The 72,089-nt window shown below is 49.9% G+C and overlaps 2 protein-coding genes across 2 annotated transcripts; one reads left to right on the top strand and one right to left on the bottom strand.

The window, feature by feature from the left end:
* Window positions 1-1,544: 1,544 nt before the first annotated feature.
* On the bottom strand, window positions 1,545-8,448 carry LOC116937887 (protein Wnt-5b-like). The gene is made up of 5 exons (XM_076061573.1): window positions 7,281-8,448; window positions 6,185-6,516; window positions 5,094-5,210; window positions 3,531-3,840; window positions 1,545-2,175 (listed from the first exon to the last, which is right to left on the bottom strand). Exons 1-5 carry the CDS (start codon window positions 7,402-7,404, stop codon window positions 2,081-2,083), a joined length of 978 nt encoding a protein of 325 aa, XP_075917688.1. The 5' UTR covers window positions 7,405-8,448; the 3' UTR covers window positions 1,545-2,080.
* Window positions 8,449-24,474: 16,026 nt separating this feature from the next.
* On the top strand, window positions 24,475-56,934 carry LOC116937378 (cadherin-2-like). Its single transcript, XM_076061552.1, has 15 exons — window positions 24,475-24,846; window positions 26,226-26,453; window positions 27,086-27,235; window positions 28,271-28,415; window positions 29,764-29,936; window positions 30,886-31,023; window positions 31,504-31,689; window positions 47,411-47,518; window positions 47,849-47,991; window positions 49,588-49,730; window positions 52,009-52,239; window positions 52,874-53,476; window positions 53,925-54,055; window positions 54,242-54,406; window positions 55,260-56,934. The coding sequence occupies exons 1-15, from the start codon at window positions 24,751-24,753 to the stop codon at window positions 55,497-55,499; spliced, it is 2,880 nt and encodes a 959-aa protein (XP_075917667.1). The 5' UTR covers window positions 24,475-24,750; the 3' UTR covers window positions 55,500-56,934.
* The last annotated feature ends 15,155 nt before the right edge of the window (window positions 56,935-72,089 follow it).

Below are 72,089 nucleotides of genomic sequence, written 5' to 3'. Positions count from 1 at the left end.
AACACCTGTGACAGGTCATAGAAGGAATCTGAATCCACAGGCATGCCTGCATTCCTCCACTGATGTTCATCTTCGGTGGGGGCATAAGCAGCCACCATCACCACCATTTTCTGCCTCCTGTTGATGGGGAGGCGAGCCCAAAGTAGCCTGGGGCTTACAGTTTCCCACACCTCGCCGCCAGCTTCCCACGCCGCCTTCATTCTTATTTCAGAATTAGAGCCACTCCTTGTTGTTTGGCATTCTCCTGCCCGAGAGGAGGACTCTGCACCCCTCATGATGATTGGAGTCAGAGCCAGTCCACTGGATCTCCTGAATGCCACAGAGATCCAGGCGGTACCGGTCCAGCTCTGTACAGAGTAGCAGCCTCTCCTCCACGTGGCCACTCTCAGTGGCTTTTTGCCATTTCTAGAGGAACCCCAAGGGTAAGGATTCAGGAATGCTCATTCTGTGTAACTTCCTGGATAAATAAATTATCATCATTTACACTCCGCACCCAGTTGTTATTTTTGCTGTCATCTGACGTACCGATTTGGGGAGGCATCATGCGCGTGCAGGGGCAGAGCCACAGGGGGGGGGCTGGGGGGGGCTTGGCCCCCCCTGAAATTTTGGGAAAGTCGGTAATCGGGATAACCCGATATCTGGCTGCTCCAAAAATGCTGCAGGCTGCCACCTTGTGCTGCCATCTTGTGCTGCCCTGCAGGCTGCCACCTTGTGCTGCCCTGCAGGCTGCCACCTCGTGCTGTCCTGCAGGCTGCCACCTTGTGCTGCCACCTTGTGTGCTGCCCTACAGGCTGCTTGAGCGGCAGCCTTTCAAACTTATCGGCCACGTCAGCGGCTCCGACCTATTAATTAACTCCGCGTTCAAATCCAATAAAATTTGTTTCATACATTTGTGGCGCCAATTGGAAAACATAAACTGGATATCTCAGAATGTTGAAGTCAGCAACCCCCCAAAGTCAAAATCCTGGCTCCGCCCCTGCGCGTGTGGACAGATGGAGGGGAAACTCGCGAATGTTGCGCGATTCTAGTTTATCGATAATGAAACTGTTCCAGTGGGATAAGGCGTTGCTGGAGAGCGTTACGGGATCCATGAGTACGCCCACTCCCTCCCCCCCCCCCCCTTGGTTATCATTTGCAATCGATGCATAACTAGTGCACCACTATACGCTATCATGAACACTACAGCCGACTTAATCGAGACCCAAAACGCACAGAAATTACAGTGATACTCTGATTTAACGTCGCTTCGCAAATTAGGTGGTCACGTTATTAACATCGCCACCCGATTTGCGTCGCCTCAACCCCCACACTCACGTCGCTGACAGCATCACCGTTCGTCCTCTCTCGTTATCCATCGCCTCTCAGCCCCTTCGCCTCCACCACCACCACCTACTACCACCATCACCACTTACTACTACCACCACTACCACCACCACCACCTACTACTACCACTACCACCACCACCATCACACTATCAATCGCTTCGGTATAACGCCGTTTCGATACTCAGGAACGCATCCCTGACGTCCACACACACACAGATAGACACACAGAAAATTACTTTAATAGGCAAGGTTGTCTACAAGTGTAGCGTGAAGTGTATACAGTGCAACGCGGCTCAGTGAAGGGTATGACGGATGCTGCAGGGGCGGCTCCCTAAACAACTTTGTAGGGGTCACCGAACCGCACTGTGAATCCTCAGTGTGCCGAGTGAATGTTTCTAACATTTGGCAAAACGCGGCGTTAACAAGAACGGAGTAAAAAGGAACAACAAGGCCACTTAGTCACTAACCGCATTCAAGTGGTGACGGTCAAAAACAACGGTGCTTCTGCATTGTGGAAATTCACCACATGCGGATGTTGACAAGTGTATAGCAGGGTAGTGAAGTGTAGCGTATCAACGTGTAGCGTTTGTAGTAGTGTAATGTATAGTGTAACGCGGCTCGTAGCGATGGGCATGCTGGATGCCGTGGTGCCCCAAACAAACTTCGTGGGGGTCATCAAACACCCGCAGAACCCGGGGCTGAAACCAGATGGAGTCCGATTTCAGCCGAGGCCACCCCTAGGCTGCGGCTTGAGGCTACTTGCACAAGAATTGATCGGTCCATGGGCACAGCTTGCAATCGACGTTCCAGTGGAGTTGTTCCTTGCATCCGCATTGCTTCTCCACCGTGACTGGGGGGGGGGGGGGGGGGGGGACAGCGCGGGGCGAGAGTGCGAAACGAACGCGAGAACTGTCGTCGTTTTGACCGCAAGATTTTTTTCATCGCAATCTTGCGATCACCGTTGACGCCGCCGTCTCCGTGCCGGAGTTGCTTGGGTCGCTGTCCTAGCCCAAGTTTTTGTTTCTATCCTAGCCCAAGTTTTTGTTTCTATCCTAGCCCAAGTTTTTGTTTCTATCCTAGCCCAAGCGCTGTATATGCTGGTCATAGCGAAGTACCGTAGGATATGAAAGTATGTTATCTGCATGATGCGCCCTAATAAAAAAGAACGAAGGCAAGTTTTCCGAGGGACATTACAGTAGTGTAGAATAGTGTAGAGTGGTGTATAGTTGTATAGTGTAGCATGCAGCGTAGTGTATAGTGTGTGATGTATAGTGTAGTCGTGCATTGCAGTGTATAGTGTGCATGCTGAACTTCTTCACACCGTACGTAGCTAACCATGCTCAGGAGGTGCGGGGGAAGGGCAAACACTAAAAGTGCTTCTAAAGAAGAGCTTTAAATCTAAGCACCTTCTAATATCGGAAGAGCATTCCAGACGGCCGCAGAAGCACATCCGAGAGCGCTGCGCAATGATGCAGTGACCACCGCCTTTGTTCGATGGCCGAGCCAAAAAGCCGCTGCTACCAAGATGACCGGAGTTTGTTCCAACAGTTCACGCTCCTGGACGAGATCATTTTTTTTTACCGTGGTTTATTTGTGGAAAGCCGAGTGGCTGAGCGGAATCAAAATGGCTGACTCCGTTTCAGATCGCGGGCTCCCAATTCCGTGTTTTGGCCGTCCGTAATTTCAACGATAAATGCTGCTACATTTGAGTTGTACATTTTTGCTCGATACCAGATTAGAAAAATTCAGAAAATGTCCTTTCACTGAAATGTGACACACATGTAGAGAGAGAGACAGCAGAGGTTGTGGGTTCGATGCCGGCCCCTGCTGCTGCATATTTGGAGTCTGCGTCTCATCATCATCACGGTGGCTAGTAGATGTTAACTATCTCGCCTGATATGCAGGGGTCGTGGGTTCAATCCCAACTCTGACAATGACCGCTGCTGTATGTTTGGAGCGTTTCAGATCTGCCTTGTGCTCGCGGATCTGGTCAGAGACGTGACGTTTCGTTTACCCAACGTAACAATGACCACATGTGCAACTTCGTCTGTAGACTCCAGGGTATTGCAGGTCAGGAATGACATCCTTCACAGATGGGATTAGATCACGGATTTTGTGTAATATGAAATAGTTGCCGCTTTTTAATGAATAGTTTTAGTTTATTTTCGGGGAGGGGAGGGGGGGTGGGTGGGGTGATGTGCGCACCTTGAGAGGTGTCGTATCCTCTGTCACAGCACGTGACACAGCGTCCCTCGGTGGCCCCCTCCGAGGTGACGCTGCACTGCGGCCCCACCGTGCCGGGGACGCCGTCAGTCTCGTCGCGCTCGCAATACTCCGGGCTGGCGTTCACGTGAACCAGGTCGCTCACCGTGGGCGCCGTCAACCGCTCGTTCACCGCCTCCAGACGCCGGCGGGGCCAGCGGGCGGCGCCGCCCCTGCTGCCGTTGGCGCCTCCGGCACCACCCCCACCGTTGTGGCTCACCAGCTGCACGGCGGAACTTCTTTCGTACTTTTCCTGCGGCAACCATCATCGTCGTCATCAGGGGATGTGGTGGTTGTTGAGTGAATGCGGGGAGCTCCCTTAGCTGTGAGGGACCCCCCCCCTCCCCCAACCCCACCCCGTCTGTAACCCTCCTATGGATTCATCCTCACTCTTGGTTCTTTCGGTAAAGTCACGTAGGTAAAGAAAATAAAAGATAAATAAAATGTAATCACGACTTTTCGATTGCAACACAAGCAATCATCATCAGGTGTGACAACCACAGCAAGAACATTTTACTGAAGTGGGAGAGAAACCGGAGTCAAGGGGTTTATACTGGCCATGGTAGGGGGGGGGGAGTGAGCGGGGCTGTAGGTGCGGGAGAAGGGGCCAGTGGGGAGAGAGCCACGCATCTACAATGATTGCCGCCAACACGGATGGTGGCACTCGCAACAAAATAGCCGCACTGCCAAGCGCTGACGATGTAATTAACTCTGTAAAATAAACTAGTATCCGGTAAATAAGAGGGAAAAACTATGAACTGTTAAATTTTACTTGGTTAATAACACATTTTAATGATTGCTCAGTTTGTATCTGTCCTCTGGGTTGAAGTTATGTCTGTGTTTGTATATCTGGATGGCTTCATGAACAAATCTTTGATGGTAGCCAGACGGCTTGCAGAGCACTTTGGTCTCGGATAAAACAATATCATGGGAGCCCACGGCGTTGTAGCAGTGATCAGCCACGGCGGAAGAGTTAGTCCTGCCGTGTTTCAAATCTCGCGGATACAGTCTGAGACATGACATTTCCTTTCCCCAATGTAACAATCGAAACAAATGCAACTCAGTTTGTAAACTCCAGGGTATTGCATGTCAGGAATGACATCCTTCACAGATGGGATTAGATCAGGGATTGTGTGCTGTACTGAATCGGACCTGGATCTTGTGCTTGTTTTTAAGATTTTGGAAATGTTTTTGGTAACGCCTGCTATGTATGGTAACGTGATGGTTCCCCCACCCCCACCATGCCCAGTATAAACCCCTTGACTCCGGCTTCTTTCCCACTTCAGTAAAATTTCTTGCTGTGGTTGTCACACCTGATGACGATTGCCTGTGTTGCAATCGAAACGTCGTGATTTTTTAAATATTTTTATTTTTTTATTTTCTTGACTTTACCGAAAGATCCTTGCGGTCATGAAACTTCAAATCTAGAAGGCTTCATCCTCGTCACTCCCACCCCACACTCACCTCCTCTGGGTGCAGTCTCATCACCTGCAGCCGTGAGCTCACCTTCAGAAAGTTCCCAACGCTGCGAAAGTCGGCGAGCTGCTGCCAGCAGATTTTCAGCATGCAGGTGCCAAATAACATGTGGCACTTGCAGCCCATGTACGCCAGATTGTACACCGCCTGCAGCACCACCACCACCACCACCACCGTCATCATCGTCACCACCACCACCACACTCACCGCCACCATCATAATCGCCACTACCAACCGCCGTTCGCTAACAAGTGGCGGTGACGTCACGACGGCACCTGTGCCTGCGTCCGGGGATGGAATTCCTTTCCAGCTCAGACCCAGCATGCCCTTCGCCACAAACATCACCTCTTGCTGTGTGTAACGGCTCTCTCGCTGCTCCAGCAGTTCAACTGCTGGGTTATCTTTTTTTCGCCCTAAAGACGACCGCTTTGTGGTGTTGCGATCAAAACGGCGTGGACGTTTTATTTTTTCTACCTCCGTGACGACTTTACCGAAAGAACCCAAAGGGGTGTGGATTCCTGCAGTCGCGAAAGCTTCAAATCAAGATTCATGCATAACAATAATCTTAAATGTAAGAACTGTATCCTGCGACCAGACGTTATTGTACTTGAAACATAAACCGGTAAAATTTTGATTTAAAGCTTTCGTGATTGCAGGGATTCATATTCTTGGTTCTTTCGGTAAAGTCACGTAGAAGGGAAACAATAAAATAATAAATAAATATATTAACCAATAAAATTCTCACGACGTTTCGACTGCAACACAAGCAATCATCAGGTGTGGAAACCAAAGCAAGAAAATTTGAAAATAGTGTTTTTTTTCTTCAAATTTTGATGATTGTTTGTGTTGCAGTCGAAACGTCATGAGAATTTTAATGTTCATATTTTTATTTTTTATTATTTTATTGTTTCCCTTCTACGTGACTTTACCGAAAGAACCAAGAATATAACCGGTGAAAGTTAAAGCGAGAATCATTGCATCAATCACGATTGGTAATACAACCCGAGCCGACGAAGCCGAACCTAATTTGCATTGATCGCATAAAATAACTTTTTTCCATTACATTTGTTTTTTTAATGACAATACACACACATGCACAACCCACCCGTTCACCCACTCACTAGCCGGCCGGCCTCGTTGTTGTGCAAATTCATCGCCAAAGACTCCCCTCCTTGCCCGCTGCCACGATTGCGATCGCCCGCATCCACGAACCACTTGGCGAATTGGTATCCGTATTCGACGTCGTCTCCGGAGCCGCCCCGCCGAGCACCCGGCGGTAGCTTCATGGTGTGGGGAACGACCCAGGAACAACTGCCCTGCAGGGCCCCCTGGCGGCAGGCGCGCGCCACCGCGTGGGCCACTCCGGCGGCGGTGACGGCGGAGACGAACGCGGCCTCGCGCGAGCCTGGGGAGACTCCCGGGGGGGCGTCGTGCGTGAAGCCCGCCCCGTCAGCTGGAGACGGTGCGGCCAGACCGGTGTGGGAAGGGGTTTTGGGGGAGAACACGCCAAGCAGGTGGTAGGGAAAACGTCGCCTATTTAGAGACAGACCCCTCTCACGGGATTTGCCCGGGGGACCGAACAATGGGCTCCGCGGCCCTGCGAAAGGAGAGCCCCCGAATCGGTGGCGTGGGGGCGCGCAGCTCAGAAGCGGCAGCAGCACGAGCGGCTGGGGAGAGCTCCCACCCTCAAGGACCGACACGAGTGGGGACCAGGGGGATCGTCGCCGCGGGTAGGAGCCGAACGCCGTCTCCAACTCCGCGGAATAGATCTCGGGACAGGGAAACGATCAGGTGACGGGTATTACGATTGCTGCGTTTATAGCGGCCGACCTGGGGAGCGAACCAGGGCCGGTGGGACGTCCGGGACCCCCAAGAGGCGTGCCAGGAGCGTCAAGAGCAGTGAAGCGAGCGAGCCGCAGCCTGGCACTGGCCCAGAGCGAAGGCGGTTGTCATCGGGTTAACGGGGCGGCCGCTTGGGCCGCCCGTGGACATCTCCCGCTGCCCGAGGACGGGAACTCTGCGAAGCAGAGTCGCGTAGGGGAGGGGGAAACCCCTGGAGGAGGAACGCGGGAACTCCGAAGCAGAGTCGCGTAGGGGAGGGAGGTGGGCGACCCCCCCCTTTCCCCCCCCCAAAAAAGCTTCTGTGTGCGTGTCTCGGGGAACCGGTCGGGGACCTTAAGTGCGAGTGGATGTGGCGGGCTCGCTTTGACCCCTCACCCGACTTGGCCACGGGGTCCAGCGTGTCCTCCGCGCCAGGCACGGTGCAGTTCCACTGTTTGCCCTGGAACTGGTGCCGGCACTCGGACAGCGCCAGGTGGACGCCCTCGGCCACGTGCGCCATGTGGTCCCGGTGCCGCAGGCATATTCTGCGCTGTGCGGGGGACAGCCCCGGCACCCAAATGCACAGCGGCCGATACTCGGAGGGGTCAAAGTTGGGGGCCCACAGTGTGAGCGACCTGCAGAGGGATGGGGGCGGAAGTCACGGTGGACGGGGGATGTTGACTACCTCGCCTGGTATGCAGGCAGTTGTGGGTTCGATCCCAACCCCTTAAAAAATGCCTGCTGCTGCATGTACGTTTTGAGTTTGCATGTCTCTCCCCGTGGTTGCGTGGATTTATCTCCAGGTCCCTCTGGTTTTAGAATCAACGTCTCTACGCGTTTGGAGTGATTTGGCTGCTGCTATAAATTACCACGTGATGATGATATCGGCCACTTGCTTGAGCTATAAAGTGCGATAGCCAGGCCTCTCCTGAAAAAGTGCTACATGATAAAAAGTTAAATAGAGCAAATATCTGTGGAATTTCTACAGGTTTGTAAATTTGAATATTACGCGATGTACACACACACACACGAGTTATTCTTCTCTGAAGTTGTGTAGTGACACAGCGCCGACCGCTGTCCAGCGGCGGCAACTGCTGTGGACAGCGAGTGCACTCACGCCGTCGAGAGTCTACACACGGCCGCTGCGTGCCGGCAGGGCGGAGGAACCGGGGCAAGGGTCATGGAAGACCTCACAGGGAGGGAGGCCCCTGGAACCCTCTGGTTGGTTTGAGAAGGGAGGTGAGGCCAGGGACGGGGCCAGGGAGGGGCAAGGGGCAATATAAAAGCAGCGGTGAGAGCGCTCCGGGCTGCCGGTACTGGGAATGGACTCTTCTTCTCATTGTCGCCTTCACCGGTAATTGTGCGGCCGGACAGCGGTTGGTCGTCTCGGTCGACGCAACGCGGTTCAGGGTCGTGTCTGGGCCGCGGCTGTACGGCAGCGTGGTCGAGAGAGAGAGAGAGGCCGGAGTTGGTGTAACGGAAATAAGAGACGGTGCCTCCTGCGACTGCATCGTCTCCGACTGTGCGTGTGCGTGCCGCACGCCGGAGGAGGATGCTACATGGGCGCAGGATGGGAAACAAGCGATTCTCTTTTAGCGCGCAAGACCCCGGCCGAGCCAAGTGGCTCTTTCCTCAGCGGCGACCTGGCGATCATCACGCTGACACTTACAGCAGTAGGCAAACACTCTCAACGCGTGCTTCTAAATGTGGAGGGAATAATCGGAGGACCCCGGAATAAAAATTCTTAAGACGACCACGGGGAAAACATAGCAACTCCAAATATACGGCATGTGTCAAGGTCGCGATTGAACCCACGACCTCCTGCATAACAGCCGAGGTCGTCAACATCTCCTAGCCGCCATGGTGCCTCAATATACCGCGCTAGATACTGTATATGTGATGTATATACACGCACACGATAAAAACAAAATCCCGTACAACAACCGTATGGGGTGTGCAAAATAGAGGCAAGGTAAGAAGGTTGCTCAAATCGACGTCGAAACTTGTGAGCTCTCATCGCAGCAGTGAGGACGAAGACAGCAGCGGTGGCGGCGGCTTGCGGTCACCACAAAGAGGCGCTGGCGACTGCCCACAGCTGTGCCAAGGCGCAGAGCCCCAGCGGGAACCAGCCCACACGTCGCAGGGGATCCATCGAAATCCTCGTGGTCAGCGGCGCTGCGCAGAAGAGAAGCGGCCCGGTGGTGACGATGTTAACTCCCTCGCCTGGTACGCAAGAGGTCGTGGGTTAGACCCTGACGATGCCCGCTGCCGTATGTTTTGAGTTTTCACGTCTCGCTCATCATCATCATCACCACGGTGGCTGGGAGATGATCGAACCCACGACCGCTTGCGTACCAGGCGAGGGAGTTAACATCTCCTAGCCACCGTGATCGTGACCAACTCGACTGCCGTCACTCTGGTGGGCTCTGCAGCCGACCAACCTCATAACCACGTCGTGCAGTGAATGTATCCAGTCGGGTAGAGACCCCTCCTGCCTGCAACACCGGCAATGTGTTACACACACAGACAAAGTGTTATACACACACAGACAAAGTGTTATACCCAATGTTACACACACAAAGTGTTACACACAATGTTACACACACAAAGTGTTATACACACACAAAGTGTTATACACACACAGACAAAGTGTTATACACACACACAAAGTGTTATACACACACAAAGTGTTATACACACACAAAGTGTTATATACACACACACAAAGTGTTATATATACACACACAGAAAGTGTTATACACACATTGACAATGTGTTATATACCAGGTGGGGGGCTTCAAAAAAAAACCTCTCAGTTCTCAAACAATCCGTCTTAACCCTGCAAATCCCAAACGGTCTGCATGGCTGTGCTGCTGCTGCCGTTTCATCTGCTTGTGGGATTTGCGAGAGAGTCTGAGATGGGGTTTGGGAGGGGTTGGTGTCAGAAGGCATGCGGAAGAATGAACGGAAGAGGGAGGAGGAGGAAGAGGAGTGACCCGTTTAAAGGTCACAGAGGTAAGGGTCAACGAGAGGGCTGCGTGCAGTCAGTCGGTAAATCCCCTGCGGTGTCTCAATCTTTGAGATGTAAAATGGAAAAGTAACATTTATTTTTTGTATCTGTGACGTTCCAAAACGCTCGCTCAGATTGCGACGGCAGGGATGAGGACGCATTTTGCAAGTGACCCATCACTGCAATTCTGCATCATATGAGTGTGCAACATGAGTGTTGTTGTTTTTTTTTAAATCTGTAATTGTGGAATGCTGTGATGTTGTCTGCTGCCCAAGTCATTGAACATTTTTTCTTAGCTCTGGGGCTTTTCTCCTGGATGGTAAAACATTTTTGGACTCCTCCGATTACATTTGTGGGATTTTATTCAAATGTCTTGCCCGTTTCATACTGGATGATGTTTTTTGTTTGTGTCCAAACTGCTCATCCAGAGGCGTCTCATTCTCAGCCAGGGGTGAGGGTGGGAAAGATGATTTCCTTTATTGGTGGCCAATTAATTCTCAAACCCCGTAAGTGGTAGGCGAGCACACACGAGCACACGCCTTGCAAGCCTCGACAGTGCATGAAGGAGCCCTTGGTGCAGAGCGATTGCACTTTACTCAGATTGAAAGCAGTGTTTCCAGGTCCATTACATTGAATATATCCCACCCCCCCCCCCCCCCGATTAGTGTTGCCAAGATGCTTGTAGGTAAATGACCACGTGATCGTAATTTTAATTGTTTCATCAAACACAACGATGACGATCAAGTACGTTCAACGCATTCGTATATAAAGTCACATTTGAGAGGAGTTTTAATAAAATGCAATGTAGTCATCGTTGGGGCTGCGCTTTAGTCTATTACGGCATGATAATGTGTTTATATATAATGTAATAACTCTGTGCAGAATATTGTTAAATCATTGTTAATAGAGTGAAACATCCGATTGCCAAATATAACCTTGTAAGATGATACCCCACACACACACATCTTTGTCGCATTTATTTTATTAAAATTACATTTTCTCGATAGCATTGGATTTTCATAGAACAGAACGACTTTTGAAGAAATTCTATGTCAAGTCAAATTAGTATTTCTAAAGGCAGGCACATGCAAAATACGTTAACATGAATATTTTTCACATTTTTTTAATTAAATATCTCAATGTTTCAGCACATGTCTTACCGACACTAATATATGGTTACATTTCACCGCGTTCACATTTGTAAACGTATAACCAGATGCCATCCAGCACCGTTCGTGAGCGTTGTTAATAATAAACAAAATGTGATTAGGTTAATACACAGTACAGTTAATGTCCTTTTTAAAGAGGGCGCTTTGTAAGAACATCGACTTGCAGAGTGAGCAGCACACACAACGGATGAAGGCCTCCCTCCCCCATGTTGCGTCAGTCAGAGGTTGTTTGACCATACTTCACCACGCTGGTCAGTGCTTGTTCATAAACGTGGGGAGGTGAAACAGGCGTGCTTCAGATATCACCCTCTAAAGATAAAAACTTTAGAGTTTGATTTCAAGCTTTCGTGACTGCAGGGATTCACATTCTTGGTAATGATTGCTTCTTGTGTTGCAGTCGAAATGTCGTGATAATTTTATTGTTTTATATTTGTATTATTTTATTGTTTCCCTTCTACGTGGTGACTTTACCGAAAGAACCAAGAATATAAACTTTAGAGTTCTTACCAGGCAAGGCCCACAGAGCTAGAGATGTTTTTGTTCACAAGCGACGTGGCTATCACAAATAACTGTACTTGCTTATCAACCAGTTATGTGTTACTTATTTATTGGATATTTACTTTTGTTACTTGTTTACCGTTTAAAGTTCACTCGTTTGCGGTTAGTTTGTCGTCTTTGTGCACGTTATGATTTTAATGTTAACAATTGACAGTGGAATGTATTACAAATGTAAACTTCGTATTAGTACGATGGAATAAAGCTGCGGTAACGACGTTAAATCTATGAATGCATGCGGGGTATATGGAGGTGCGGGCTATCTGAATTTCTGCGGGTGACATGCTTGAAACTACGGTAGTCTCAATGGAGCGTGGCTGCTGGTGGAGGGGGGTGAGGGCATGTGAGGATGATGAGACTCCCCGGTATCGTCTGAAGAGCGCGATGGGCCGGGGAGTTTCATGCTCCCCACCGTGAAACACTTGCACACACACACAAAGACAAAGGTCCCCGTGCAAGCCTTAGACCATCGAGGCAAGTGCCGTTAGCGAGTAGCGGCGCCACGCTCGGCCGCCTTTGTCTCCCCTGTGGCGAGGTCTACCCATCGCACCAGGTGTGCGCATTTGAGGCCGAGTATACCTAGGGGAGGCCCAGGACCGGTTCAGATAATCGTCACTGGCGTTGGCCGTGAGCGAGGGAACTGAAATCGGGTCAAGAATTGACCCCACCTACGTTCGTTAGATTTATATTTTTAAGGCCGGAAGTTTGACCACTCGCTCGCTCCCTTCGGGCGAAGCGGCTAAGGAGCGAAATCCTTTCGCGTGAAGACGAAAAAAAACTCGCCCGCAATGTGGCGCCATTCAGAATTAAATAGACGCCGATTGCAAACGGTGCGACACTTTGGGACGTGCTCCACGGGCCGTGGACGAGTTTCCCCGTCGTCGGCAGTCTCACCTGGCAGGTGCACAGGCAGGTACACAGCCTGGCAGGCAGGTAGGTAGGCTGGCAGGCAGGCAGGAAGGCAGGGCAGGCAGGTGGGGCAGGCAGGCAGGCGGGTAGGCAGGCAGGCAGGCAGGTGGGGCAGGCAGGCAGGCGGGTAGGCAGGCAGGCAGGCGGGCGGGCAGGTAGGCAGGCGGGCAGGCAGGCAGTGGAATCCACACCCCCGCAGTGTCAGCGGAGGGCCCTTTTATAGATCTTGTTGTTTGTCAAATTACTCATCACGGCGTGCTCATCACGAGTCCACGTGCTCCCGAGATGATCTCATCCCACACACAGATTAAAATTAATTAGCATACCAAAATTAGCATAGGATAACCGTTGACCAATCGCTGCGCACCATCGCCGGAGACGCGCCCAGGTTTGCCTCTCGACCAATCGGATCGCTGGCCCTGCCCCCCTCCCCACTTTGGCACGCGGCGACCAATCAGATCGCAGGAGGTCGCTACCATTTTTAATGCCCTACACGCTGAACGCCGCGCGCCCATGTGCGTGTGAGTGTTTAGTTTTGTTTTAATTATTTTAATCATTAAAGTTCGCGAGTGTCAAGGTAAGCTACGTTGACTTTTTAAAGCATTTTCTCAAGAGAACCGTTGTTGCTGTTGCTGCGGCTGTTGTTGTGAAAGGCCCGGTACACCCTGAGGCCTTGCCTAGAATAGGACAGCCTTGATGTCACGTGGGTCCACACTCTTTGCGTCTTTCGGTAAAGTCACGGAAGTAGAAAATAAAATGCATTTATTATTTAATTTAATTACATTTTATTTTATACCTACGTTAAATTTAATTTAAAATGTTTATTTAAATGAAATGTATTTTATACCTACGTAATTGTTTTTATAAATGAATATTTTTTTATAATTTAAATTCATTTTATTTTATACCTACGTTAAATTTAATTTAAATGTGTAATAAATTACATTTTATTTCATACATACGTTAAATTAAATTGAATTTTTGTATAAATTAAATTTCTTTTATACCTACGTTTAATTTAAATTTTTAATAAATTACATTTATTTAAATTACATTTCTTTTATACCTACGTTAAATTAAATTTTTAATAAATTACATTTATTTAAATTACATTTCTTTTATACCTACGTTAAATAAAAAAAATTAAATTACATTTATTTACATTTATTTTATACCTATGTTAAATTACATTTTTTAGTACATTTATTTAATTTAAATTTATTTTATATCTACGTTAAATTAAATGTTTTAATAACTAAAATGTATTTTATTTAAATTAAATTTATTTTATTTAATACCTACACATGTACAGTCATTTTAACTCCTCTGACTGCTACAAGCTAAGTGCGGCCTGGAATCGTATTATTAAGTAATACATTCTACAATTACAATTCCTTATAGAGGAACCCCATACTAATGAACTGACTACGTATCTATATAATTAAAAGACTGCACGCAGACGTCGCAAAAGCGGACCCCGTTGTCAATGATATAATTTGATGTACGTACATCATTAAAATTACACCGATTGCAATACGTCACCAAAGACGACACAATTTTAATTTGACCCCCGGGTCTGATCGCGTTAACTGTGCAGGTGGCGGGTCGAGAGGTGACTTGCACGTGTGTGCAGTTTGTTGAATATTGACGTGCGATGACTTGTGGAGAGGAAGAACGATGATGATGGCAATGCAAGTCTTGAAGTCTGACGCTGTTCTCTGAGTCGTGTAGCCTACCGCGTGCCACTTTGGGGATTGCGTAATGTCATTTTAGTTTCCTCTGTGGAACTTTTTATTTTGTTGATCCTAACGATGTAACTAACGTAGGGCGGGCTTGGGAGCGGCGTTGACGATGTGTTTTGGCGTTACACCAACCAGCACCTTTGCATTCAGAAGTTGGAGGTGCTTTGATTGTTACGGCGAGAGGTGGAATCATCACCGCCATCGTCATGGGCTTAAGTGGGCACGGAGCCCGTCAAGGGAATGGGTAGGTAGAGTAATGGGGTTGGAGAGTATACACAACTTGCATTTCTAGTCATTTCAACAATTTATGGGCATGCGCATCATTAACAGTGTCCTGATTGATGAGCAAAACAAAATCGCAATTTAATCGTGAATCTATTGTCATAAATGAGTCCAAAATATCAATAGTCATGCTCAAAACCGCATTCCTATTATAAAAATAATTGTACCCCCCATTCATGATGACAATTCCAATGTGGTCATTATGATGCTCAGAATTACACTTATATTCTCAGAATCATGAACATTTATTAAAACAGCAGTGTGCTCAAAATGCTCATTTAACAATTGCAACATGTACACAATCAATTCCAACATTCTAATCAAAGTAAGTCCTATGTATCGTGGTGTTTTCATGCTTATCCATTATTGCGTGCCCCCCCCAAAAAATATACAAAAGTGTATTTTTATGTTTGCATGGTGTACAGTCTGGAAATTACTCACATGGCAAATTTCAAGCTTGGTGCGTGTCGGGAAGTACGCTAAACATTTTGAACAAACATACATTCACAACTTTGCCTTTGATATATGGAGATTAGTAATAAATTGTTAATTTAACTACTTTCATGTTGACGGATTGGAAATAGGAATAGCACTGGCTCACCACGGGGCTTATCGCGTGGTATCTGGGCACTTTATTTGAAACGTAAACCCCACAGTTTGTGGGTACAATTCCTCGCAAGTTGCGTCCACAGAGAGACAATGACGTTTCTAGGTAAGAGTAAGAAATGAATCTACGTGTCGAGGAGAGACGAGAGAGCCAAGAGGTCACCTCGGGAGACGGGGCGGCGCGTCAACCTTAGTCACGTGACTGAAGGAGTGTGGGCGTGCCGTGCGTACGTGTGTGTACTGTGTGTGTGTCTACTGTGTGTGTGTACTGTGTGGGTGTACCGTGTGTGTGTACTGTGCGTGTACTGTGCGCTGTCCTCCAGACAGTCTCGTCCCTTCACCTGATGAAGGCCGCTTGTGTTGTGGCCGAAACGTCGTGATTTTTGTTATTTTTGATTTTTTACCTACGTGACTTTACCCAATAGAACCAAAGAGTATAATTTATTCAGTTACAGAGCCGCTTATTATGGGAGGGGCGTGTCTCTTACCCTGGAAGTGACGTCATGTTACCTGCTTTCCCGCGTGACGTCGCGAGGTAACAGGAGGCTGCCGATCCGCGCTTGCACTGATATCCGAGGTGAGAAATTCTCATGGTGGTCGTGGTGGTTGTTGTTTACCAAGGTAGAGCCTCTCTCTCTCTCATAGGGATGTCAGTTGAGTAGCAGCGAGCATGGGAATCGATGTCCAGGTTGGAACTTTACAACGCGGGGCCTAGCCACGCGGGGCCTTGCCTCCTGCCCTCGCCTGATTGCGTTCACTTTAATTATCTCGCTTAAGTTTAATTTGTCTTCACCCGGCTCGCCACTTTGTAACTTTGTTTTATTGTAAATATTCACGCAGTTTTTATTTTCTTTTGTTAGCAGGCCAAGCCCGCTTGAGCTGCTATACCGCTCTTGTTATCAGAAGCGACCTGCCCACAACAACACAAGGTGAGGCTTTGTCAACGTGTGTGAATGTTTTGACTTAAAACTTTGGTGACTGCAGGAATTGATATTCTTGGTTCTTTCGGTAAAGTCACATAGATAGAAAATGAAATTCCTGTATACCAGGTGAGGCAGTTAACATCTCACCAGTTAGCCTCGGCTATGTTAATTGATCCTCGATTAATTACTTGGTGTAGTGAGGAAGCATTAATGCTGAGCAGATGAAGGTGGCCAGGCATGATTCTAGACACGCCACCTCCAGTGTGTGACAGTGTAAAGTTTGTATTTGCAGTAAAGTCTATCAACTCTATTGAACACGGAGATTATATCAAAACAATAGTTAATTTTTGTTTTCCTCTGGAACTCTTACTAAGAATGGAAACAGGAGGTGAACACAGCACAAACATGCAGCTGAAGTCGGAACTGTTCATCCCAGCATTCAAGGACATCTGAGTTGCGATTGAACATTAATTCATGCATTTCAGCATAACACAAATAGTATTGTTTTCAACACCATTTGCTATGTCAGCTGAATTTAGCTCTTATAAATATTCCTTTTGTAGCCAGACAGCCGAAATTGTGTGCTTAGAGTTTTGGGTTAACATTCATTTTGAAGATACGAGGGCTTCCAGACATGTTTATAACCATTTGCCCTCTCACTGTGTGCCATCACAGCCCGTGTGATGAATTTGGGACACTTTTTCACTACATCATGAATATATGAATAAGTATAGACGTTTAAGTCACATGTGACTGTATATATGCATTCCTTTGTGCCTCGATACTGACGTGTAGATGGTGTGGATATTATTTTTTTATGTCTGCAGCTGACGCTGGTCTGATGGAGCAAAGGCAGTCAGCACAGCAGCTCGGTACGACAAGTCAACAATGCGACCAGCATGCATACAGCACGGATCGGACTGGAAATTTGACACAGCACCAGAGAACTCACACAGGAGAGAAACCCTTCAAGTGCACTGTGTGTGACACGGCATTTGCATGGTCATCAGTTCTTGAGACCCACCAGAGAACACACACAGGAGAGAAACCATTCAAGTGCACTGTGTGTGACATTTCATTTGCATGGCTATCAGTTCTTGAAAGACACCAGCGAACACACACGGGAGAGAAACCCTTCAAGTGCACTGTGTGTGACAAGGCATTTACATGGCCATCAACTCTTCAGACCCACCAGAGAACACACACGGGAGAGAAACCCTTCAGGTGCACGATGTGCAGGAAGGCATTTTCACAGTCATCAAATCTGCAAAGACACCAGAGTACACACACGGGAGAGAAACCCTTCAGGTGCAGTGTGTGTGGGAAGACATTTTCAGATTCATCTTCTCTTAAAAAACACCAGAGAACACACACGGGAGAGAAACCCTTCAAGTGCAGTGTGTGTGGGAAGGCATTTCCACGGCCATCTGCTCTTAAAAAACACCAGAGAATACACACAGGAGAGAAACCCTTCAGGTGCTTTTTGTGCGGGATGATGTTTGCACATTCATCATATCTTAAAGTACACCAGAGAAAACACACGGGAGAGAAACCCTTCAAGTGCACTCTGTGCTGGAAGGCGTTTTCACAGTCATCACATCTTAAAGTACACCAGAGAACACACACGGGAGAGAAACTCTTCAGGTGCACTCTGTGTGGGATGGCGTTTCGACAGTCATCACATCTTAAAGTACACCAGAGAACACACACGGGAGAGAAACCCTTCAGATGCACTCTGCGGGAAGGCGTTTGCACATTCAGAAAATCTTCAAGTACACCAGAGAACACAGAAGCATCAGAAGATCTGCAAGGAGTGGAGTCTGAAATCAGCTTGTGAAAGTCAAAGTGCCACAATATGCCCATCCCTCGTGAAACACGAACCGGAAGAAAATCCCAGCTTGGACACTTTTAAAGGTATCAAGGTGAAATATGAAGAGGTGATGGTGAAGAGGGAAGAAGTGATGGTGAAGAGGGAAGAAGTGATGGTGAAGAGGGAAGAAGTGATGGTGAATAGCGAAGAAGTGAAGGTGAAATGTGAAGATGAAGATTCAACTCCAAAATCGGACCTTCACATCGATGGAGGCAACGTGAAGCAGGAGGAGAATTCTGACTGTGAGGCAGAGCGAGGCAACTCCCAGCAGTTTGTGGAAGTGGAGGTGTGGGTGGACTTCCTCCGAGACAATCCAAAGTAAAGTGGAGACCTGGTAGATGTGTAAGCCTGAGACGATGTCGCTCCAATAGATGCACCTTTGTCACAGGCCTTTAATGACAAGAATGCGAAGTTGAACACTCAGTTCCTAGGTTCAACCTGCAGAGTAAGAGGGAGCGGCCAGTCTTTGTGGACCTGTGGATTGGGGAGATCTCTGACCAGGAGCGAGAGCCAAGAAGCCCCCAAGCATTCACGTCATGATATATTATTATTTTTTCTACCTACGTGACTTTACTGAAAGAACTAAAGAGTATATGAACAAGAGCCTGCAGTAGCGGGCGATGATTGATGTTTCATCTCAGTTTTGTAATTTGTCGCTAATGTTTAGAATTCGCCAGCATGCAATGGCCTACTCGTTTTGAATGACACTACAATAGTATGTTTTACATCCACTGTTAAGCAGACGGTGCATATATTTTTTAAATTGCTTAATCAGATGTTATCTGATGCAGTATATTTCACTGCAGTAATGAAATTTTGTTAAAACTCCTGTCAATATTTTAGAATGAACACTTGTCTGATTTTGTGTGTACATGCATCACTTTTTTTTATAAGGGTCAAACATTGAATAAGTGTTATTTATAAATGTGTCGTAACCCTCCACCACCCGACACGGCCAATCAGCAAAAAAGTGTCACGTTGACAAAAGACAAATAGGTCACTACTTTAGCCCACCGGTGTGTTGAAGAGTGAATCCACAACATTTACAGTTTGAGTACGACGTTTCGCTGGTAAATACATCCAGCATCATCGGGCAATTCACCAGAATGGTAAAGCCCTCGCTTGCTCCCGGTTTTATATAGGGCAGCAGGGTGACGTCATTATTTAACTCATATCAGGTGCAGTGATTAGAGGCGGAGGGGGGGGTATTGTAATTATATAATCGATTAGTAATCAGTCAATGGTTATGATTAGTAATGAGTTGTAGATTAGTAATTAGTTATAATGTGTGTTAGTGATTATATGCTATGTTAGTAATCCGTTAATTAGTATGTGTTTCCCCTATAAGGAATTGTAATGTGTATTATTTAATAATACGCTTCCAGGCCGCACTATTGGTCGCGAAAACCTACGTGTTAAACTGATTGAATAAGTGATGTTAGGACAAAGTGTGTGTATGTTTTGGAAGTAACCTGTACAGATATCTCAGGTGAGACCCATTGTTCTTGTGATACAGATCAAAAGGTATTTTTGTGTTTCAGGAAGCATCTGGAGCAACTCATTGTCTTTGACATAGGAAGCACACTCGGATCAGTCATCAGTTACAAGGCATACCACCTTAAAGTTACACGCAGAGGAGATACATTCTCTACAACACGAATTATAATTTTGTCTTACGTGTTGACGTAGATTTTGTCGAACTTTGACTAGAAATGCTCCTTGCTGATTAACGTCTGGATGTTCACAACCATGGCTTGAAGCAAGCCCCACTGCTGTTGAGACATTGTCCACCAAAACCGGTCCACAGTTGGCTTGCACACACAGTGTACACACACACAGTGTACACACACACAGTGTACACACACACACAGTGTACACACACACAGTGTACACACACATAGTGTACACACAGACAGTGTCCACCAAAACCGGTCCACAGTTGGCTTGCACTGAAGCAATGCTGCAGTAATTATGGACTCGCAGGAAGGCCGTGGGATTTATATTTCGTGTTCAACATTCCTTTGTTTAGTGGAGAGACCGATTAAATTAAAGACGTCTTATCTGCTGATCTTGTTCATATCTGTGTACATCGATATCCCACATTGCTTGCACATACACACCACACGCAATTAAATCAATAAAAATAAGAACGACTTCCGGGCATTGCGAAGATGGAGGAATCTCTTTCAATGGAGCAAGTTCAGTGTGTTCGATTCAACATCTCTCTGTCCGTCTGTGTCATCTGTTTGCCTCTGTGTTTCTTTCTGCCTGTGTCTCTCTGTCGTCTCTGTGTTCCTCTTGTCTGTGTCTGTCCGCCTGTCTTGTCTGTGTGTGTGTCTCTCTATCAGCGTCTATCCAACCGTATTCAACGACTGTCAGTAGCAACACGCGCCCGGTCAACTTCCACGGCCCGCGACTCAAACTTGTTTATCTGTAACTTTCGCACCATACCTAGCCAACCGTGTTAATCCATGGGTCTCTGTGTGTATATAACTTCTTTCGCACCATACCTAGCCAACCGTGTTAATCCATGGGTCTCTGTATATAACTTATTTCGCACCATACCTAGCCAACCCTGTTAATCTATGGGTCTCTGTGTGAGTCTCTGTGTGTGTATCTGTGTGAGTCTCTGTGTGTGTATCTGTGTGAGTGTGTGTATCTGTGTCTGTGTGTGTATCTGTGTGAGTCTCTGTGTGAGTCTCTGTGTGTGTATCTGTGTCTGTGTGTGTATCTGTGTGAGTCTCTGTGTGTGTATCTGTGTGTGTATCTGTGTGAGTCTCTGTGTGTGTATCTGTGTGTGTATCTGTGTGAGTCTCTGTGTGAGTCTCTGTGTGTGTATCTGTGTGAGTCTCTGTGTGTGTGTATCTGTGTGAGTCTCTGTGTGTGTATCTGGAACTTATTTCGCACCGTACGTAACCGAACCTGCCCAGGAGGAGCGGCTGGTATCATAAATCGCTTGCCTTATTGCCTCAGCAACTCGGTGTTTCGTATCGAACCTCATCTCAAACAATGGAAGGTCGCCCCCTAGTGGCAGCTGCCCCTGTGTGGCACAAGGTGGCCCTGCACCGGTCTGCACGTGGACATGAGTCTGTCGGTAAGGGGCGATCATTGACGCGTCATCTCCCTTGTGGAGTTTCTGGATAGTGTTACTGGAATTGCCACAATTTTGACCGTGACACCAACATGCAATGTGCGTTGTAAGTGACAGTGGTTTGTTTGACATCCGCTGTTAAGCAGACTGCGCATGTTGTGGTGAATGTTACTGGGGTAGCCAGATATGCCTGTCGGATTTGAACCTTGAACCTCTGCAACAAATAGAGAATGCGCTACCATGTTCCTGGTTCTTTCGGTAAAGTCACGTAGATAGAAAACAAAAAATAAAAGATAAAAATAATAAATTAAAAATTTAATAATACAAATAATTAAAAATAATAAATTTAAAATAAATTGATGAAAAGATGCCATGGGTCGACTGACTGAGATGACTGACCAATGCACCACCTGTGCCCCCTACTACACACACACAGTGTACACACACACATTGTGTACACACACAGTATACACAGTGTACACACACAGTGTACACACACACACTGTATACACAGTGTATGCACAGTGTACACACACAGAGTGGACACAGTGTACACACACACAGTATATACAAACAGTGTACACACACACAGTATACACACACAGAGTGGACACAGTGTACACACACAGTGTATACAAACAGTGTACACACACACAGTGTACACACACAGTGTACACACAGAGTGGACACACAGTGTACACACACACAGTATACACACACAGAGTGGACACAGTGTACACACACAGTGTATACAAACAGTGTACACACACAGTATACACACAGTGTATACACACAGTGTACACACACACAGTGTACACACACACAGTGTATACACACAAACACAGTGTACGCACACACAGTGTATACACACAGTGTATACACAGTGTACACACACAGAGTGGACACACAGTGTACACACAGAGTTTGCACAGTCACCACATCTTCAAAAACACCAGAGGACACAGGAGAGAAACCCTTCAAGTGCACTCTGTGCAGGAAGGCCTTTTCAGAGTCATATAATTTTGTAACACACCAGAGAACACAAGGGAGACCGCATCGCCCTGTGGACCTCCAACGCTGACAGCAGTGAGGCCGTCATTACCATCGGGTGAGCGAGACTCTCACCTACTGACACATCCAACTCACATACCAACTCACATACTCACCAACTCACCTACTCACTCACCTACTCACCCACCTAGTCACCTAATCACCCACTACTCACCCACCTACTCAGCCACCTACTCACTCACCGACCACCCACCTACTCACTCGCCCACTCACTCACCTACACCCACTCATCTACTCACCCACTCAATCACCTACTCACTCACCAACTAACCCATATACTCACCCACCCACTCACATACTCATATACCAACTCAGCCACTCATTCACTCACCCACTCGCTCACCCAATTGCTCACTCAGCCACTCACTCAGCCATTCACTCACCTACTTGCTCGCTCGCTCACTCACCCACTCGCTCGCTCACTCAACCACTCGCTCACTCACTCAACCACTCGCTCGATCACTCACCCACTCGCTCAGTCACTCACTCACCCAGCCACTCATTCATCTACTCTCTCACATTCACTCTCCCACTCAGTTTCCTACTCACTCAGCCACTCAATCACCTACTCAGCCACCCACTCAGCCACTCACTCACCTACTCACTCACCTACTCACACAGCAACTCACCCAACAGCTACTCACTCACCGACTACCCATCTACTCACTCACCCACTCACTCACCCACCTACTCACCCACCCATGCTAATGACGATGCTGGCTGTGTCTTTGTCTCATCTCTCTCGCCGTGTCTCTCTGACCGTGTCTTTGTCTCCGTGTCTTTCTGACGGTGTCTGTCTGCGTCTCTCTGTCTGTGTCTCTCTCTTTGTCTGTCTCTCTGTCTGTGTCTCTGTCTCTCACTGTCTGTGTCTCACTCACTGTGTGTCTCTGTCTATCTAGGCGTGTGTACAAGCGCAGGCTGGGCTTGCCTGCCGACACGATCATCGCTTATCAGGCACACGGAGACAGCATGGCCAAGAGTGGACAGCCCTGGGCAGACAGCGCCCGGCAGACATCGGCGCGGTCGGACAGCGAGAGAGCAGGGGGCGGAGAGACAGCGGCACGAGCTGGAGGAGACACGGGGTGGTGGGACACGGTGAGAGAGAGACACGGGGAGAGAGAGACACGGGTAGAGAGAGACACGGGTAGAGAGAGACACGGGTAGAGAGAGACACGGGTAGAGAGAGACACGGGTAGAGAGAGACACGGGTAGAGAGAGACACGGGTAGAGAGAGACACGGGTAGAGAGAGACATGGATTGAAAGAGACACGGGGAGAGAGAGGTGGGCAGTGTTGAGCAATTGGGCAGTGTTAGTCTATGGGCCGTGTTGAGTATATGGGCAGTGCTGAGTTTATGGGCAGTGTTGAGTCTATAGGCAGTGCTGAGTCTATGGGTAGTGTTGAGTCTATGGTGCAGTGTTGAGTCTATGGGCAGTGTTGAGTCTATGGTGCAGTGTTGAGTCTATGGGCAGTGTTGAGTCTATGGGTAGCAGTGTTGAGTCTATAGGTGGCAGTGTTGAGTCTATAGGCAGTGTTGAGTCCCCCCACTCACCCACTCACTCACCCACTCACTGACCCAGCCACCCACCCACTCACTTACCCACTCACTTACCCACTCATCCACCCACCCACTCACCCACCCACTCACTCGCTCACGTACCCACTCAATCACCCACTCACTCACCCACCCACTCACTCACCCACCTACTCACCCACCCACTCGCCCACTCACCCACTCACCCACGCACGCGCTCACGCTCACTCACACACACACGCACACACACACGCACACACACGCGCTCACGTTCACTCACGCACACACGCACGCACACACGCTCACGCTCACTCACGCACACACACGCACACATGCACGCACACACGCACGCACACACGCTCACGCACGCACGCACACACACACGCTCACTCACGCACGCACACACACACGCACACACACGCCCTCACGTTCACGCACACACGCACACGCACGCACGCACACGCACACACACGCGCTCACGTTCACGCACACACGCTCACGCACGCACGCACACACACACGCTCACTCACGCACGCACACCCACACACGCCCTCACGTTCACGCACACACGCACACACACACGCACACACACACGCTCACTCACGCACACACGCACGCACACACACACACACTCACGCTCACTCACGCACGCACGCACACACACGCACACACGTGCTCACGTTCACGCACACACACACGCCCCCACCACCGCCCTTTATCCCCCCCTCCCCCTTAGGTAATGGGCGGTGCCATTCGTCACACGGGAAGTGACGTCACGCCAGCTGCTGCCCCACCCCCCACCTCTCTGTCACCCACGCGCCAGCGCTCAGCGCCATTTTCCCGCAGGCGTAGTCGCTGAGAGGCCCCCAGCGAGCCCGGGACCCCGACAGCGGCCAGACCCTCGGAGCCACGAGGATCCCTTCCCGAGATCAGGGAACAACCCCCTCGCCAACACCGCCCACAGCACGAATCGGGGACCTCGCAAACGGCAGCAGCAGTCACCCTCGCTACCCCCTTGCTGAGACGGGAGAGAGCTCCCTTCTCTGAGGCGAACTTGAGGGGATTCAGGGACCCCCCCCCCGCCCGCGAAGAGGGAACCCCCGAAATGAGGGGGCTGTACCCCAGGGTGCTGCTGCTGCTACCCCTGCTGCTGCTGCTGCTGGGCGCGGTGAGAGCGGAGGAACAAAGCCGCGAGTCTCAGGTAACGGGGCCTCACACCCCCAAACGCGTCCTCCTCATCCCCTTCATCCCCTTTTCAAGCTCGTTCGTCAGACCCCCCCTCGCATCCCTCTACCACTTACACTGCTTCCCCCCACCCCACCCACCTCACCACCAACCTCCTACCTCACCAACCTCACCACCCCCCACCTCACCACCCCCCCACCTCACCAACCTCCCACCCCACCACCCCCCCACCTCACCAACCTCCCACCCCACCAACCAAAGAAAAAGTGTACGTTTTTATTCGCAGCCGGCGTTACTATTCGGAGTTTATTTTCCGGGTTTAGGCCACGCAACGATCCGGCCAAATTTATGTCGTTAAGAACACCCCCCACCATCGGACCCCCAAGCAAATTGAATCGCCGTGGGTGAAATGAGCGTCTTAACGGTATGCCCGTTATTAATTTCGCCTCGAAATTGCGGATTAGAGGTCGGAGTACAATCAAACCATTTCAAACTTTTTTTTTATTTCACCAGATAAAGCCCCACTGGGTTATATAGCTCGCTTTCAGAAGCGCCCTGGCCATAAACGATAGCCCGATGAGGCGGTTATTCACATGGGTATTTTTAGCGTCACAAACAACTCCCAAAGCGCACGTTGATTATAAATATGCAGGGAAAACCTGTAAGAACCGGAGAAAAATCCACACGGCCACGGGGAGAACACGCAAACTCCAAATACACAGGCACCTTCAGCGTCGGGATCGAACCCACGACCTCCGGCATACCAGGCGAGGTAGTTAACATCTCTAGATTTGAAGCTTTCGTGACTGCAAGGATCCATACTCTTTGGTTCTATTCGGTAAAGTCACGTAGGTAAAAAATAAAATAACAAAAAATCACGACGTTTCGGCCACAGCACAAGTGGCCTTCATCAGGTGAAGGAACTGGACTGTCCAGAGGAGAGCGTTGGAGTGAAGACAGCAAGCCCACAGCTTAAAGGACGCGACCTGGCCGAAACGTGATTTTTTGTTATTTTATTTTTTACCTACGTGACTTTACCGAATAGAACCAAAGAGTATAGTTAACATCTCGCCACTGTTGGAGAAACGTGAAGTAAGCGACTTGGCACGCGCGGCAATCTTCAGGTTCAAGGGCCGAGGCAAATGGGAACGGTCGGCCGGTGTCGTCGACGCGTGGCCCAACGCGACCAACGTCGCTTGTGAACTTCGTGACGTTGACCGTGCTACCCCCCCCACCCCCCCCACGTGACGAAATGGGGGACGGGGGGGGCGGCCTGGCTGGATTTCGAGCGACGAGGAGCGCGTGAGAGAGGGGGGGGGGGGGGGCGCGCGCGGCACCGTTAGCGTCGTCCCAACGGAGTCGCCGCCGCCGCCCCTCCGCCGCTTGGCCTCGCAGGGAAGGCACGGGGGGACGTCCAAGCGGGAGACGGAGCGCCAGGAGGAGGAGGAGCGCCAGGAGGAGGAGGAGGCGGGCGTCGGCGCCGCGGGGGCGGAAGAGGGCGGCGTGCTCGCGTTCCGCCGGCTGCGGAGCGGCAGGCGGCGCCGGCAGAAGCGCGGCTGGCTCATCCCGGCGATCAACGTCCCCGAGAACGACCGCGGGCCCTTCCCCAAGGGGCTGGTGCAGGTGAAGGTCCCCCTGCCCTCTTCCCCCCCCCCCTCACCCCCTCTACCCCCACACCCCTCCCCCACCGGCAAGAAAGGGGGGCCTGGGTTCGATCCCCAACTCGGGTGCCCTGCTGCCTACGTTCAACCCCCCCGTTGAGCAGTGTGTGAATGTCACGCGTTGGTGAGTGAGGGTGAATGTGTGTGTGTGGCATGTGGTGTATTTGTCTTGGGGGTTCGTGGTGTATTTAGCATGCCATGTATCAGCATGTGATGTTTGTGTGTGTGTGTACATGTATATATGTTGGGGGAGCGGTGGCCAATTGGTTAACACACACTGCGCTCTGAACCTGGAGACGTGAGTTTGATTTCCACTTACGGCTAACACCCAGTGACACTTATCTGAACTTGGTCTCAACTAAGTACACGGTGCGGTGTATATAGCCGTCTCCACACTGGGGGGATAAAGGCGGCCGGGTGTGTTGGTAACCGCGTATCGCACCCCCTCGTGTGCCACGCCAGCCTTCATATTTGCTGCCGCTCGCCAACCGCGCTTGCCCCGCGTATTCACGCGATGTACGAGCGTGGCTATCGTGCAGAGCGTAACGCCGCCCCCTGCCGCCTCCCCTACCCCGTCCGCGTCCGTCCCCGCAGATCAAATCGAACACGCGCGGGAAAATCCGCTACAGCATCGTGGGGCCCGGCGCCGACCAGAACCCCACGGGGGTGTTCGTCGTAAACTCCGTGACCGGGCGCCTCTCGGTCACCAAGACTCTGGACCGTGAGCTAATCGCAGAGTATCTGGTGAGGCGCCCACGCGAGCACACCCACGTGTGTGTGTGTGTGTTAGCGAGCACACCCACGTGCGTGTTATTGAGCACTCCCACGTGTGTGTGTGTGTTAGCGAGCACACCCACGTGTGTGTGTGTTTGTGTTCGCGTAGTAAGGTCCAGGCCTCTATTGCGGAGTTTTCTCAAATTTCCTGGTCCCCGGACCACTCGGTCAGTGTAAACATTTATGTGGTGCAACCCCCTCCTGCCCCTGGTGACACAAACCATTCACTTCTCTAAATACCAATATTACTAAGTTATATTCATATTACCGGAACATTAAAAGAACGTTAACGCAGCTTTAACGGTTGAGATCTCAGGGTTCGGGTAGTTTTAATCGAGGTGGTTTACTTAATTTAATTTTTCAATTTTAAATATCACGAGTAAACTATTAATGTCCGAAACAAAAGGCGTAAACATTTGCGGATCAACCTGCAATCAGCATCGCAACCCAGCGGACCTCCAGGAGTACCGTCCCAGACCGTCGGTGGTCCAGGTACTACCCTTAGAGAACCGCCGCTCTAGAGGGATGTTTGGCCAACTCTAAACATCCAAACGTCGGCGACTACAACCACACCACCACCACCGCAACAACAACGAGACGCAGGGACAAAGGATCCCTTGTATAGCGCGTCGTAGATGGTTGAGGCAAGTGCTGTTAGCGAGCACCGCATAAAGGCCAACATTTGTGCACGACGGGGTGGGTGGCCAGCAACCCCACCCACGCTTTTGTCTCCAGAGTGGCGGCGTTTTCACGGCCGGGCAATCGGGGGCGGCACCAATGACTGGGACCCAGGGGCAGCTCAGGGCAGCTCCAATGGCGATGAGAACCAGGGCGCAGAACAACGACCAGTCCCCACGCGCTTTCTTGCGTGTGCCGCACGTTGCGTGCGTTGCGTGTAACGCGCGTGTGCGTTGCGTGTAACGCGTGTGTGCGTTGCGTGTAACGCGCGTGTGCGTTGCGTGTGCGTTGCGTGTGCGTGGCGTGTGCGTGGCGTGCCCGCTGCAGCTCAAGGCCCACGCGGTGGACATGAAGGGGCATCCGGTGGAGAACCCCGTGAAGCTCGTCATCAACGTCATCGACATGAACGACAACCGGCCCGAGTTCGCCACGCCCGTTTTCCAGGGCTCCGTGGCTGAGGGATCCCCACCAGGTGCGGCGTGCGGACGGGCACAGACGGGCGCGGTGGTGACGGGGGTGTGATAGTGATAGCGCCCGCCTGGGTATTTTGTACCATCGGACACTCAACCCCCGCAACTCTCAATTGGTGATGGGGCAGTTGTGGAGAGAGTGGAGAGTTTACCCATACCGGGGCAGTGTGCTCATGACCAGCTCCGGTTTGACAGCAGAGGTCTCACTCTGAATCAGTCGAGCGGCAATGTCTTTTCATCGGTTGCGTAACGCCGTGTGGAAGCTACCTGGTCTGTTGCTCTGCACGAAGCTTCAGGTCTTCTCGGCCACGGTCATTCGCTCCCTTCTCTCCGCTTGCGAAATGTAGACCCCCCGAATGGAACATCTTCGCCGGTTTAAAACATTTAGGCTGGCCTGCCTACGATTCATCCTGGGTTTAACCAGGCAGCCTGGATTGTGTGAGGAGTTCACGTATCCTCGAAAGATCTGGACAAAGTCCCATCGGTGAGCTCCTCCGGCATATAGCTGTGTCATGGAGCCCGCATGCCCAGCCACCGCATGCCGAAACTGCTTTTGTTCGGCCGGATCGAGGGAGATAAAACAGGCGCGTCACGGGCTAGAGAAGAGATGGAGTGATGTGGTACAGGAGGATGTGGAGCTAAGCGGACTTGCCAGTGTCAAGATCGGCCTCTGTGGAGGAGGCTCGTGAAGGACGCTACTGGGCAGTTGGAGGCAGCCGCCCTCCAACAACAACGGAGGGCGGAGGAGCGACACTCACAATAAGCGGAGTGCCGGGTGGCTAAAACACAGCAAGTTGGCACAGTAGGGGGCACAGGTGGTGCATCAGCCAGTCGTCTCAGTCGACCCGTGGCACCTGGGTTTGCCCTGTGACCGCCTCCCAGCGGGCGTTCGACACTTCACGTGGCCTCAAGGTGTACATAGCCTGGCACAAGCGTCGTGGTGATGTCACCGCCACTTAGTGGCGAATGGCGGTTGTTGTTGTTGTGATGGTGGTGGTAGTGGCAGTGGGGATATTGGTGGTGAATGAGGTAGAGGTGGCAATAGGCATGGTGGTGACGTTGGTAACAATGGCAATGATGTTTATGATTAACAGGTGAAGCTGGTTTAAATCATTATGATTGTGATGACATTATTTATAATATCTTTGATCGTGGATGTTGGATCGTGGACATGGACGTGGATGTTCTTGATAACGACGATGATGTTGAGAATGACAAAAATGGTGGTGGTTGTGATGCGAACGAATATAATGTTTTGTTTTTTGATAGTAACGACGTCCACGCCTCCCTCCCTGCTTTTCCCCTCTGCCCTCCCCTGCCCTGCCCTGCCCTCCCTCCCACCCCCGGCAGGCACGGCGGTGATGAGGGTCGAGGCGAGCGACAAGGACGACGCCTTAACGGCCAACGGCATGATCCGCTACAAGATCATGTCGCAGGCCCCCAAGGTGCCCTTGGAGCGCACGTTCACCATCGACAACGCCACGGGCGTCATCAGCACCATCGCCGCCGGGCTGGACCGCGAGGTGCGTCGTCCCGCGGCAACCGCCGCCGATTGGCTGACGTCGGTCCGGGGGATGGTGGCTAACCTCCGGGGTTATGTGTACGGTGTTACGTTCGCGTGTTTTCAGTCGTGTATGCACGTTGCGTTGAACGTCAAGTCGCGCGCCGTACGCAGGCGACCGCGCTGATCGGAGGTGCGAGGGAAGGGCGAAAGGCTCGACACGAAAAGCAGCTCTAAAGAAACGAGTTTTCAGTCTGGATTTAAAAGTGCACAGCTACAGTGGCTTCTTGATATTGTGTGGTGCCCTAATAAAGTATTAAAGCTTTCGTGGCTGCATAAAATTACTCATTGTTTTTTTCGGTAAAGTCACGTACGTAGAAATACAATAAAATTATATTAGAACAAAAAAACAATCGCGACGTTTCGATCACAACGCAAGCGATCTTCATCAGGTGTCAAGAACAAATCGCGGAGGTAAATACAGCAAAGAGATGAGAGATGAGAATTCAACAAACCTGAAAAAACATTATGTGAAGCACATCCAGTCAGGCCAACAACACAGTTAGACACTTCCTGGCGGACCACGAATTTCAGAAGAGCGTTAAATTTCGTGTTCAACCTTTGGATTGCACATACCAGCATAGATAGAATGAAATATATGTATTTCTACTGACCATGTACCTCGTATTGTGTGGTGCCCTGTGTCTCGGAAGCGACGGTGACGCTGCTAGCGCGCCGCGCTACGAACCCGGGGACCTGAGACCGGTCCAACACCGGTGACGGTCGACTCGGGCCTCAAATGAGTAGCCTGCTGCAGTGTGAAAACATCCCCACTAGGGAGACAAAGGCGGCCGGGCGTGATGCTGGCCACCCAGCACAAAGGTCTGTCGAGGCTGCACGAGGAATGCTTGTCCTCGTCGTTTTGTTGTTCATCTGTAAGAGTCGTGCGTCTGCGTGCCCCGTCTGTGTAGAGGACGCCGCAGTACGTGCTGGTGGTGCAGGCCTTGGACATGGAGGGCGACCCGGACGTCGGCCTCGCAAACACGGCCACCGCCATCGTCGCCATCACCGACAAAAACGACAATGCCCCCGAGTTTACGGGCATAACCGTACGCACCGCCGCCGCCGCACACAACCACGCCGCGCCACCAGATCACCCGCCTAGACTTTACATGGCCCGTAGATTAACATTGCATGTAGATTTACATTGCACTTAGACGAAAATGGCCCGTAGACTTACATTGCCTCTAAATTAACATTCGCCATCGACTAACATTTCCCGGTTGGCAAGATGTTCACTTCCTTGTGCGGTATGCGGAAGGTCGTGGGTTTGATCCTGACCCTGACGCGTGTATATTTGTAATTTGAATGTTCTCCCCGTGGTGGTCTTGCGTTCAAAGCTGTTGTGTACATTTCCACGTGATGATGAGCCACTTCGCTGAGCTACCATTTGATGGCTAGGTTGCTTCTAAAAACAGAGCTGCATAGCTCCATGCTGTGGGGCCTCACCTGGTAAAATATTTTTATTTTTGAGACTGGCGGAACAATGAATCTGACGACGTCCCCCCCCACCACCGTCTCCGCCGCAGTTCAGCGGTACGGCGCGCGAGAACGCGGTGAACGTGACGGTGACGACGCTGACGGCGACGGACGTGGACGAGCCCGGCACGCCGGCGTGGCTTACTCGCTACGTCGTCCGCGGCGGGGACCCCGGCAAGAACTTCGCCGTGGAGACCGACCCCCGCACCAACGACGGCAGGCTCTACGTCTTCAAGGTGGGGGGGGGGGCACGGTGGTGGGGGGGGGGGGGCGGTGGGGGGGGGGGCACGGTGGTGGGGGGAGGGCGGTGGTGGGGGGAGGGCGGTGGGGGGGGGGGGGGTCTGTCACGCGCTGCCGCGGCGGAGACGGTGATGGTGGTTGGGTAGTGATAGTGGTGGTGATGATGGTGATGCTGATGGTCGTGGTGATGGCGTAACGTAGGTGGTGGTGATGATGATGGGGTAGTGATGGTGGTGGTGGTGATGGTCGTGGTGATGGCGTAACGTAGGTGATGGTGATGATGATGGGGTAGTGATGGTGATGGTGGTGATGGTGATGCTGATGGTCGTGGTGATGGTGTAACGTAGGAGACGGTGATGGTGATGGGGTAGTGGTGGTGGTGATAATGGGGCTGTGGTGAAGGTGCCGATTATGGAGTAGCGGTGGTGATGATGGGGGTGGTGATGGTAATGGTCGTGGTGGCGGGGGAGGGTGATGTGGTGATAATGGTGATGGGAGTGGCGTCGCGATGTTGTTGATTGGGTGGTGGTGATGGGGGGAGAGGTGGCGTGGTGGTGGTGATGCGATGATAGGGTAGTGATGGTGAATGCGGTGGCTGATGGTGAAATGAGGTTGACATGGCAATGCTGGTAATGGTCGCGTAACGATGATGATGCTGATGATAGTGATGGTGGTGGCAAGGCGAAGTTCGTGGCGATGTTGCCGGTGGGCGACGGCGGTGACGACGTGGGGATGGCGGCGGTGACTGTTGTTGTATACGGCCCTTTTTCCACAATTAATATCCATAAGAATATTTACGGATGCATACACCTAGATTTCTTTTTCCTTTCTTTCATGACAAACAATATTTTTTTTTTATAATGAATCAAACCCGTAAGCCAGAAACACGAAAAACCACATGTCAGTCATAAACAGGCCGTTAATAAATAAAGAAATAATAAAACTCTCCAGGCGAGGATGTAACAGCTATCGGCGAAAATCTCCAGATGAACAAGAGTTTGATGGGCCCCTTAGGAAAGGTCCCTCCGAGGTCAGAACACCAAGAGAGCAGACACCAGACGCCAACAGGGTAAATCGTATACATATTCTTTTCCTTATTTTCCAGTAAAGCAACAAAAAAATTAAAAGGCAACAACAAGAATAAGATAAAAGTAGCGAGCCTAACGCTCACTCCAATTAAGAACCGGCCACCAGACACATCAGTGAATTATTATCCAATGATTAATTCGCTATCAAATGATTTTCACCTTTAATACCTTTACTGTTAAAACAAAGCTTGGAGCAAGAATACCGAGTCACATCAAAGGTTATCGAGAAGGAATGAGACAACGAGCAAACTTGCGAAAGAGTTTAAACTATTCCAAGCAACCCCGACCACCTTTGTCTCTCTCACAGCGCGGAGAAGCAGGAATTACACCTTATCACAAGGGGCCATCTGGAAAAGCCAGCCGGGTTTGATGAGGAGACGCACCCACCCCACACACGGCAACCAGGCAAAGAAAGTTTTAAAGAAAATTGCAAAATAATATTAATAATAACAACGCGTTAACCTTACACCACATTCCATTATAGAACCTTATAGAACCAAGGGATATGGATTCCAACAATCAAGAAATGGACCTCTTAAACTCAGGATGATAATTATTTTTCTTTTTAATAATTCCATCTTAACAATTCGAACCTCGGTAAAACCGAGAGGTGTCGGGAGGACGTAGTTACAAACACGAGTCTTGGCGAACATGGGACCAAATGGTATTCGAGAAATATAAGTCGAAATGATATTTGCAAAGTATAGAGAGATGGGAAGATCCCGGCCACCTTTGTCTTTCCCTGCAGCACGTGATAAAATGCATACGCTCGAAAGAGCATCTTCACTTGGAAATAAATCAAATACTATGAATCACAAGCAGGATCATAACTGTGTATGATAAGATACCAACTGTGATGTGAAATGTTAAACTTAAAAAAAATCTTAACCATTTCTTTGTGCGTCGGAACGCGAACGGAAAAGGGGGGGGGGGGAACCCGCCCCTCTCTCTGGGTGGAGGGATCAGACAACCAGACGCCACCGAGATGAATCGAGGTGTCTGTTGTCTTGATGTTTATGGCTTGAGGAAAGACCCGAACAGGACCATGTCATAAATGACACACACACAAACATACACACTGACACACGAACCCCCCCCCACCACCGACACACGAACCCCCCCCACCGACATACGATCAGATCAAAGATAGCTCCACCTCGTGAGGGGGAGCCGAGAAGGGGAGAGATTTTTGGCATAAAAAGGAGCCGTTTCAGCATTGAAATCAACTCATCAGCCCTCGGGGGCAGCTCAACAGAAGAAGACTCATCTCAACTCAGCTCAACAGAAGAAGACTCATCTCAACTCAGCTCAACAGAAGAAGACTCATCTCTACTCATCTCAGCAGAAGACCCGCTCAACTCATCTCAGCAGAAGAGCAGCCATCACCGACGCCGGAGACGTCTCTACAACTCGCCGAATTGGCGAGTGTCGCCGATTGGCGACCCGCTGCCGCTGTTAGCGGCCAGCGCCACCACGAGCGAATCGTGAGCCTGCAATCTACAACCGCCGACGACGGAGCACCAGCGCGCCGCTGCGGGCGTGCTTCTAACGCCGTCTACCAGACGGTCATCTCAGCTACAACAACGCATCTACTCGTTCACCAACGTCCGTCGAGTCCGAACCAACTACTGAAAGAAGAATCAACTGATACGTATGATACACTGCCCCCCACTACACACAAACCAGACGTCTGCTTGACGCAAAGAATCGATTCCGAACATTGGCCTACTCTTTCACCACTCACACCATTCAACACACACACACACACACGGGTCATTAACAAAGCCTAAAAACCTCAAGCCATTGAACCATCCGTGATTGTGGAAACATCGCAACGACCGAGTGAATAATCCATCGTTTTTAAGAGCGTTCATAATTTTTCTGTGTAATATTGTGCTGGGGCTGTACTTCTAACCGCATAAATTACCAACTGACCCATTAACAAGGATTAATTCTTGGCACCTCACCACGGAGCGCCGCTCGCGGGGTTGAAGAGCGGGTTCAACCGGTTCCCTGCCAGGGGTCTGGCCACAATCAATTAAAAGATTGGCCCGAGATAAGGATCTCAAAAGGAAACATCGCCACCCATTGAGTCGCGTTGAGAAGTTGATTAGGAATACTTGAGTCGTTCGTTAATATTTGTCTTTCTGCATAATCTTGCCGGTATCCACGAATGAAATAACGAATTCAAACGCATATTTGTGCCTCCAAGAATAATACTGGTTGGAGTGCCCTGTCAACGAGTAGCGTTGCATAATAATCAGTCATCCTATTGTTAACAACGTGACAATAATTGCATTAAGGGCCGCGCATGATCAGTGACCGAATGCTGTTTTGTGTGACAATTCAAGTAACGAAGCATTGTGGCCATCGAGTGGTGTTGATAAGGCAATTAGAAGTATTACAGTCGAACGCTTTAAATTCATAATCGTTATGAATCAATGAACGAACATCAACGTGGTACTGTGCTGACGATTTCAAGCATAATAACTTCGCATATCAGAATGTATTAAGGATTGGATACGAATCAAAGACCAAGTGCCGTGTTGTGTAACAATTCAAGCATACGAGTTTGCATATTATAAAGTTAAGGTTTGATAGAATAGTTCGCATGTTTTTAATCTCTCTCTCAACAACCGATCGATTGCGTTACGCGTCGGGAATTAACCACAGGTGCCGCTATCGAGGTGAAACAACGCAATCGTGATGGTATCATGTTAACGCTGTGTTGAAATTCCAAAATCCCGAGATTGAGTTTTCATATTATCCAAAAATTAAAGTTAGCTAGAAATAAAATTGATTAAAGCAGAAGGTTTGTGTGTGATTCTTCCTGAAATTCTGCATAATATTGTTCTGCGTATGAGATCTGAATCCTGGGGACCTATCATAAGCACACTATCACCACATAATCCATAACACACATAATCCGTAATGTTCAATCGAGAGTAATCGTATCCTTATCGATAATACGGAATTAAAGAGCAGAGTCGAATCGTCTCTCTCTCATTCACGCTCACAACGCCTGCGTCACTGCATACGATTAATTGCGTTATTCCAATTCATAACACAATCCTCGTCACCGAGGCTCGACCTGATAATCCATAACGACCTGCATTATCATAACCACGCCCACTCGCATAAATTAATACGATTATCTCTCGAATCAGCATAATTTATGCGCATAATTACACTAATTAACATAATTTCGGATAAATTATGCAAATCTCAAATTTCATTTAATTTTCATTATTTTCATCAATTTTCATAACACCTATATAGACAACATATTGGGCGCGTCGTCCGGGATCTCTCGCAGACAGTTTATGCTTGAATTAAGGAACAAATCACTGTTATATTAACCAAGGTTTTATGATCTAACGTTGCCCTGTGACTGTAACGGGTGTAAAACAAACACAAAAACGCACTCTGAAGGGAAATTCCAGAGTAGCAGGGTATAACAAAGACAGTTGAAGTAAGATTATTTGCTCGAGTCAAACTGACCATATCCTGTGATACAATTGTTTATACGTGCTCCGAAGGGAATTTCCAGAGTAACTCACACCACAAATGAAATGTCAGAATTAAGATACACTCTTAAGTCTATCAAGTACACCACATAAGATGGATGGAACTGGATCTGCAACATTCGGAGGCTGACACCCCAACGCATACCACTGACTCAGAGGGGACCTCCCCGGAGGAGATGGAATCTATGGAAAAACAATATCGTGAACTTGTGTTAAAACGTACTGGCCGGACTGCTAAAGAGCAGGCAGAACAGAGAGACATATGGGAGGGGACACATATCGAGGACATTAAGGAACATCGGAAAAAAACTTCTTAAGGACGTGATAAAATGTAACAAATCCGAACGTGATGTAAAAATTGCGGAAATAGCAAGGTTAGACTCACACCTCCTCATACAGACAGACAGGGAAAGGGCATGGAATGCGGAAAAATTTGAAAGAGAAAGAGAGGATAAACTGTCCCTGATGGGGGAGGTAGAACGTCTGCGCACCCTCGTGGGAGAGAAAGGATCAGAGCTAGCTGCACCAGTGAAACCCCCAGACGTTGATACACATAACACATACGGGAGTAGCAGTTTACCATACTCCGAGCCACGCATACGTAGCCCAGGGCCAAAATCCCCAAAAAGTATGACCACCAAAGAAAGCAATTTTGACAGAGAGACCCCCTTGCAATTCGAGAGGAAGGAAGGAGAAACAGGGATAAAAGTGGAAAAACATGCGGATGACAACCTCGAAATTAGAGAGACACAAAAACCCAAAATAAAATTGCCAGGATACGCAGTACGAATAGCACCAAAAGGGGCGGAACCAGGGCGGAATGAGCGGCACAGAGACAATTCGCCGGAAAGACGCACGCTACGCAAAAATGACCGATATGATGCAGAGGACAGAGACAGCTCACTAGGAAGACACATTCCACACAAGCCCGACCGACGTAGAACCCACAGCTCTCCAGAGAGGCGCACAGCACGCAAAAGTGACCAGTCAGACACAGACGGCTCACCAGAGGAACGCACCTCACGTAAACATGACCGACATGACACGGGTACCAGGGACAGCTCCCCAGAGAGACGCGCAACACATAAAACTCACCAACGCAAAACAACCCGCACCACAGAAGACAGACACAGGAATCCTGACAGTCACAAAATACGAGACCAACGTAAACGCAGCATATCACCCAGCAGACACCACGCACGTGATAGACGGTATGAAGGTCAAGGACAAAGACACTCACCACATAGACACAGCTCAAGGAGATCACACACACCAACCCACAAGCACGATTCACCAGACCCACATAGGAAAAACAAAGGACACAAGCCACGGGACAGATACAAATCCTCGGACAGAGGGAGACCACGGCACAGGCAAGGGAAACATGACAGCAGTGATAGCAAAGACAGGGACAGCTCGAGTGAGCACTCCTCAGGAACAGACACCACTGACGACGAACAACACACTTTTGACAGTAAAACCCTCAAACGAATGGATAAAGCGCTCGTGAGAATTCCCTACTTCGATCCACACAACAAGAACAGGGATATCCACACTCACATAGCCACAGTAGGACAGGAGGCTAAGATCCGGGGTCTGTGTAAATCAGCAGAAAAAGCATGTCTATTATCAAGGAGCTTGCATGAGTCAGCCAGACCATGGGTAACCTCCCTGCCCAATAGGGTCAGGAGCGATTTCAAGCAATTAAGCCGAGTAGTAGTTAAGAGATTCGGGGAATACTCCACACTGTCTGAAGGATTGAACGCGGCAAAATTGATGACTCAGCGTGCAGAGGAGGACCCACGAGATTATCTCCTACGCCTCAAGAGAGCGTATTATGCAGGCGACGTGGATAACGCCCAAGAAGAAGGGAAAATATTAAAAGTTATGTTCTTCCAATCCCTAAGACCTGAAATAATGAAGATAGTAGGAATGATGTTGGATCCCAAGACTGCCTCCCTGCGCCAGATTGAAAGCAAGGCTCACACGGCCTGGGTAAACGGCCGAAGAACCACAAACATAGCCAAAACACACATCATCACCAAAGATAGAGAACGACTTGATCTGGAGGGAAACGAATGTCCAAGAAATAATAACCACACCATACGGGACGGACATGAAACCCCCCTTGAGAGGGCGCCTAATCTACTACAATCAACACCTATCAACGGCATGCTGAACAACACTCCACGTGGGGAGAGGAGTGAGGCAAGAGGGACTTGGCATCCACGGACAACACAGCCATGGAATACAGAAGGAGGCGGATCCTGGAACTATGGAGGAGGAAGAGCGAGTGATGAATCATACCTACACCACGGGGGCCGGCGCCCACCGAATCCAACACCATATCGTCTTCCACTGCCGCCTCCACTAGCAATCGAGCATAGACCACAGTCAGCCAACAGGAGTCGATACGCCCACCACATTCGGATGGAAAGAGGACACCAAGAGAGTATGAAGACTCCGATACCAACACCAAAGACAAGAAGACCAACAGAACACACACAGGAAGAGGGCACACCCAACGCCAGAGTAGACCAAGTAAACATAGGAAACTCAAGAAACACCAAAGCAGTCGCCGAGGTGATACCAGAGGGCAAAGGGTACCATCTGGGAGAATTAATTCCCGCAGGACCGGTCGGGCGAGTCCACATGGAAGTAACACTGCAAGACACACTGACCAGCCAGGGCCTTTGTGATACTGGAGCAGAAATATCAATGATATCCAGGGACCTATTTGACGAACTCCAGACTGCCCTCCAGAGGAAGAATGAAGCACTGCAGATGATGCCAAGCAAGCTTACCTACTCTGGATGCGAAGGGACCCACATGCGACCATTGGGCAAGGTCACGATGAAGCTCAAGTTCAACGAAGTCAACATGAGCCATCCATTATATGTCGTACAGAACCCAGGAAAAGAGCTGATCATTGGGATCGAACTACTAAATCGCCTTAAACCCATTATGAACCTTGAATCCCGACAAATATGGGCACAGTCAATGCCGGAGCAGCATAGGGATCCAGAAGAGGAAGAAGTCGCAGAAGACTCTATGGGAATTCAAGTAACCACACCAGAACTCAACGACCTATCACAGACAACCAAGAACAGAACCAAGCGTTCAGCAGGAATACGAACCACTCAACTGCTGACAAATAAACCGGGAAAGGACCTTGAGGAAGCAGACCTACGACCAGCAGTTCCCAAAGACTGTCCCCTCGTGGGGTATATACCGCCCACTAGTGGTCAAACAGGTGAACAGGGGACTTTTGAAGGACAACACAATATCAAGAGCATATTCCACTCCAGTGAAGCAAAGGCAATTCAACCGATAATAACGCAAGGGAAACAACCCACTGAGCTACCAGGAATCACAGAAGCCTTAGACCCAGACCAAGGAAAAAGAGTCCCTACAATAGAAGAACAAATTGAACAACAAATTGAAGCGGCAGACGCCCTTGAGAATGACACTCAACGAAACGAGCTCCGACAACTGCTCCAGAAATACCACTTCCTGTTCTCAGAAGACTCCTATGACTGCGGCAAAACCCACCTACATGTGGTATCTATTCCCACACTGGAGGGAGCACCAGCGGTATACGTGAAACAATACAAGATTCCACTGGCCGCCTACGAATCAATCCAAGAAACCTTGGGAAACCTACTCAAGAAGAATATAATTCGGGAATGCAATTCAACCTACAACTCACCAATTTGGCCTGTGCTAAAACCCACTGGCAAGTGGCGACTCACCATCGACTATAGGCAACTCAACAAAACGGTTCCCCTATCTCGATGGCCCATGGCGGAAATCGACCAAAGTCTCAACCAAATAAAAGGCGCAAAGATACTCACCACAATGGACCTATCAAATGGTTTCTGGACCATGCCCGTGAAAGAAGCAGATCAATACAAGTTGGCCTTCACATTCAACGGGATACAGTATACTTGGAACCGATGCCCATTTGGATACTCAAATTCACCTGCAGACTTCAACATATTCCTACACAAGGCAATGGGTGACGCAAAAGAGCGAGGCACCATCGTCTATGTCGACGACATTCTGGTCAAGGACTCCTCATGGGAAGAACACCTCGAGAACCTCCAGCATACCCTCGAGCAGTTAAAAGAAGCTGGTGCAAAGATATCAATACAAAAGGGACAGTGGGCACGTAAAAGGGTGGACTACCTCGGGTTCCAGATCGGCACTGAAGGAATGTTACCCCAAACGAAAAGACTTGAAGCCCTCCACGCGCTCAAACCGCCCACCACAGTCACGACCCTTCGGAGCTTCTTAGGGATCTGCAACTACCTTCGACAGTTCGTGGACGACTACGCAGGGATCGCTCGACCCCTAGTCAAACTACTTCAAAAAGACGAACCATGGGAATGGGGACAAGAACAGGAATCTGCAGTGGAGGAATTAAAACAACAGATCACAGGGGCATCCTGCCTGGCATACCCAGAGAAAGGAAAAGAATACTACCTAGAGACCGCATACTCAGATCATAGTATCAGCTCGGTACTATACCAGATACAGGAAGCAGGGAAACGAATTATTGCCTATGCCAGCAAGGCCCTCCGTGGGGTAGAGACAAAGTTCTCTGAGTGCGAGAAGGCAATATTCGGAAACATCTGGGCTATACAACATTTTCGGAACTTGTTGAACGGAGAGAAAATCATCCTAGAAACGAATCATGAATCCTTGGCGTACCTCAACAGTAAGAAGATTCGAGAGGGCCGCGTAACCAGCAGCCGGATAGCCAATTGGGCACTGACACTCCAAGGCCTACCAATCACAGTAAAATACGCAAAAAACAAGAAAAGTCCAATGGCCAAAGGTCTGGCTGACTTACATGATTGCACGCTAGACAGCATAGAAGCATGTGCCGCAAAGGTACCTCCGGAGGACAACAGGCACCTGCCCTTCAAAAAGGAAGCATGCGCCGACCTACCAATGGTGTACATCGATGGATGCTCCAAAATGAAGGAAAACAAACTCCACGCCGGATCAGGAATCGTTTGGGAAACTGGCCCACTCACAGGGATTCAAGCGGGATTTCAACTGGGACCAAAGTCCAACCAGTATGCAGAATTGGCCGGGGTACACATCGCCGTCCAAATGGCATCCAATAACCAAATACAGACCATGGTGGTGTGTACTGATTCCAACTACGTACAGCACAGCTTCCTACACCACTTGCCCATATGGAAAAAGAACGGTATGAAGAACCATAGAAATAAACCAATTCACCATCAAGAACTGTTCGAGGCCATAGATACGATGGTTCAGAACAAAGATATGAAGATATTTTGGAAGAAGGTCAAAGGGCACTCCAAGATACCTGGCCAAGAGAAAACTGGAAATGACCAGGCAGACGCCCTCGCAAAAGCGGGAAGCCTGGAAGGCACACCGTGGAAGCTAGAAAGCCAAACCGAAAGAGACGGACAACAAGAGTCGACGAACCAAGACCCTGCCGTAATAAGACTGATCACCAGGAGTGGGAAGAACCCTGCAGAAGCTGGAGTCAGAGCCCAATTGAACAGTGCACAGCCTTCCGAAGATCTAGTCAGAATGCAACAAGAGGACGAAACCCTAAAAACACTGGCTGATCATATCCAGGATCCAACAGGAAAACCAATCACTACCGACAACCTGAACGACAACAAAGAGCTCGAGATCATGCATAACCAAATCAAAAGGTTCTCAATACGAAAAGGGCTACTGGTATATACGAACGAAAAAGACGGTAAAACTAGATGGGTAGTCCCCTCACAATATCGAGAGATAATGTTACAACATGCCCACGACGAACCATGCAGCGGCCACCGATGCGAGATGAACACAGGACAGATGCTGCGGCAGGTGGCCTACTGGCCTAAAATGAGTCAAGACATACACGAACATGTGTCCAACTGCCTCGTGTGTTGCAAGTTCCAGCCAACGACCTCACAGCATAGGGCACCCCTACAGAAGAGGGGAACAGACTATCCATGGTCCAACCTACAAATCGACTGGATAGGACCTGTCAACCGATCAACCAAAGGAAATAAATACATGCTGACTGTGACCTGTGCATTCTCCAAATGGATAGAGTGTTTACCAGCACCCAACAACACCGCGGAAACGACAGCTATCCTACTGATCAACCAAATATTCAGTAGGTGGGGCCTACCGTCAACAATCGATTCAGACAAAGGAAGCCACTTCACAGCCGAAGTCATCACAGAAGTGTGGAAGATGTTGGGAGTAAGAAGACAACTACACATCGCCTACCATCCACAATCCTCAGGACAGGTGGAAAGAGCCAACAGGACCATCGTGAGCCTCCTAAAGAAATATGTGTCCACCACGGGACGCGACTGGGATACAAAACTACCCCTAGTATTGATGGCCATGCGAGCCACACCCAACCGAGCTACAGGCAGGACACCATTCGAGATCATGACAGGGAGACTAATGACCCTCCCAGTGCACCTGCTGTATGTCCCACTGGAGGACGAGACCCCGACGGCAATGACGCCCACTGAATACCTAGCGGGACTGAACAGTCACCTACAGAGCACATTCGCTATGGTCAGAGACCAGTTGCAAGCAGAGGCTCAGGGGAGCAAAGCATACTATGACCAAAAAGCCAGCCACGCAGAATACCAGCTCGGAGACCAGGTGTTGTACCTCAATTACGAAAAAAGAAAGCAGAAGTGCAGGAAATTCCTCCCTTCCTGGACAGGACCACACGAGATTGTTGACAAAATGTCCCCAGTTGTATATCAGCTAAAAATCACAAAGACAGGAAGAGAGCAGCAGTACAAGTGGGTACACATCAATCAAATCAAACCGTACCCTGTGCTGGGAGAACAAGAGGAAGAATAAAGAAAAAAAATTTCAATCAACAACTTCCCCTATAACACGTAGTCAGTAGAATACTTCCTTATCTTATTACAAAAAAATAAAAATCCCTTACTAATTCAAATATAATCACGCTAAGTTGTGACACGTACGCGCGCGTTGTAAGGAAAAATCACAAACTTGATGGTTCATGGTGGAAAAAGGAATTTTTCTTTAATATTAAAAATAACCGGTGGCAGACCACCGATCATTTTTAAAAGGGCGGAATGTTGTATACGGCCCTTTTTCCACAATTAATATCCATAAGAATATTTACGGATGCATACACCTAGATTTCTTTTTCCTTTCTTTCATGACAAACAATATTTTTTTTTTATAATGAATCAAACCCGTAAGCCAGAAACACGAAAAACCAGATGTCAGTCATAAACAGGCCATTAATAAATAAAGAAATAATAAAACTCTCCAGGCGAGGATGTAACAGCTATCGGCGAAAATCTCCAGATGAACAAGAGTTTGATGGGCCCCTTAGGAAAAGTCCCTCCGAGGTCAGAACACCAAGAGAGCAGACACCAGACGCCAACAGGGTAAATCGTATACATATTCTTTTCCTTATTTTCCAGTAAAGCAACAAAAAAATTAAAAGGCAACAACAAGAATAAGATAAAAGTAGCGAGCCTAACGCTCACTCCAATTAAGAACAGGCCACCAGACACATCAGTGAATTATTATCCAATGATTAATTCGCTATCAAATGATTTTCACCTTTAATACCTTTACTGTTAAAACAAAGCTTGGAGCAAGAATACCGAGTCACATCAAAGGTTATCGAGAAGGAATGAGACAACGAGCAAACTTGCGAAAGAGTTTAAACAATATTCCAAGCAACCCCGACCACCTTTGTCTCTCTCACAGCGCGGAGAAGCAGGAATTACACCTTATCACAAGGGGCCATCTGGAAAAGCCAGCCGGGTTTGATGAGGAGACGCACCCACCCCACACACGGCAACCAGGCAAAGAAAGTTTTAAAGAAAATTGCAAAATAATATTAATAATAACAACGCGTTAACCTTACACCACATTCCATTATAGAACCTTATAGAACCAAGGGATATGGATTCCAACAATCAAGAAATGGACCTCTTAAACTCAGGATGATAATTATTTTTCTTTTTAATAATTCCATCATAACAATTCGAACCTCGGTAAAACCGAGAGGTGTCGGGAGGACGTAGTTACAAACACGAGTCTTGGCGAACATGGGACCAAATGGTATTCGAGAAATATAAGTCGAAATGATATTTGCAAAGTATAGAGAGATGGGAAGATCCCGGCCACCTTTGTCTTTCCCTGCAGCACGTGATAAAATGCATATGCTCGAAAGAGCATCTTCACTTGGAAATAAATCAAATACTATGAATCACAAGCAGGATCATAACTGTGTATGATAAGATACCAACTGTGATGTGAAATGTTAAACTTAAAAAAAATCTTAACCATTTCTTTGTGCATCGGAACGCGAACGGAAAAGGGGGGGGGGGGAACCCGCCCCTCTCTCTGGGTGGAGGGATCAGACAACCAGACGCCACCGAGATGAATCGAGGTGTCTGTTGTCTTGATGTTTATGGCTTGAGGAAAGACCCGAACAGGACCATGTCATAAATGACACACACACAAACATACACACTGACACACGAACCCCCCCCCACCACTGACACACGAACCCCCCCCACCGACATACGATCAGATCAAAGATAGCTCCACCTCGTGAGGGGGAGCCGAGAAGGGGAGAGATTTTTGGCATAAAAAGGAGCCGTTTCAGCATTGAAATCAACTCATCAGCCCTCGGGGGCAGCTCAACAGAAGAAGACTCATCTCAACTCAGCTCAACAGAAGAAGACTCATCTCAACTCAGCTCAACAGAAGAAGACTCATCTCTACTCATCTCAGCAGAAGACCCGCTCAACTCATCTCAGCAGAAGAGCAGCCATCACCGACGCCGGAGACGTCTCTACAACTCGCCGAATTGGCGAGTGTCGCCGATTGGCGACCCGCTGCCGCTGTTAGCGGCCAGCGCCACCACGAGCGAATCGTGAGCCTGCAATCTACAACCGCCGACGACGGAGCACCAGCGCACCGCTGCGGGCGTGCTTCTAACGCCGTCTACCAGACGGTCATCTCAGCTACAACAACGCATCTACTCGTTCACCAACGTCCGTCGAGTCCGAACCAACTACTGAAAGAAGAATCAACTGATACGTATGATACACTGCCCCCCACTACACACAAACCAGACGTCTGCTTGACGCAAAGAATCGATTCCGAACATTGGCCTACTCTTTCACCACTCACACCATTCAACACACACACACACACACACGGGTCATTAACAAAGCCTAAAAACCTCAAGCCATTGAACCATCCGTGATTGTGGAAACATCGCAACGACCGAGTGAATAATCCATCGTTTTTAAGAGCGTTCATAATTTTTCTGTGTAATATTGTGCTGGGGCTGTACTTCTAACCGCATAAATTACCAACTGACCCATTAACAAGGATTAATTCTTGGCACCTCACCACGGAGCGCCGCTCGCGGGGTTGAAGAGCGGGTTCAACCGGTTCCCTGCCAGGGGTCTGGCCACAATCAATTAAAAGATTGGCCCGAGATAAGGATCTCAAAAGGAAACATCGCCACCCATTGAGTCGCGTTGAGAAGTTGATTAGGAATACTTGAGTCGTTCGTTAATATTTGTCTTTCTGCATAATCTTGCCGGTATCCACGAATGAAATAACGAATTCAAACGCATATTTGTGCCTCCAAGAATAATACTGGTTGGAGTGCCCTGTCAACGAGTAGCGTTGCATAATAATCAGTCATCCTATTGTTAACAACGTGACAATAATTGCATTAAGGGCCGCGCATGATCAGTGACCGAATGCTGTTTTGTGTGACAATTCAAGTAACGAAGCATTGTGGCCATCGAGTGGTGTTGATAAGGCAATTAGAAGTATTATAGTCGAACGCTTTAAATTCATAATCGTTATGAATCAATGAACGAACATCAACGTGGTACTGTGCTGACGATTTCAAGCATAATAACTTCGCATATCAGAATGTATTAAGGATTGGATACGAATCAAAGACCAAGTGCCGTGTTGTGTAACAATTCAAGCATACGAGTTTGCATATTATAAAGTTAAGGTTTGATAGAATAGTTCGCATGTTTTTAATCTCTCTCTCAACAACCGATCGATTGCGTTACGCGTCGGGAATTAACCACAGGTGCCGCTATCGAGGTGAAACAACGCAATCGTGATGGTATCATGTTAACGCTGTGTTGAAATTCCAAAATCCCGAGATTGAGTTTTCATATTATCCAAAAATTAAAGTTAGCTAGAAATAAAATTGATTAAAGCAGAAGGTTTGTGTGTGATTCTTCCTGAAATTCTGCATAATATTGTTCTGCGTATGAGATCTGAATCCTGGGGACCTATCATAAGCACACTATCACCACATAATCCATAACACACATAATCCGTAATGTTCAATCGAGAGTAATCGTATCCTTATCGATAATACGGAATTAAAGAGCAGAGTCGAATCGTCTCTCTCTCATTCACGCTCACAACGCCTGCGTCACTGCATACGATTAATTGCGTTATTCCAATTCATAACACAATCCTCGTCACCGAGGCTCGACCTGATAATCCATAACGACCTGCATTATCATAACCACGCCCACTCGCATAAATTAATACGATTATCTCTCGAATCAGCATAATTTATGCGCATAATTACACTAATTAACATAATTTCGGATAAATTATGCAAATCTCAAATTTCATTTAATTTTCATTATTTTCATCAATTTTCATAACACCTATATAGACAACACTGTGGTGCAGCGGTCGTGACGGTGTTGGTGATGACTCAGCGTTTGATTGGTGGGAGGGTAACGTTGTGCGTGGTTGGTGTGTGGTGTGTGTGTGTGGTGTGTGGGGTGTGTGTGTGGTATGTGTGTGTGGTTGGTGTTTGGTGTGTGTGTGGTGTGTGTGCGTTGTTGTTGTGTGGTTCATGGTGAGTGTGTGTGGTGTGTGTGGTGTGTGTGCGTGGTTGGTGTGTGGTGTGTGGTGCGTGGTTGGTGTGTGTGTGTGGTGTGTGTGTGGTGTTTGGTGTGTGTGTGGTGTGTGTGTGGTGTTTGGTGTGTGTGTGGTGTGTGTGGTTGGTGTGTGTGTGTGTGTGTACGCCGCAGCCCTTGGACTTTGAGAGCTCGTCCAAGTACAACCTCGTCGTCGCCGTGGAGAACGAGGCGTCGCTCGAGAGCGCCGAGTTCGGACCGGCGAGCACCGCGACCGTCACCGTGAGTGCCCCCCGCGGCCCCCCGCTGCCCCCCGCGGCCCCCCACAAGTTTTGCCCCCCCACAGCTTCCTGCGCCGCTCGCGGGGGCAGATCTGATACCGGCCGATGAGAGCGAATGACTTAAGCACCCCGATCTTTACTTATTTCAAGTCCAGAAGACCTTTTTTTTCACAGGTGTCTCCTGGACATCTGTGCCGTCACCAGCGCTGTGAAGCACAGCGCTGGTGACGGCCGCACCGCCTCCCGCACGACCGCCCACACCGTGCCCCCCCCCCCCCACCACCTCTACAGGTGCTCGCTAACAGCCCCCCCCCGCCCGCCCGCCCGGTAGGTGATGGTGGAAGACGAGAACGAGGGGCCGACGTTCGAGCCGCTGCGGCGGGAGGTGAAGCTCCCCGAGGGCCTCCCCGTGGGCCACCACGTGACCACCGTGGTGGCCCGTGACCCCGACACCGCGCAGGGGCAGGCCGTGCGGTGAGGCCTTGCCCAGCCACACTCCCCCTGGCCGCTCCCGTCGCCGCACGGACAGCCGGCGGCCGACCCTTCCTCCCGCCCTCCGTGTGTGTGTGCCTCACCTGTGTGTGTGTGTGTGTGCCTCACCTGTGTGACTCACTCTGTGTGTGAGACTCACCTGTGTGTGTGTGTGCGCGCCTCACCTGTGTGTGTGGGCGTGCCTCACCTGCGTGTGACTCACTCTGTTTGGCTGTGTGACACTAAGCTGTGTGAATCGCCTGTGTAAACTCTGTTCAGCTGTGTGTGTGACTCAACTCTGTGTGAGACTCAACTGTGTGTGAGGATCACCTGTGTGTGTGTGACTCACCTGTGTGTGTGACTCACCTGTGTGTGAGACTCACCTGTGTGTGTGAATTACCTGTGTGTGTGACTCACCTGTGTGTGAGATTCACCTGTGTGTGAGACTCACCTCTTCACCTGTGTGAGACTCACCTGTGTGTGTGTGACTCACCTGTGTGCACCTGTGTGAAACTCACCTGTGTGTGTGGCTCACCTGTGTGTGTGACTCACCTCTGTTTACCTGTGTGAGACTCACCTGTGTGTGAGACTCACCTGTGTGTGTGACTCACCTGTGTGTGAGACTCACCTGTGTGTGAGTATCACCTGTGTGTGTGACTCACCTGTGTGTGTGACTCACCTGTGTGTGTGACTCACCTGTGTGAGACTCACCTGTGTGTGTGAGACTCACCTCTGTTTACCTGTGTGAGACTCACCTGTGTGTGAGACTCACCTGTGTGTGAGACTCACCTCTGTGTGTGACTCACCTCTGTTTACCTGTGTGAGACTCACCTGTGTGTGAAACTCACCTGTGTGTGTGACTCACCCGTATGTGAGACTCACCTGTGTGTGTGACTCACCTGTGTGTGAGACTCACCTGTGTGTGTGAGACTCACCTCTGTTTACCTGTGTGAGACTCACCTGTGTGTGAGACTCACCTGTGTGTGTGACTCACCTGTGTGTGTGACTCACCTGTGTGTGAGACTCACCTGTGTGTGAGACTTACCTATGTGTGTGACTCACCTGTGTGTGAGACTCACCTGTGTGTGTGTGACTCACCTGTGTGCACGTGTGTGAGACTCACCTGTGTGTGAGACTCACCTGTGTGTGAGACTCACCTGTGTGAGACTCACCTGTGTGTGAGACTCACCTGTGTGTGAGACTCACCTGTGTGTGTGACTCACCTGTGTGTGAGACTCACCTGTGTGTGTGACTCACCTGTGTGTGTGACTCACCTGTGTGTGCGACTCACCTGTGTGTGACTCACCTGTGTGTGTTTGACTCACCTGTGTGTGTGACTCACCTGTGTGTGTGTGACTCACCTGTGTGTGAGACTCACCTGTGTGTGACTCACCTGTGTGTGAGACTCACCTGTGTGTGAGACTCACCTGTGTGAGACTCACCTTTGTGTGAGTCACCGGTGTGTGAGACTCAACTGTGTGTGACTCACCTGTGTGAGACTCACCTGTGTGTCAGACTCACCTGTGTGTGACTCACCTGTGTGTGTGACTCACCTGTGTGTGCGACTCACCTGTGTGTGTGTGATGGGGCCGCGCGCAGCTACAAGAAGCTTTGGGTGCCGGGCGACTGGCTGGACATCGACCCCGTGAGCGGCAAGGTGACCACGGCCGTGGTGCTGGACCGCGAGGCGGCCCTGGTGCAGGCCAACACCTACACGGCCACCTTCCTGGCCACGGATGACGGTGAGGGCTGCCCCTCCCCCACACTGCACCACCCCCCCCCCCCCCCCCTGTTTACAGACACGCCCCAGCCACACCACATTGGCTCGCTTATTCACTCGTCATCACACCACGCTTACTCACCACTCACTCACCATCACTCACTCACCATCACTGGCTTACTCACCATCACTGGCTTACTCACTCACCATCACTCACTCACCATCACTCACTCACTATCACTCACTATCACTCGCTCACTCACCATCATTGGCTTACTCACTCACCATCACTGACTTACTCACCACTCACTATCACTCACTCACCATCACTGGCTTACTCACTCACTCACCATCACTGGCTTACTCACCACTCACTCACTATCACTCACTCACTGTCACTCGCTCACTCATCATCACTCACTCACCATCACTGACTTACCATCACTGGCTTACTCACCACTCACTCACTATCACTCACTCACTATCACTCGCACACTCACCATGACTGACTTACTCACCATCACTCACTCGCCATCACTGGCTTACTCACTCGCCATCACTCACTCACCATCACTGACTTACTCACCATCACTCACCATCACTGACTTACTCGCCATCACTCACTCACCATCACTGGCTTACTCACTCACCATCACTGACTTACTCACCATCACTCACTCACCATCACTGGCTTACTCACTCACCATCACTCACTCACCATCACTGACTCACTCGCCATCACTCACCATCACTGACTTACTCACTCACCATCACTCACCATCACTGACTTACTCACTCACCATCACTCACTCACCATCACTGGCTTACTCACTCGCCATCACTCACTCACCATCACTGACTTACTCACCATCACTCACTCACCATCACTGAGTTACTCACTCGCCATCACTCACTCACCATCACTGACTTACTCACTCACCATCACTCACCATCACTGACTTACTCACCATCACTCACTCACCATCACTCACCATCACTGACTTACTCACTCACCATCACTCACTCACCATCACTGGCTTACTCACTCACCATCACTCACTCACCATCACTCACCATCACTGACTTACTCACTCACCATCACTCACTCACCATCACTCACCATCACTGACTTACTCACCATCACTCACTCACCATCACTGGCTTACTCACTCACCATCACTCACTCACCATCACTGGCTTACTCACTCACCATTACTGGCTTACCACTCACTACCACTCGTTCACTCACCATCACTGGCTTACTCACTCACCATCACTGGCTTACTCACTCACTATCACTCGCTCACTCACCATCACTGGCTTACTCACCACTCACTCACTCACTGTCACTCGCTCACTCACCATCACTGACTTACTCACCATCACTGACTTACTCACCATCACTCACTCACCATCACTGGCTTACTCACTCACCATCACTCACTCACCATCACTGACTTACTCACCATCACTCACTCACTATCACTGGCTTACTCACTCACCATCACTGACTTACTCACTCACCATCACTGACGTACTCACTCACCATCATTCACTCACCATCACTGACTTACTCACCATCACTCACCATCACTGACTTACTCACCATCACTCACTCACCATCACTCACCATCACTGACTTACTCACCATCACACACTCACCATCACTGACTTACTCACTCACCATCACTCACTCACCATCACTCACCATCACTCGCCATCACTCACCGTCGCGCCGCGCTCGTTCGCCATTTCCCGCACCTTCGATTGGCGTGTGTGGCTTCTCCTTAAAGGTGCAATTCACAAAATGAGTGAGTGTGGTGCGTCTGTAGGTAGACTCAGCCTTACAATGCGTCCCTGGTGTGGTATGCTTGTGTAACCGGTCCACGTCTGGAGCGGTGGTGGAAGGGTCGGCGCGCTGCATCACAAACCCGGCAAGCCGAGTTCGATTGCCGCTCACGCCCAACATCGATGACGATTATCCGAATCGGTCTCCCCTTGGTTGACTCGGCCTCAAACAAGAGTACCCGGTGCCGTGTGTGTGTGTAAACATCCTCACTGGGGAGACAGAGGTGCCGTGTGTGTGTGTGTAAACATCCTCACTGGTGAGACAGAGGTGTCGTGTGTGTGTGTGTGTAAGCATCCTCACTGGGGAGACAGAGGTGTGTGTGTGTGTAAACATCCTCACTGGGGAGACAAAGGCTGCCGTGCCGAACCTTCCCAGGTTTGTAGAAGGCCGGCGAGCGGTGGGGGCGTGCGGGAATCTCGCTCTTCGTGTCTCGGCGTGCCGGTGGGAGCAGGCGACCCCGTGGCGAGCGGCACGGGGACGCTGGCGCTGCTGCTGTCGGACGTCAATGACAACGCCGCCGTCGCCCGGCCCGACGAGGCCGCGGCGTGCGGCGCGCCGGGCGGCGCCGTCGACGTCACCGCCAGGGATGCCGACGAGGACTTCAACGGCATTCCCTTCGGCTTCCGGCTGGTGCCCGGGAACCCCGCCGCCGACGACAACTGGACCGTCCACCGGGTGGACGGTGCGTGGGGGGCCCCTCGACCACCCCCCCCCCCCACGCTGCCCTTGCACTGCGCCACCCACACTGCCACGTCCGGCTGTGCGGACAGCAAACCGCACTCACTCGTTCGCTCACAATCACGCAGCAATCACTCGCTCACAATCACTCAGCAATCACTCGCTTGCTCACAATCACTCAGCAATCACTCGCTCACAATCACTCAGCAATCACTCAGCAATCACTCAGCAATCACTCGCTCACAATCACTCAGCAATCACTCGCTCACCATCACTCAATCGCTTGCCATCACTCAGCAATCACTCTGCTCCCACTCGCTCGCCATGACTCCTACGCTTGCACTGCCCCCTACCCTGTCCCGCTCTGCCCCCACCTTGCTCTTGGCCTGTGTTGTCAGCAGAGGGCAGCGTAGCAGCAAAACCCAGCGCCCTACTCAGGGATTACTTCGGAATTATCTCGCCCAGTATCTCGTTGTTTCTCGTGAACCCACTGAGCGTGGGGGTGGCACGCAACTGAGCAGGAGCCAGTGGTATACTGGACGCGGTGTGCCGGGTACGAAAATATTTTCCGGGTTTTTCCGATCCGGACGGATCCCCATTCCCCCTCTCCCCCTCCCCGCCCCAGCTTGAGCCGTAAGGCAGAGTCGCCAAATCCCGCCACGTTGATGGATCAAACACGGCGGCGGCGGGGTGCGGCATCGCAACGCGCAAAATCTCGTCCTCGCCCCAGGCCACCGCTCCAAAACAACTGAACGCGCCGGTCCATTGTCGTCGACCCGCACCTCGCGACCCGTCGGACGAGAGCCGGGAAAACGTCGCCGCCCCCGACCCCCTCCGGATTCGCCGGCGCTTTCCGAACGAGCGGGCGGCCCGGGACGCGGCCGAGAGCCGCGTCGTCGACTCTCGTCGCCGGCGCGACTCCCCGCGTCACGATGTGCCCGCCACCCCGCCCTCGGCGCACCGCGCGACATCTCTCCGCTCGCCGCTCCCCTCCTGCCCCGCAGGCGGCGGCTCGCAGCTGCGCATGAAGACGGCGCTGCCCGAGGGCCTCTACTTGGTGCCGCTGCTCGTCACGGACTCGGGCAACCCCGCGATGAGCGCCGTGTCGGAGCTCCAGGTGAAGGTGTGCGCCTGCGACCGGCGTGGCGACTGCGTCGGCCGCGATGCCGCCGACGCCGCCGGCGACCTCGACGTCGCCGCCGCCGAGGCCGCCCTCCTCTGCCTGCTGCTGCTGCTTCTCGGTGAGTTTGACGTCGTCGTCGTCGGCATCTTTTTGATTTAAAGCTTTCGTGACTGCAGTGATTCATATTCTTAGCTCTTTCGGTAAAGTCACCATGTTGAAGGGAAACAATAAAGTAATAATATATATATAAAACAATAAAAATTCTCACGACGTTTCGACCAAAACACAAACAGACACACCTGATGACGACCGTTTGTGTTATGGTCGAAACGTCGTGAGAATTTTTATTGTATTATATATATATTATTTTATTGTTTCCCTTCAACGTGACTTTACCGAAAGAGCTAAGAAAATAATAGCCATCGGTATCGTTCGGGGGGACCCGGTGCTGCGGACGCGGGGCCCCCCCCGGCGGCGCGGGGATTCGTGCGGCGAGATCTCCGTTCGTTCGCGGAGGATTTCCGCGGTTTGACCGGGGCGGGTCGCCCCCCCACCCCCGCGTGGAGTCCTGGCGCCGCTCTTCGTCGCTCGCAAGAGGCGCCGCGACGAGAAACCGCTCTGCGACCCCGAGGACGAGGAGGAGGGCGGCGACGTCTTCACGTACGACGACGACGAGGGCGGGGGAGAGGAGGACCGGGTGAGAGGCGTGCTCGCACATCTGCGCGGTGCGTTTAAGCGGTGGTGCGGTGGTGCGGTGGTGCGGAGAGACGGCGGTGTGGCGGTGGTTGCGGTTTGACTGTCCAGCGAGAGACCCTCTCGCGGTGGCGGCAGCGCCCTGCGTGCCCACGCGCCGGCGAGATGACGGCGCGGTCTGCCGCCGCAGGACTACGACCAGGCGCTGCTACTGCTGCTGCGGCTCCCGAGCGAGCTGCCGCCGCCGGAAGCGCCGCGCCGCGAGGGCCCCGGCGTGCGCCACCTGGACGAGCGGCCGTCGCTGGCCGAGCCGCGCTACCCGCACCCCAGCGACATCGGCGACTTCATCAGCGAGGTGGGTGGTAGGGGGGGGTGGGTGGGTGGGTGGGAGAGGTGGCAAACGCCGCACGCACGTAGGGGATGGAACCGCGCACGACCAAACCCAGCGCCGCGCACGTGAACCACCGCCGCCACCGCCCCGTCAAACGATGCACGCGGCACGAGACAAAGGTCCCGTTGGCGAGGAGCGGCACACGGAGGAGGGTGGGTGGCCGGCACCATGCCCGCTGGCCGTCTTTGTCTCCCCCCCCAGTGGCGATGTTGACACGCGGCACCCGGGGACTCGATTGAGGCGGAGTCGAGCTAGGGGGGAGGCCCAGGACCGGGTCAGATAATCGTCACCGCATTGTTTGCTCGTGAACGGGGATCCAATTCGGGCCGCCAGGATTCGTAACGCCCCCAATTAGCGCAGTTGGCTACGTACGGCGCAGTGGAAATTCTACGTAGACACGTACGTAGTGCGGGGCGCTGACCACTACACCACCGCTCCACCACACAGTGCACAGCGTGCAGATGATGACGATGTCGTCTTAATGGTGGACGACGTCGTTGCTGGCGACGTTATCGCCGATGTTGTTGATGCCATGGCGAAATTTTGTCGTTAGGTCATCGTCGTCGGCTGTCGATGTCGATGACGTCATCGTCGGTGCCGGCGTTTGTATCGTTGCTGATGCTGTCACAAACGTCACCGTCGTTGTCGGCTGTCGATGACGTCATCGTCGGTGCCGACGTTTGTATCGTTGCTGATGCCGTCACAAACGTCATCGTCGTCGTCATCATTGGCTGTCGACGTCGATGACGTCATCGTCGTTAACGTCACCGTCTGTCTCCCGCGGCGGCGGCGGTGGTGGTGGTGTTCTGGCTTCCAGGGCCTGCGCACGGCCGACGACGACACGACAACACCGCCATACGACTCGCTGCCCGTGTTCCACCACGAGGGGGACGGCTCCCTGGCCGGCTCGCTCAGCTCGCTCGGCTCTTCGAGCACGGGGGGGGGCGGCGACGACGACGACCACCACGACCACCACGACTACTACGAGCGTCTCAACTCGTGGGGGCCGCGCTTCCGTAAGCTCGCCGACATGTACGGCGGCGGCTGTGACGACTGAGACCCCCACCAACACCACCACCACCACCCTGCCCCCCACCACCACCACCACCACCCTGCCCCCCACCACCACCACCTACTCTCAGCCCCACTCTCTCCTTGTCGTCATTTCCCCCCCCCCCGCCGTGCACCTCCACTCACCCCCCCCCACACACACCTGCCAGCCTCGCCTACCCCCCCCAGCGCCCACCCACCACAACACCCCCGCCCACCGCATAGCACCGGCTGGACTGTCGATCCACCAGCCAGCCCGCCTGCCTGTCCGCCTGTCCGCCTGCCCGCCTGTCCGCTACGCAGCAATTTTGAGTTTGGAGGCTACTCATTTTTTTCTTCTTTTGGGGGGGGGGGAGGGAAGGTATAACCCGACTGGAGGACGAGGCGACGGTACGTGTAACGACTTCGTGGTACCAGGGCGACGCCGCTGTGGTCCCTCCCCCCCCCCCCCCCCCCCGGCGAGGCGAAATCTGCGTTGGTTCACGACGTCAGGAACGGGAGGAAGTGGGCGTGCTTGCGGCGACGCGGTTCCAGATCTCCGGGTACGGACGAAGCCGATCTCGCGTCGGGTTTACGATGCGTTTAGAAATTCATGGACGGCTTTTTCTCAAGTCCGCGTCGCGACCTTGGACGAGGGGAGGTTCCTCGTCGACGAATCGGCGACGCTGAACGTTGTTTTGAGATGAAACCGGCCGGCCCGCCCGCCCGCCCGCGAGCTGAACCGCAAAAAACCACGGCCGCCAGTTAAAAAGGGGCGAGTGGGCGGGGTGAGTGAGCGGGGAGGGGCGGGCGAGCGATTTTAAGCGAGCGCCGTCGCTAACGCTCCAGTCGGTACGTCGGAGCGACTCCCCCAAGTGACGCTGCTGCCCGTGGGTTCCCAGGTGCCCCCCCCCCCCACGTACTCCACAACTCCAGCCTCATGAACCATCGTTGGCCGAGACAATGACGTCTCTCCTCTTACCCCACCCCCGCCCCTGCCAGTATAGTCGCATGGATAATGAGTTTATGGGACTGTACCAACCAATCACGTCAGCCGGGGGGTGGGAGGGGGGAGGGAGTGTCGGGGCTCTACCGACAGACGTGGTTGCCAGCAGGCGGTGATGTGCAACCTTCCGGTGTGCCACCGCCTGCGTTTTGAATGGTTCAACTAATCACGACTAATCACGACTATAATCACGACTAATCACGACTATAATCACGACTAATCACGACTATAATCACGACTATAATCACGACTAATCACTTTTAGGCAGTGGAGTTGGGGCAGCAAGCAATGAGGCCTCCTGCCCCGTTTTCAGCGCTGTGGAAATATACGCTTTATATATATACAAATAATAATAACCATGTGATTTGAGCTTGGCCTCTGTAGCTGTTAACTTGCCGAGTACAACATTTATTTAAGTGCCTATTTTGGTTCAGCACTGGGCGCCGGCTCAGCAGAGCTGCCGTGCCAGGGGGCATGGCGGGGGGGGGGGGTGGGGGCGGAGCGGTGGGTGGGGCGGTGAGCCGGCCGTGGCAGCAACCGCGCCCCGCGGAGACGGAGCCGCTTGCCGTCACAGAGCCGGGCGGAGCCGCTTGCCATCAGAGCCAGGCGGAACAGCTCGCCGTGACGTAGCCGCCACGGCGGTGCGACGTAACCAGCGGCAACGTAAAACCACGGCGATGGAGCTGCGCGTGGCGACATCACCACGTCGACGTGAGCCACGTGCCGACACCGATTGGACCGTGGTGCTAGAGGCCCTCGCGTCATAATGGAACCACGCTCGGTGAGCGAACCACGCTCGCGGTTACAGAACCACCACCACCACCACCACCGCCGCCCCCTCATATCGAGACTCGCAGGGCTCTAACCAGCGCCATGCGCAGCGCACGATTGATTTTGTTTTAGTTTCATTTATTTTTGTTAATCGGGTACAACCGCAATGAACATAAAACAAAAACATGAAAACATCTTAAAGTGAACGGGAACCGGACCGGCGCACGTGCCCGGCGGAAATTGAACGACGACAAACAGAAACGCGAGGCCGGCGGCCGGACCTCGGGCCGCGTGCTCGACCGCGAGGAGGGCACGGCCGAAGCCGGACTACTAGCGCAGTGGCCTCCGGCGCTCGCGCCAGGCTAGGTGCGCCCCATTCACCGCTCGCACGGTAAACGGGGCATCTCTCGCGCGTGCGAGCGCCTCCGTCCGATGCGAGCGCCGGCTGGGAGGGGCGGCCCCGGCTCGCGCTCGGGGCGCCGGCTCGAGCGGAGGCCAGAGGGCGACTCGGTGCCGCGGCAGGGAGAGCCGGAGTCGAGGAGGGCGCCCGCGGCGCCGAGATTCTCTGCCAGGCCGAGGCCGACGACGGACGGCGGCGAGAACTCGGGACGGCCGGCGGGGCGATTCGCCGTTGATGTCCACCGAGGGGCCTGGCGATGTTTGGAAAGATAAAATGTCACTGGTCGATAACTTCCACGTGTTCGTTAAAGGAGAGCTGAAAAAACTGTCAGGTTTTCTTGCAGCGGCTGCGTACGCCGCTGCGATTTGTCTGGACGATGTTAATTTGAAATTGCCAGCCCCTTCTCTCGAGACGGGGGGGCGCATGTTTGAGCACATGGGTTGGCGAAAGTGGAGGCCCAGGAGTGGTTCGGGTATGAGCCTCCATCGATGTGAAGGTCCCATTGTGGAGTTGAATCTTCATCTTCACATTTCACCTTCACCTCTTCATATTTCACCTCGATATCTTTAAAAGTGTCCAAGCTGGGATTTTCTTCCGGTTCTTGTTTCATGAGGGATGGGCTCATTGCGGCACTTTGACTTTCACAAGCTAATTTCAGACTCCACTCCTTGTTGATCTTCTGATGCTTGTGTGTTGTCTGGTGTCCTTGAAGAGTTGATGACTGTGAAAACGCCTTCCCACACACACTGCACTTGAACGGTTTCTCTCCTGTGTGTGTTCTCTGGGGTGTTACAAGAGAAGATGAATGTGCAAACACCTTCCCACACACACTGCACTTGAAGGGTTTCTCTCCCGTGTGTGTTCTCTGGTGTGTTACAAGAGCAGATGAAACTGAAAACGCCTTCCCACACACACTGCACTTGAAGGGTTTATCTCCTGTATGAGTTCTCTGGTGTACATGAAGATGTGGTGACTGCAAATGCCTTCCCACACACCCTGCACTTGAAGGGTTTTTCTCCCGTGTGTGTTCTCTGGTGTCTTTGAAGATTTGGTGACTGTGAAAACGCCTTCCCACACACACTGCACTTGAAGGTTTTCTCTCCCGTGTGTGTTCTCTGGTGTTTTACAAGAGTAGATGAATGTGCAAACGCCTTCCCACATACACTGCACTTGAAGGGTTTCTCTCCCGTGTGTGTTCTCTGGTGTGTTACAAGAGCAGATGAAACTGAAAAGGCCTTCCCACACACACTGCACTTGAAGGGTTTATCTCCTGTGTGAGTTCTCTGGTGTACATGAAGATGTGGTGACTGTGCAAACGCCTTCCCACACACCCCGCACTTGAAGGGTTTCTCTCCCGTGTGTCTTCTCTGGTGTCTTTGAAGATTTGGTGACTGTGAAAACGCCTTCCCACACACACTGCACTTGAAGGTTTTCTCTCCCGTGTGTGTTCTCTGGTGTGTTACAAGAGTAGATGAACGTGAAAACGCCTTCCCACACACACTGCACTTGAAGGGTTTCTCTCCTGTGTGTGTTCTCTGGTGTGTTACAAGAGTAGATGAACGTGAAAACGCCTTCCCACACACACTGCACTTGAAGGGTTTCTCCTGTTGTATATATAGGTGTTGTGAAAATTGATTAAAATAATGAAAATTAAATGAAATTTGAGATTTGCATAATTTATCTGAAATTATGTTAATCGGTGTAACTATGCGCATAAATTATGCTGATTTGAGAGATAATCGTATTAATTTATGCGAGTGGGCGTGGTTATGATAATGCAGGTCGTTATGGATTATCAGGTCGAGCCTCGGTGACGAGGATTGTGTTATGAATTGGAATAACGCAATTAATCGTATGCAGTGACGCAGGCGTTGTGAGCGTGAATGAGAGAGAGTCGATTCGACTCTGCTCTTTAATTCCGAATCATCGATAAGGATACGATTACTCTCGATTGAACATTATGAATTACGTGTGTTATGGATTATGTGTGGTGATAGCGTGCTTATGATAGGACCCCAGGATTCAGATCTCATACGCAGAACAATATGCAGAATTTCAGGAAGAATCGCACACAAACCTTCTGCTTTAATCAATTTTATTTCTAGCTAACTTTAATTTTTGGATAATATAAAAACTCAATCTCGGGATTTTGGAATTTCAACACAGCGTTAACATGATACCATCACGATTGCGTTGTTTCACCTCGATAGCGGCACCTGTGGTTAATTCCCGATGCGTAACGCAATCGATCGGTTGTTGAGAGAGAGATTAAAAACATGCGAACTATTCTATCAAACCTTAACTTTATAATACGCAAACTCATATACTTGAATTGTTACACAACACGGCACTTGGTCATTGATTCGTATCCAATCCTAAATACATTCTGATATGCGAAGTTATTATGCTTGAAATCGTCAGCACAGTACCACGTTGATGTTCGTTCATTGATTCATAACGATTATGAATTTAAAGCGTTCGACTGAAATACTTCTAATTGCCTTATCAACACCACTCGATGGCCGCAATGCTTCGTTACTTGAATTGTCACAACACAGCATTCGGTCATTGATCATGCGTGGCCCTTAATGCAATTATTGTCACGTTGTTAACAATAGGATGACTGATTATTATGCAACGCTACTTGTTGAAAGGGCACTCCAACCAGTATTATTCTTGGAGGCACAAATATGTGTTTGAATTCGTTATTGCATTCGTGGATACCAGCAAGATTATGTAGAAAGAAAAATATTAACGAACGACTCAAGTATTTCTAATCGACTTCTCAACGCGACTCAATGGGTGGCGATGTTTCCTTTTGAGATCCTTATCTCGGGCAAATCTTTTAATTAATTGTGGCCAGACCCTTGACAGGGAACCGGTTGAACCCGCTCTTCACCCCCGCGAGCGGCGCTCCGTGGTGAGGTGCCAAGAATTAATCCTTGTTAATGGGTCAGTTGGTAATTTATGCGGTTAGAAGTACAGCCCCAGCACAATATTACAGAGGAAGATTATGAACACTCTTAAAAACGATGGATTATTCACTCGGTCGTTGCGATGTTTCCACAATCACGGATTGTTCAATGGCTTGAGGTTTTAGGCTTTGTTAATGACCCGTGTGTGTGTGTTGAATGGTATGAGTGGTGAAAGAGTAGGCCAATGTTCGGAATCGATTCTTTGCGTCAAACAGATGTCTGGTTTGTCGTGTAGTGGGGGGCAGTGTATCATACGTATCAGTTGATTCTTATTTCAGTAGTTGGTTCGGACTCGACGGACGTTGGTGAACGAGTAGATACGTTGTTGTAGCTGCGATGACCGTCTGGTAGATGGCGCTAGAAGCACGCCCGCAGCGCGGTTGTACGCGGACAGTAGGTAATGCGCGCAGTGCGTCTGCGAGCAGCTGGCACGCTGGTGCTCCGTCGTCGGCGGTTGTAGATTGCAGGCTCACGATTCGCTCGTGGTGGCGCTGGCCGCTAACAGCGGCAGCGGGTCGCCAATCGGCGACACTCGCCAATTCGGCGAGTTGTAGAGGCGTCTCCGCGTCGGTGATGGCTGGTCTTCTGCTGAGATGAGTTGAGCGGGTCTTCTGCTGAGATGAGTTGAGATGAGTCTTCTTCTGTTGAGCTGAGTTGAGATGAGTCTTCTTCTGTTGAGCTGCCCCCGAGGGCTGATGAGTTGATTTCAATGCTGAAACGGCTCCTTTTTATGCCAAAAATCTCTCTCCTTCTAGGCTCCCCCTCACGAGGCGGAGCTATCTTTGATCTGATCGTATGTCGGTGGGGGGGGGGGGGGTTCGTGTGTCGGTGGTGGAGGGGGGTTCGTGTGTCAGTGTGTATGTTTGTGTGTGTGTCATTTATGACACGGTTCTGTTCGGGTCTTTCCTCAAGCCATAAACATCAAGACAACAGACACTTCGATTCATCTTGAAGGCGTCTGGTTGTCTACTCCATCCACCCAGAGAGAGGGGTGGGTTCCCCCCCCATTTTTCGTACACGTTTTCGACGCACAAAGAAATGGTTAAGATTTTTTTTTAAGTTTAACATTTCACATCACAGTTGGTATCTTATCATACACAGTTATGATCCTGCTTGTGATTCATAGTATTTGATTTATTTCCAAGTGAAGATGCTCTTCCGAGCGTATGCATTTTATCACGTGCTGCAGGGAAAGACAAAGGTGGCCGGGATCTTCCCATCTCTCTATACTTTGCAAATATCATTTCGACTCCACATTCTACCAGCCTAATCCACCCCGTTACCTTGGCTCTTACTTAGTTTATTAATTTTCGTCACTTTGTGTTTATAAATGCGTGACAGTTTAGCTTAAACTCGCTCGCTCTTTTGCTGCCCGTGTGCAGGGTGGGGTGGGGGCCACTACTAAGTCCCATGTGTGGCAGATGGTGCCCGCGATAACGATCTGTTTGCCCTGGCGTGAAATTCCTCTTCTCGCGCTCTTCGGGAGAGACAAAGGTGTTCGGGAGCACCTCTTTATACTTTCAACTTATATTTCTCAAATACCATTTGGTCCCATGTTCGCCAAGACTCGTGTTTGTAACTACGTCCTCCCGACACCTCTCGGTTTTACCGAGGTTCGAATTGTTATGATGGAATTATTAAAAAGATAAATAATTATCATCCTGAGTTTAAGAGGTCCGTTTCTTGATTGTTGGAATCCTAATCCCTTGGTTCTGTAAGGTTCTATAATGGAATGTCGTGTAAGGTTAACACGTTATTATTAATATTATATTGCAATTTTCTTTAAAACTTTCTTTGCCTGGTTGCCGTGTGTGGGGTTGGGTGTGTCTCCTCATCAAACCTGGCTGGCTTTTCCAGATGGCCCCTTGTGATAAGGTGTAATTCCTGCTTCTCCGCGCTGTGAGAGAGACAAAGGTGGTCGGGGTTGCTTGGGATATTGTTTAAACTCTTTCGCAAGTTTGCCCGTTGTCTCATTCCTTCTTGATAACCTTTGATGTGACTTGGTATTCCTGCTCCAAGCTTTGTTTTAACAGTAAAAGTATTAAAGGTGAAAATCATTTGATAGCGAATTAATCATTGGATAATAATTCACTGATGTGTCTGGTGGCCTGTTCTTAACTGGAGTGAGCGTTAGGATCGCTAATTTTATCTTATTCTTGTTGTTGCCTCTTAATTTTTCTTGTTGTTTTACTGGCAAATAAGAAAAAGAATATGTATACGATTTACCCTGTTGGGGTCTCCGTGTCTAGTCTCTTGGTGTTCTGACCTCGGAGGGACCTTTCCTAAGGGGCCCATCAAACTCTTGTTCATTTGGAGATTTTCGCCGATAGCTGTTACATCCTCGCCTTGAGAGTTTTATTATTTCTTTATATATATGGCCTGTTTATGACCGACATCTGGTTTTTCGTGTTTCTGGCTTACGGGTTTGATTCATTAAAAATATATATATTGTTTGTCACGAAAGAAAGGAAAAAGAAATCTAGGTGTATGCATCCGTAAATATTCTTATGGATATTAATTGTGGAAAAAGGGCCGTATACAACACTCCCCTGTGTGAGTTCTCTGGTGCAATGTCAAATGTTCAGTACGATCCGTGCTGTATGGACACCGGTCGCATTGATGCCTTTTTGCACCGAGCTGCACCGAGTGCCTTTGCTCCATCAGACAAATTCTGCAGAGGAAGCGACAGCTGCAGAGAGAAAAAAAGAATATCCACACCATCTACACGTCAGTATCGATGCACAGAGGAATGCATATATACAGTCACACGTGACTAACACGTCTATACTTTTCATATATTCATATATATGGCCTGTTTATGACCGACATCTGGTTTTTCGTGTTTCTGGCTTACGGGTTTGATTCATTGTTTGTCACGAAAGAAAGGAAAAAGAAATCTAGGTGTATGCATCCGTAAATATTCTTATGGATATTGTGGAAAAAGGGCCGTATACAACATTCCGCCCTTTTAAAAATGATCGGTGGTCTGCCACCGGTTATTTTTAATATTAAAGAAAAATGCCTTTTTCCACCATGAACCATCGATTGTCTTCAATTTTTGGCTGATATTCCTTACAATGCGCGTGTACGTGTCACAACTTAGCATGATTATATTTGAATTAATAAGGGAAAATGTTTTTATAATAAGAAAAGGAAGTATTCTACTGACTACATGTTATAGGGGAAGTTGTTGATTTAATTTTTTTGTCTCTTTATTCTTCCTCTTGTTCTCTCAGCACAGGGTACGGTTTGATTTGATTGATGTGTACCCACTTGTACTGCTGCCCTCTTCCTGTCTTTGTTATTTTTAGCTGATATACAACTGGGGACATTTTGTCAACAATCTCGTGTGGTCCTGTCCAGGAAGGGAGGAATTTCCTGCACTTCTGCTTTCTTTTTTCGTAATTGAGGTACAACACCTGGTCTCCGGGCTGGTATTCTGCGTGGCTGGCTTTTTGGTCATAGTATGCTTTGCTCCCCTGAGCCTCTGCTTGCAACTGGTCTCTGACCATAGCGAATGTGCTCTGTAGGTGACTGTTCAGTCCCGCTAGGTATTCAGTGGGCGTCATTGCCGTCGGGGTCTCGTCCTCCAGTGGGACATACAGCAGGTGCACTGGCAGGGTCATTAGTCTCCCTGTCATGATCTCGAATGGTGTCCTGCCTGTAGCTCGGTTGGGTGTGGCTCGCATGGCCATCAAGACTAGGGGTAGTTTCGTATCCCAGTCGCGTCCCGTGGTGGACACATATTTCTTTAGGAGGCTCACGATGGTCCTGTTGGCTCTTTCCACCTGTCCTGAGGATTGTGGATGGTAGGCGATGTGTAGTTGTCTTCTTACTCCTAACATCTTCCACACTTCTGTGATGACTTCGGCTGTGAAGTGGCTTCCTTTGTCTGAATCGATTGTTGACGGTAGGCCCCACCTACTGAATATTTGGTTGATCAGTAGGATAGCTGTCGTTTCCGCGGTGTTGTTGGGTGCTGGTAAACACTCTATCCATTTGGAGAATGCACAGGTCACAGTCAGCATGTACTTATTTCCTTTGGTTGATCGGTTGACAGGTCCTATCCAGTCGATTTGTAGGTTGGACCATGGATAGTCTGTTCCCCTCTTCTGTAGGGGTGCCCTATGCTGTGAGGTCGTTGGCTGGTATTTGCATCACACGAGGCAGTTGGACACATGTTCGTGTATGTCTTGACTCATTTTAGGCCAGTAGGCCACCTGCCGCAGCATCTGTCCTGCGTTCATCTCGCATCGGTGGCCGCTGCATGGTTCGTCGTGGGCGTGTTGTAACATTATCTCTTGATATTGTGAGGGGACTACCCATCTAGTTTTACCGTCTTTTTCGTTCGTATATACTAGTAGCCCTTTTCGCATTGAGAACCTTTTGATTTGGTTATGCATGATCTCGAGCTCTTTGTTGTCGTTCAGGTTGTCGGTAGTGATTGGTTTTCCTGTTGGATCCTGGATATGATCAGCCAGTGTTTTTAGTGTTTCGTCCTCTTGTTGCATTCTGACTAGATCTTCGGAAGGCTGTGCACTGTTCAATTGGGCTCTGACTCCAGCTTCTGCAGGGTTCTTCCCACTTCTGGTGATCAGTCTTATTACGGCGGGGTCTTGGTTCGTCGACTCTTGTTGTCCGTCTCTTTCGGTTTGGCTTTCTAGCTTCCACGGTGTGCCTTCCAGGCTTCCCGCTTTTGCTAGGGCGTCTGCCTGGTCATTTCCAGTTTTCTCTTGGCCAGGTATCTTGGAGTGCCCTTTGACCTTCCAAAATATCTTCATATCTTTGTTCTGAACCATCGTATCTATGGCCTCGAACAGTTCTTGATGGTGAATTGGTTTATTTCTATGGTTCTTCATACCGTTATTTTTCCATATGGGTAAGTGGTGTAGGAAGCTGTGCTGTACGTAGTTGGAATCAGTACACACCACCATGGTCTGTATTTGGTTATTGGATGCCATTTGGACGGCGATGTGTACCCCGGCCAATTCTGCATACTGGTTGGACTTTGGTCCCAGTTGAAATCCCACTTGAATCCCTGTGAGTGGGCCAGTTTCCCAAATGATTCCTGATCCGGCGTGGAGTTTGTTTTCCTTCATTTTGGAGCATCCATCGATGTACACCATTGGTAGGTCGGCACATGTTTCCTTTTCGAAGGGCAGGTGCCTGTTGTCCTCCGGAGGTACCTTTGCGGCACATGCTTCTATGCTGTTTAGGGTGCAATCATGTAAGTTAGCCAGACCTTGGGCCATTGGACTTTTCTTGTTTTTTTGCGTATTTTACTGTGATTGGTAGGCCTTGGAGTGTCAGTGCCCAATTGGCTATCCGGCTGCTGGTTACGCGGCCCTCTCAAATCTTCTTACTGTTGAGGTACGCCAAGGATTCATGATTCGTTTCTAGGATGATTTTCTCTCCGTTCAACAAGTTCCGAAAATGTTGTATAGCCCAGATGTTTCCGAATATTGCCTTCTCGCACTCGGAGAACTTTGTCTCTACCCCACAGAGGGCCTTGCTGGCATAGGCAATAATTCGTTTCCCTGCTTCCTGTATCTGGTACAGTACCGAGCTGATACTATGATCTGAGTATGCGGTCTCTAGGTAGTATTCTTTTCCTTTCTCTGGGTATGCCAGGCAGGATGCCCCTGTGATCTGTCGTTTTAATTCCTCCACTGCAGATTCCTGTTCTTGTCCCCATTCCCAGGGTTTGTCTTTTTGAAGTAGTTTGACTAGAGGTCGAGCGATCCCTGCGTAGTCGTCCACAAACTGTCGAAGGTAGTTGCAGATCCCTAAGAAGCTCCGAAGGGTCGTGACTGTGGTGGGCGGTTTGAGCGCGCGGAGGGCTTCAAGTCTTTTCGTTTGGGGTAACATTCCTTCAGTGCCAATCTGGAACCCGAGGTAGTCCACCCTTTTACGTGCCCACTGTCCCTTTTGTATTGATATCTTTGCACCTGCTTCTTTTAACTGCTCGAGGGTATGCTGGAGGTTCTCGAGGTGTTCTTCCTATGAGGAGTCCTTGACCAGAATGTCGTCGACATAGACGATGGTGCCTCGCTCTTTTGCGTCACCCATTGCCTTGTGTAGGAATATGTTGAAGTCTGCAGGTGAATTTGAGTATCCAAATGGGCATCGGTTCCAAGTATACTGTATCCCGTTGAATGTGAAGGCCAACTTGTATTGATCTGCTTCTTTCACGGGCATGGTCCAGAAACCATTTGATAGGTCCATTGTGGTGAGTATTTTTGCGCCTTTTATTTGGTTGAGACTTTGGTCGATTTCCGCCATGGGCCATCGAGATAGGGGAACCGTTTTGTTGAGTTGCCTATAGTCGATGGTGAGTCGCCACTTGCCAGTGGGTTTTAGCACAGGCCAAATTGGTGAGTTGTAGGTTGAATTGCATTCCCGAATTATATTCTTCTTGAGTAGGTTTCCCAAGGTTTCTTGGATTGATTCGTAGGCGGCCAGTGGAATCTTGTATTGTTTCACGTATACCGCTGGTGCTCCCTCCAGTGTGGGAATAGATACCACATGTAGGTCAGTTTTGCCGCAGTCATAGGAGTCTTCTGAGAACAGGAAGTGGTATTTCTGGAGCATGTGTCGGAGCTCGTTTCGTTGAGTGTCATTCTCAAGGGCGTCTGCCGCTTCAATTTGTTGTTCAATTTGTTCTTCTATTGTAGGGACTCTTTTTCCTTGGTCTGGGTCTAAGGCTTCTGTGATTCCTGGTAGCTCAGTGGGTTGTTTCCCTTGCGTTATTATCGGTTGAATTGCCTTTGCTTCACTGGAGTGGAATATGCTCTTGATCTTGTGTTGTCCTTCAAAAGTCCCCTGTTCACCTGTTTGACCACTAGTGGGCGGTATATACCCCACGAGGGGACAGTCCTTGGGAACTGCTGGTCGTAGGTCGGCTTCCTCAAGGTCCTTTCCCAGTTTATTTGTCAGCAGTTGAATGGTTCGTATTCCTGCTGGACGCTTGGTTCTGTTCTTGGTTGTCTGTGATAGGTCGTTGAGTTGTGGTGTGGTTACTTGAATTCCCATAGAGTCTTCTGCGACTTCTTCCTCTTCTGGGTCCCTATGCTGCTCCGGCATTGACTGTGCCCATATTTGTCGGGATTCAAGGTTCATAATGGGTTTAAGGTGATTCAGTAGTTCGATCCCAATGATCAGCTCTTTTCCTGGGTTCTGTACGACATATAATGGATGGCTCATGTTGACTTCGTTGAACTTGAGCTTCATCGTGACCTTGCCCAATGGTCGCATGTGGGTCCCTTCACATCCAGAGTAGGTAAGCTTGCTTGGCATCATCTGCAGTGCTTCATTCTTCCTCTGGAGGGCAGTCTGGAGTTCGTCAAATAGGTCCCTGGATATCATTGATATTTCTGCTCCAGTATCACAAAGGCCCTGGCTGGTCAGTGTGTCTTGCAGTGTTACTTCCATGTGGACTCGCCCGACCGGTCCTGCGGGAATTAATTCTCCCAGATGGTACCCTTTGCCCTCTGGTATCACCTCGGCGACTGCTTTGGTGTTTCTTGAGTTTCCCATGTTTACTTGGGCTACTTTGGCGTTGGGTGTGCCCTCATCCTGTGTGTGTTCTGTTGGTCTTCGTGTCTTTGGTGTTGGTATCGGAATCTTCATACTCTCTTGGTGTCCTCTTTCCATCCGAATGTGGTGGGCGTATCGACTCCTGTTGGCTGACTGTGGTCTATGATCGATTGGTAGTGGAGGCGGCAGTGGAAGACGATATGGTGTTTGATTCGGTGGGCGTCGGCCCCCGTGGTGTAGGTATGATTCATCACTCGCTCTTCCTCCTCCATAGTTCCAGGATCCGCCTCCTTCTGTATTCCATGGCTGTGTTGTCCGTGGATGCCAAGTCCCTCTTGCCTCGCTCCTCTCCCCACGTGGAGTGTTATTCAGCATGCCGTTGATGGGTGTTGCTTGTAGTAGATTAGGCGCCCTCTCCAGGGGGGTTTCATGTCCGTCCCGTATGGTGTTGTTATTATTTCTTGGACATTCGCTTCCCTCCAGATCAAGTCGTTCTTTATCTTTGGTGATGATGTGTTTTGGCTATGTTTGTGGTTCTTCGGCCGTTCACCCAGGCCGTGTGAGCCTTGCTTTCAATCTGGCGCAGGGAGGCAGTCTCGGGATCCAACATCATTCCTACTATCTTCATTATTTCAGGTCTTAGGGATTGGAAGAACATAACTTTTAATATTTTCCCTTCTTGGGCGTTATCCACGTCGCCTGCATAATACGCTCTCTTGAGGCGTAGGAGATAATCTCGTGGGTCCTCGTCTGCACGCTGAGTCATCAATTTTGCCGCGTTCAATCCTTCAGACAGTGTGGAGTATTCCCCCGAATCTCTTAACTACTACTAGGCTTAATTGCTTGAAATCGCCCCTGACCCTATTGGGCAGGGAGGTTACCCATGGTCTGGCTGACTCATGCAAGCTCCTTGATAATAGACATGCTTTTTCTGCTGATTTACACAGACCCCGGATCTTAGCCTCCTGTCCTACTGTGGCTATGTGAGTGTGGATATCCCTGTTCTTGTTGTGTGGATCGAAGTAGGGAATTCTCACGAGCGCTTTATCCATTCGTTTGAGGGTTTTACTGTTAAAAGTGTGTTGTTCGTCGTCAGTGGTGTCTGTTCCTGAGGAGTGCTCACTCGAGCTGTCCCTGTCTTCGCTATCACTGCTGTCATGTTTCCCTTGCCTGTGCCGTGGTCTCCCTCTGTCCGAGGATTTGTATCTGTCCCGTGGCTTGTGTCCTTTGTTTTTCCTATGTGGGTCTGGTGAATCGTGCTTGTGGGTTGGTGTGTGTGATCTCCTTGAGCTGTGTCTATGTGGTGAGTGTCTTTGTCCTTGACCTTCATACCGTCTATCACGTGCGTGGTGTCTGCTGGGTGATATGCTGCGTTTACGTTGGTCTCGTATTTTGTGACTGTCAGGATTCCTGTGTCTGTCTTCTGTGGTGCGGGTTGTTTTGCGTTGGTGAGTTTTATGTGTTGCGCGTCTCTCTGGGGAGCTGTCCCTGGTACCCGTGTCATGTCGGTCATGTTTACGTGAGGTGCGTTCCTCTGGTGAGCCGTCTGTGTCTGACTGGTCACTTTTGCGTGCTGTGCGCCTCTCTGGAGAGCTGTGGGTTCTACGTCGGTCGGGCTTGTGTGGAATGTGTCTTCCTAGTGAGCTGTCTCTGTCCTCTGCATCATATCGGTCATTTTTGCGTAGCGTGCGTCTTTCTGGCGAATTGTCTCTGTGCCGCTCATTCCGCCCTGGTTCCGCCCCTTTTGGTGCTATTCGTACTGCGTATCCTGGCAATTTTATTTTGGGTTTTTGTGTCTCTCTAATTTCGAGGTTGTCATCCGCATGTTTTTCCACTTTTATCCCTGTTTCTCCTTCCTTCCTCTCGAATTGCAAGGGGGTCTCTCTGTCAAAATTGCTTTCTTTGGTGGTCATACTTTTTGGGGATTTTGGCCCTGGGCTACGTATGCGTGGCTCGGAGTATGGTAAACTGCTACTCCCGTATGTGTTATGTGTATCAACGTCTGGGGGTTTCACTGGTGCAGCTAGCTCTGATCCTTTCTCTCCCACGAGGGCGCGCAGACGTTCTACCGCCCCCATCAGGGACAGTTTATCCTCTCTTTCCCTTTCAAATTTTTCCGCATTCCATGCCCTTTCCCTGTCTGTATGAGGAGGTGTGAGTCTAACCTTGCTATTTCCGCAATTTTTACATCACGCTCGGCTTTGTTACATTTTATCACGTCCTTAAGAAGTTTTTTCCGATGTTCTTTAATGTCCTCGATATGTGTCCCCTCCCATATGTCTCTCTGTTCTGCCTGCTCTTTAGCAGTCCGGCCAGTACGTTTTAACACAAGTTCACGATATTGTTTTTCCATACATTCCATCTCTTCCGGGGAGGTCCCCTCTGAGTCAGTGGTATGCGTTGGGGTGTCAGCCTCCGAATGTTGCAGATCCAGTTCCATCTATCTTATGTGGTGTAGTTAATAGACTTAAGAGTGTATCTTAATTCTGACATTTCATGTGTGGTGTGAGTTACTCTGGAAATTCCCTTCAGAGCACGTATAAAACAATTGTATCACAGGATATGGTCAGTTTGACTCGAGCAAATAATCTTACTTCAACTGTCTTTGTTATACTCTGCTTACTCTGGAATTTCCTTCAGAGTGTGTTTTTTGTTTGTTTTACACCCATTACAGTCACAGGGCAATGTTAGATCATAAAACCTTGGTTAATACAAGTGATTTGTTCCTTAATTCAAGCATAAACTGTCTGCGAGAGATCCCGGATGATGCCCACAATGTTGTATATATAGGTATTATGAAAATTGATGAAAATAATGAAAATTAAATGAAATTTGAGATTTGCATAATTTATCCGAAATTATGTTAATCAGTGTAATTATGCGCATAAATTATGCTGATTCGCGAGATAATCGTATTAATGTATGCGAGTGGGCGTGGTTAGGATAATGCAGGTCGTTATGGATTATCAGGTCGAGCCTCGGTGACTAGGATTGTGTTATGAATTGGAATGACGCAATTAATCGTATGCAGTGACGCAGGCATTGTGAGCGTGAATGAGAGAGAGTCGATTCGACTCTGCTCTTTAATTCCGTATTATCGATAAGGATACGATTACTCTCGATTGAACATTACGAATTATGTGTGTTATGGATTATGTGTGGTGATAGTGTGCTTATGTTAGGTCCCCAGGATTCAGATCTCATACGCAGAACAATATTATGCAGAATTTCAGGAATAATCACACACAAACCTTCTGCTTTAATCAATTTATTTCTAGCTAACTTTAATTTTTGGATAATATGAAAACTCAATCTCGGGATTTTGGAATTTCAACACAGCGTTAACATGATACCATCACGATTGCGTTGTTTCACCTCGATAGCGGCACCTGTGGTTAATTCCCGACGCGTAACGCAATCGATCGGTTGTTGAGAGAGAGATTAAAAACATGTGAACTATTCTATCAAACCTTAATTTTATAATATGCAAACTCGTATACTTGAATTGTTACACAACACGGCACTTGGTCTTTGATTCGTATCCAATCCTTAATACATTTTGATATGCGAAGTTATTATGCTCGAAATCGTCAGCACAGTACCACGTTGATGTTCGTTCATTGATTTATAACGATTATGAATTTAAAGCGTTCGACTGAAATACTTCTAATTGCCTTATCAACACCACTCGATGGCCGCAATGATTCGTTACTTGAATTGTCACACAACACAGCATTCGGTCATTGATCATGCGCGGCCCTTAATGCAATTATTGTCACGTTGTTAACAATAGGATGACTGATTATTATGCAACACTACTCGTTGAAAGGGGCACTCCAACCAGTATTATTCTTGGAGGCACAAATATGCGTTTGAATTCGTTATTTCATTCGTGGATACCAGCAAGATTATGTAGAAAGAAAAATATTA

Source organism: Petromyzon marinus, unplaced genomic scaffold (assembly GCF_048934315.1).
Source record: "Petromyzon marinus isolate PM22_M1 ecotype Great Lakes invasive population unplaced genomic scaffold, UKy_Petmar_22M1.pri1.0 PM_G_Scaffold_37, whole genome shotgun sequence".
Lineage (NCBI taxonomy): Eukaryota > Metazoa > Chordata > Hyperoartia > Petromyzontiformes > Petromyzontidae > Petromyzon > Petromyzon marinus.
The sequence above is the reverse complement of the archived record's forward strand: the minus strand, read 5'-3'. Positions and strand labels throughout refer to the sequence as shown.

Bases quoted from the DNA above. Each gene is read 5' to 3' on its own strand.
- LOC116937378 (XM_076061552.1), top strand. From the start codon at position 24,751: ATGAGGGGGCTGTACCCCAGGGTGCTGCTGCTGCTACCCCTGCTGCTG. The intron at 26,454-27,085 runs GTGAAGGTCCCC...CCGTCCCCGCAG, and splicing joins TCCCCAAGGGGCTGGTGCAG to ATCAAATCGAACACGCGCGG. The intron at 47,992-49,587 runs GTGAGGCCTTGC...GGCCGCGCGCAG, and splicing joins GCGCAGGGGCAGGCCGTGCG to CTACAAGAAGCTTTGGGTGC.
- LOC116937887 (XM_076061573.1), bottom strand. From the start codon at position 7,404: ATGGCGCACGTGGCCGAGGGCGTCCACCTGGCGCTGTCCGAGTGCCGG. The intron at 6,517-7,280 runs GTGAGGGGTCAA...CACCGTCTCCAG, and splicing joins GGACCCCGTGGCCAAGTCGG to CTGACGGGGCGGGCTTCACG. The intron at 5,211-6,184 runs GTGAGTGGGTGA...GTGGTGCTGCAG, and splicing joins ACAACGAGGCCGGCCGGCTA to GCGGTGTACAATCTGGCGTA.